The sequence below is a fragment of the Vigna unguiculata genome, chromosome 8 (genome assembly GCF_037176805.1).
Source record: "Vigna unguiculata cultivar grain cowpea cultivar isolate G323 ecotype 2 chromosome 8, ASM3717680v1, whole genome shotgun sequence".
NCBI lineage: Eukaryota > Viridiplantae > Streptophyta > Magnoliopsida > Fabales > Fabaceae > Vigna > Vigna unguiculata.
In genome coordinates this window covers 1712117-1784205 of record NC_140799.1, presented here as the reverse complement: position 1 = coordinate 1784205, position 72089 = coordinate 1712117, and the positions used below count along the sequence as shown (strand labels likewise).

General features: G+C 30.9%; 5 protein-coding genes, 1 long non-coding RNA gene and 2 other non-coding genes across 9 annotated transcripts; 1 reads left to right on the top strand and 7 right to left on the bottom strand.

The window, feature by feature from the left end:
* Positions 1-13858: 13858 nt before the first annotated feature.
* AOS (allene oxide synthase) lies at positions 13859-15717 on the bottom strand. The gene has a single exon (XM_028085095.2). The coding sequence runs from the start codon at positions 15597-15599 to the stop codon at positions 14034-14036; it is 1566 nt and encodes a 521-aa protein (XP_027940896.1). The 5' UTR covers positions 15600-15717; the 3' UTR covers positions 13859-14033.
* A 12380-nt stretch (positions 15718-28097) lies between these two features.
* LOC114194541 (exocyst complex component SEC3A) lies at positions 28098-43989 on the bottom strand. 2 transcript variants are annotated; one of them, XM_028084846.2, is made up of 25 exons: positions 43707-43989; positions 43259-43359; positions 42841-42921; positions 42607-42674; positions 42406-42508; positions 41670-41821; positions 41188-41305; positions 39952-40056; positions 39242-39343; positions 39026-39163; positions 38585-38713; positions 38414-38494; positions 38031-38105; positions 37118-37291; positions 36879-37023; positions 35326-35390; positions 32818-32988; positions 32644-32723; positions 31978-32059; positions 31199-31296; positions 30994-31102; positions 30827-30895; positions 28895-28960; positions 28727-28816; positions 28098-28454 (listed from the first exon to the last, which is right to left on the bottom strand). In XM_028084846.2, the coding sequence occupies exons 1-25, from the start codon at positions 43879-43881 to the stop codon at positions 28344-28346; spliced, it is 2688 nt and encodes an 895-aa protein (XP_027940647.1). In that variant the 5' UTR covers positions 43882-43989; the 3' UTR covers positions 28098-28343. The 2 variants fall into 2 exon arrangements, with proteins under 2 accessions (XP_027940647.1, XP_027940648.1); XM_028084847.2 differs by having other exon boundaries at positions 43259-43329.
* A 4640-nt stretch (positions 43990-48629) lies between these two features.
* Positions 48630-54529, bottom strand: LOC146884023 (uncharacterized). Its single transcript, XR_014983969.1, has 2 exons — positions 50480-54529; positions 48630-50395 (listed from the first exon to the last, which is right to left on the bottom strand). It is a non-coding gene; the product is annotated as an uncharacterized LOC146884023 (long non-coding RNA).
* On the top strand, positions 49637-49743 carry LOC114195719 (small nucleolar RNA R71). Its single transcript, XR_003606552.1, has one exon. It is a non-coding gene; the product is annotated as a small nucleolar RNA R71 (small nucleolar RNA).
* Positions 50561-50667, bottom strand: LOC114195720 (small nucleolar RNA R71). Its single transcript, XR_003606553.1, has one exon. It is a non-coding gene; the product is annotated as a small nucleolar RNA R71 (small nucleolar RNA).
* A 3299-nt stretch (positions 54530-57828) lies between the features above and the next one.
* Positions 57829-60877, bottom strand: LOC114193243 (DNA-directed RNA polymerase subunit beta (DUF616)). Its single transcript, XM_028082964.2, has 6 exons — positions 60406-60877; positions 59677-59897; positions 59407-59583; positions 59166-59321; positions 58535-58811; positions 57829-58294 (listed from the first exon to the last, which is right to left on the bottom strand). The coding sequence occupies exons 1-6, from the start codon at positions 60749-60751 to the stop codon at positions 58062-58064; spliced, it is 1410 nt and encodes a 469-aa protein (XP_027938765.2). The 5' UTR covers positions 60752-60877; the 3' UTR covers positions 57829-58061.
* Positions 60878-61926: 1049 nt separating this feature from the next.
* RPS9 (ribosomal protein S9) lies at positions 61927-65317 on the bottom strand. The gene is made up of 2 exons (XM_028082783.2): positions 64946-65317; positions 61927-62536 (listed from the first exon to the last, which is right to left on the bottom strand). Exons 1-2 carry the CDS (start codon positions 65264-65266, stop codon positions 62249-62251), a joined length of 609 nt encoding a protein of 202 aa, XP_027938584.1. The 5' UTR covers positions 65267-65317; the 3' UTR covers positions 61927-62248.
* A 1145-nt stretch (positions 65318-66462) lies between these two features.
* LOC114193577 (MATE efflux family protein) lies at positions 66463-71551 on the bottom strand. The gene is made up of 9 exons (XM_028083433.2): positions 71159-71551; positions 68947-69142; positions 68332-68677; positions 68152-68238; positions 67917-67973; positions 67588-67826; positions 67316-67434; positions 66830-66916; positions 66463-66703 (listed from the first exon to the last, which is right to left on the bottom strand). The coding sequence occupies exons 1-9, from the start codon at positions 71417-71419 to the stop codon at positions 66644-66646; spliced, it is 1452 nt and encodes a 483-aa protein (XP_027939234.1). The 5' UTR covers positions 71420-71551; the 3' UTR covers positions 66463-66643.
* Positions 71552-72089: the final 538 nt, after the last annotated feature.

The window sequence follows — 72089 nt, the reverse complement described above, 5'->3', positions numbered from 1 at the left end:
AACGACCTGGGGGACATGCTCATCACTATTAAGGTTATTTTGGAATTACTGATTTTGGTGCACTCCATTATTTAGTTATTGCTCATGTGTAAAATGAATCTGTCAGGACCCTACTGATACAGCCAAGGCAAGCCTACACAATAAAGTTCTATCAGATCGTGAGTTTGGTAGTGACATTGGTGTTGGATCTGTATTATTGTTGAAAGAAGTAAGTGAACTATGAAATATTGTACTTTTCCTCTTCTTGTACAATTACTCATTAAACTTTATGAATTTTGATTCAATAGGTTGCTACATTCAGACCTTTTGGGTACCTCAACATCACACTTAGGAACATTGTCAAGGTAAATAAGTCATTTTCACAGAAATATGATTTTTTTAATTCATACCGTGCCTTTAAGTCAAAATATAACCATTCATGACATTTGTAGGTTTTCAAGTATGACATCACTCATCCAACTGAAGAAAAAGTTCAAACTTCTATGCCTGTGGTGCGACTTAACTATGTTGTCAAACAAAATGTGGAAACTGATGCCCAGCCTAGTAAAAATTTCAGTCCAAACGCAAATGACAACACAAATTTGGGACCCAATTTGCATCCCAACGTGGAGCCTACTAACACGGCTAATGTGGAGGACATACTGCAGATGATGGTTCCTCCATCCACAACTATTCCATGTGTTGAGGTTGGGGAGAGTTCCAAAGTTCAATCTTCTGTTCTGGATAATATATCACTCACCTAACTCATGAGTGTTTAATGTCTTCAATTTTTAGGTTATTTATTTTTAACTTGAGTGTTTCTGATGTTGATTTTAATTTTCATGGCACTGTTGGAATGATCTACTACATCTATGATATTAAACTTATTTTATCGCTGTCATATCCATTTCACTGTCAGTTTAACTTATTATATGATCATCTATGTACAAATAAGTGTTGACCACCGACAAAGATTTTGCACACCTTCATAATTTCTAATACATGAAAAAGGTTATAGTATGAAACTCACTTACAATCAATCACACAAATAGAGTAAAATTTAATGTAGGCTACTGCCCATGATGAATCTGTGGGAAAATTGTGGTACAACTGGAATATAACATACATGCCTAACACTGACAATAATAATTGGTTAACAATGAAGTATTAAGTGCTGACCTACAATAAACATTTTCCACACCTTCCAAATTCGTGGTGTGTGATAACATAAATTCTACGAAAGTTAACTGAACCAAAGTAGGCATGTGATAATTGATAATAACTACTCCATACTTAATGAAATTTGACACCTTTATTGCGTTCATGAAATATATTAAACAACAACAATACGTGTGGCATAATTCATCCACAACTCCAACATGATATTTTTGTTATCTGTATTCAAATTATATGATGACTCAAGAACAATTAAGTAGTGACCTGGTTCAAAAAATTGGACTTAATCACTCTAACATTTTAAATGTGTATCAATCATATATTAAGTGTTGACCTGTGAACAACATCTTGCACATAATTAATCACTTGTCATCTGTGTGGTAACCAAGATTACTAAATTTTAGACCACATATGTATTCACTATTCACCTGTTATAAAATTTAGTTGCACGCAGTCAAAATTAAGATGATCAACATCCAACTATCACTTCACATAAACCACACAGTATTCCACAAATCAATGAGTAAGTCAAACAAGGAAATTGTCATCAATCACGACAACAATGTCTAAACATAAAAAAAACCAAAGTGACCAATAGAAATCCAAATTACAACAAACATCAAATCTATAAATCTACTACTTATTGCGTTTCCTCCCACTAAATGCTGCAAAAGGAGTTCTTATTGCTATACTCTTAACACGCAACCGAGGACCCTCCCTTCGTCGGACATACATGTTTCTTTGTTCACATTCTTGTGTTTCCTGATTTGGAAAATGAACTTCTTCCACATGACCCCTGTCACCAGAATTGCCAAATTCAATGCAGCCAGTGGGGTGGTTCGAATTAGGTGTTTGCGAATGACCAACACTTCCTTCACCAAAGTCAGAAAAATTCATTTTCCCCTGCTGGTGCTGGCGCTGGTTCTTCCTCTCAATCATCATTGCATTCAAGTCTTCAAGTTCTTTTTGCAATTCCCCTAGCACACGTTCTCATTGTTCGACAGCTTTAATTAAGTCAACTATTTTAGTACCCTTACTTTGACGTCCGTATACCTCAAACCCTTCTTTAACGAAGGGATTGGTCAGCTCTTCTGCAGAGGCAGCAACATCTGCAACAACCTGAAACAATTCACAACAAACTTCAATCAATATAGATGACACATTTAGGAAAAAAATCAAACAACAAAATACCCAACTTACAATGTTATTTGTCAAACTCCTTTTAATTACATTAAAAAGATTGAGTCAACACACATGATTGCAAAAAATGCAGCACAACTCATCACTTGGATGCACACAAGTCATCATCAATAAATCATACAACTTTAATCCACTTGGGTTTGAAACCACATCAAAGAGATAACTACAGATGAATGCATATTACCCATACGTAATCACCCCATAATCAACTATTCAGTGCCATCACATGAAACATGAAAAAATTGATTCATACCACATGGTTCCAAGAAATAAAACACAGGTCATCATTTATGAGCAAATGGGTCATCAGTCATACATCAAACAAGTGTACTCAAGTTGCCAATGAAACCACATCTAAGGAATATTTACAAATTAACTCACATTATCCAAACAGACTCCCCCAATAAGCAGTTGTGGAATAAAATAGTATGGAAGTTAAAAAGATTGAGTCAACACACATGATTGCATAAAATGCAGCACAACTCATCACTTGGATGCACACAAGTCATCATCAATAAATCATACAACTTTAATCCACTTGGGTTTGAAACCACATAAAAGAGATAACTACATATGAATGCATATTACCCATACTTAATCACCTGCATATTACCCATACATAATCACCCCATAATTAACTATTGACTGGTATGAATTCAAAAAATTTAGTCAAACCACATTATTGCACAAAATGCAGCACAGGTCATCACTTGTTAGCAAACAGGTCATCACAATAAAATAAGACAGATTTCATCAACCTAGTTAGAAAACTAGTATTCATGCATCTCTCAAAGCACCAAAATCACAGAAAAGGAAAAATAACACAAACATACCAACCACCGCCTGAATCGAATAACTGAAAGCACCACAAACCCTAACTTCGCAAGCTTCGTGGAGGATTACAGTCTTGTGGTCATTCACCTGTACAAGATAGATGTTAAATTTGTCTTTAAACAATAAGTCACTTCACTATGTCGGCGAAAACCAAAAAAAAAATCTCAGTTCCTTAACCAAAAAACCCACAACGACGACTTTGGAAAAAAATACCACAAACCTGTTGCCGTAGTGGAGAAACGCAGATAACAAAAAAACATACCTACGAACTACGAAGCTGAATCCAACAATGGAGACGAAGAAAAACCCTAAATCTGGCAGGAACATCTTCTCCCTTCGTCTTCTCCCTTCGTCTTTTTCGACTCACTACAACACACGTATTCTCCTTTCTTCCTTTCTTCCTTTCTCCTTTCTTCCTTTCTCCTTTTGAGTGGGTTTTCCCTTTCTTTCTTTCTTTTCCCTTCTCTCGTTTTTGCTCCCACTCTCCACACGAAACCCTAATTTCCTACCCTTTCAATTAAGTCACGCCCTAACCCACTCTCCACAAACGGATTCTGACCCGATTATTCAAGCCCAAACCCACTCTCCGCTTTTGCCACGTCTCAAGTAAAATGTTTAAAAAAAATTAATTTTAATTTAAAAAATTAAATCCACCTCTGCATGCCATGTCATGGAGTCACTTATGGAGTCAAAATAAGGGGTCAGCATATCATTTCCCATTTAAAATATCATTTAATATACTTAAAAGATATAATATAATTAGGTTAAGAAAACTATATTAATTGATTTTTAGAGTTTAAAGATATTATCAAATATTAAGATAAGATCAAATTTTAATTTTATGTGAAAATTTAAAAATTAATATCATATTTATTTAATTTTTTCTTTAGTTTCATGGAATTTCTAAGAATCTGAAATTTGGATCTTCTTGAAGGGAATTGTGAGAACTTTCCTTCTTCAAAAGATGTAAACTGTAAGGTCCATTAATTTTTGGTTTTATTTTCTGCCCTAAAGTAAAGGGCTGTCCTGTTGAAAGTGGGCCTAGAGCTGGCCCAAGAGATATAACCCAATCTCAGGTCTGTCCTAACTCACTTTGCCTGCTCATTTTCAGACAACCCTTAGAGTCGCAGCCGTCTCCCGCTCCGTTAGGGTTTGGTGTTACTGTGACCCAGAGAGCTCGAACCAGTATTTTCTCCTCACGTAAGTATTTCTTCCTCCGTGCTTGAAACCCCTACTACTGTTACTCTGAGTAGCTCATGCCTCTACTGCCATTCTTTTTCCCAGTTTGTTAAGTCGTCCCTGAGCTAGCCTCGGAGCTACTGTGTTAATCAAGTTTGGTCCAGGAGCCTTCTGTTGAACCCTTCCAGGTAAGGGAAGCTAGGGTCCATTTGTCTAGGTCGTTTTTCTGCTTGTTCTACTGCTATTGTATAGTTTTGTGGATTACATGCTACTGTGATGTGATAAGAGTGTCATTTGGCTTTTGGGTTTGGTGTATGTGAATCTGTTGTGTGAACGAACAGTGGCGGGCACTGGTTTTCTTGCCCAAGCGAGCATGCCTCGCCTATGCGAGACTAACAAGGGGCTCGCCCAAAACTTTTGCACGAATGGTCGCCCAGGCGACTTGGCTTTATTTTTGAGCGAGGTGCAATCTCGCTAAGGCGAGAAGGGTCTCGCTTGAGCGAGACGTCGCGGAGCCCCTGTTCTCTTGTCACGCCCTCGCCTAGGCGAGATGGGATTCGTCTGAGCAAGAGGGTCCCTCTCGCCTGAGCGAGGCAACGGACAGGTTTGATGTTATTGTTGAATGATTCACTGATGTGTGGCTTGTTTGTCTGATCCAATTGCTTTACTAAAAGGTTTGCGTGATGATGGTATGATTAATATACAAGTTTGAGATGGGAATGGCATGATATTTTATTGGGTATGAATTGGAAAGCATGAGTTGTATGATTGGTTGAATTTACATGATATTGATGCTATGGGAAATTCTTGATTGGTGGGTGGAACATGTATAAAGTATGGGTAGGGCATAATTCCATGACTCTTGTAGTGAGAGATCTTGGTGACGCCTCATCTGTTGGACGTAATTCCATGGACCCTTAAGAGGAGTTCTTGGTGGTGCCTCAACAAAAAGGACGTAATTCCACGGGGGGTCATGGTGGTGCCTCAGGGTCAGGGCGTAATTCCACGAAGGCCACGTGGTGGTCCCTCCTGTAAGGGTATAATTCCGCGAAGGCCTCGCGGTGACGCCTCATTGTTAGGACATAATTCCACTGCCACATGGTGGTGCCTCAGTCACGTATCCGGATAGTTAAGTCTTGGGGTCTCATATATGTTGATAGCTCTGGTGTGATGCTTGTTATGTATGCTTGGCTTTGAGATTACCTGTGAACCGTTATAATATGAGATTTCCTTTACGCTAGCTTACCCTTTTGTTTGCTTGTATGTGGTGTGTGGTCTTCTCTATTGCGATGATCATCAACCTTGTTGATGTGAGCAGATGTGAGAACCCCTGACAGTAGTAATGATGATAGGGATGCTGCAGCCTGATGGACTGGACGAGTATTGGGCCCATTATAGGGCCCATCGTTGAAGAATTTATTTACTATGTTTTCCTTGTCTGTACTAGACTTATTGCTATTAGTTCGTTAGCATTTTACGTTTTGGGGTGTGTGAGGCCTCTTTTATGTTTGTGGATGTGTTGAGGTATGAATTACTTCATATTAAAAATCTTCGTACCCTCCAAATGAAGTTTTTATCTATTTATTTGTGACGTTACGTAAACAAAGTTTTAAGAACATATTTCATCGTAAATCTCTTTCACTCTAAACTCATCTTTAGTGAATCTATCATTTCACATTAAATGAAGGACAAAACCAAATACACCGAAATTCAATAAGCATGTAGTATCGAAATTCATATAAAGTAGTTCTATAATATAAAATAATCACATAATACTTTTATAAAAGATATGAATATTTTTATCCAAAATTTTAAATAAAGGTAAGAGATTTTACATGTCTCTCATTAATTTATTATATAAGATATATTTTTTTATTAACCATATATACTCTAAAAATAATTAAATTATAGTTCACTATATATATATATATATATATATATATATATATATATATATATATATATATATTCTTATTACATTCTTTTAAGACAATAGTAACGAAGAAAGAATAATTTGTTTTGAAATATTAACAAATATCATAAATCTGACATCAAATTCTGTTAAGAAATATGATAAAGTACATGTATGAGAACAAATATGATTGAAAAAACAAAAAATAATATCGAAAATATTTTGGAAAGATAAAATAATTATTAACAAAATTTAAATTATCATTTATATATTTCGTATTTGTAATTTTAATCCATTAACATATACTTAATCAACAATCTTTAATTCTCAATTTAATAGAAAAATGGTAACGAGTCTTTTTTTTTTTTTACTAATTGATAAAGTCAGTTGAGTATAAATTAAAGTTATTATAATTTTAAAAAATAATAGTATCATTATAAAAAAAAACATCATGATAATTTTAATCTAGAAAATTAAAAAAATATATTTATTTTGTATAACATAAAAACTATAATATGTTTTAGGATAAATAATATATACTTAAATTTTTAAATGAAAGTAATTATGCATATATAATTGAATTAAAGAAATCCAGGGGCATTCACTATTATTTACATCTCAAGCATAGTTTAAATTTGAATTTCAGTGGAAAAATTGAAGCAGCACTGACTACAAAATTATTATATTCATTTGGAACTTTATACTTACTGTTAATAAATGTTATTGTAATGTTAAAAAATAAATTTTATATAATTAAGGTTCTTACTTCGTGGTTTCCAAATTAACTTCCTAGATCTAAGTGTAATATCAACTCATGCAACTCTTTTGCTTAAGAGAGTTGAAAAAACCATAAAAATTGTTGCTTAACTAATGTAGGTTTAAACCTAGAAAATTTGTGAGAAGATTCAGTTTCAAGAAAGTTTTCAATTTTTCAAGTTATTTGATGGACAATGATATAGTGATCTCCTAATGTATACAATATATCTATTATTTTATTTTTATCCTTTTATGTTTTTATAGTTATCCTTTAAAACATATTTTAAAAGAATTATACTGTCAAAATATAATTTTTATTATTTTATATCATAGATAATTTGTTTGTTTTGATAGTGCCAGAAAGAAACCAGCAAAATATAATTTATTTTTCTATAAAACTGTTAAAAAATAAATTTTAGATCAAAATTTTGTGAAACTAAACACTAATAAGAGATTTTGATAATGGTCCGATGATGAATAAAAAATAGATTTAACAAACAATATTAAATAATATACAATATTTCTTTCATATATGTTTATATATTTTTTAACAAATACATGACTTTAATATATGTTAAAAAAAATTTAAATCTAATTCAATATTATAAAATTAATTTATAAAAAAAGTTACATTTACTTATGTAAATGATCTTATCTATAATCAATACGATTTCTCCGACCTAAATTATTTTTAATGACTAAATTTAAAGGCATAAGACTTGATGATCACGTAAATTTTCTTACATAATTTGCACTTGCCCTGGAAGGAATAATGATTAGATTTTATAGAAATGGCAGGATGAACAAGAATGGCAATGAAAATGTTTAAATAGAGAAAAGTAACTTTCTTTCCACCACCTTCTGGTTGCCCTAAAATGGTTCATAAAAGATAAAAAGTGAAATAAAAAGAAGGAACTTTATCTTGGATTCTTGTAACAGGGTGATAAATAATATAGCAGAACCTGCAAACTGGTGACAGTTGGTGATGTCATCAATCCATGGCCAATTCACACATTTGTCTTGTAACAAACGCAGATATCGTTGTGTCATTTTTGTCTCCATACATTGCATTGCACATTCAGAGGTTTCCATTATCATAGAATTTCTCAAAGACAAGGAGCAACGACACTTGTGTATTTTGGTGAACCCTTCGTTTCTTTGTCTTTCTTTTTCTCATGACTTTGATGCTCCAAACGTTGTTATCCCGACACGTGCGAACCGATGTGCGTTACGGTTTCGCTTGGTCGGAAAAATTTAGGGTCCTCTCTCCGTCGTCCACGTGGCGCTCAACACTGGAATGTGTGCCCCCACTGTGTTGCCTGAAGAAGGAAGTAAAGGACGTTGGTGAAATGAATTATTGAGAAGGGAAATTGGAAAAGGACCTTGCCCTGTACCAAACGATACAATGTATTTCAAAAAAATAATAAATAAAAAATAGAATGAATTAAAATAATTTGATAGAGTATGAATGTATAATAAAGAAATGAAAATTAAAGTTGTTTGGTCGGAAAAAGATATAGATGTTTGTAAATTTATTTATGAAGGAGTTGCTTTGTGGACCATTATTTATTTATTATTATTAATTTCTTTAAATATTATTATTATTATTACTATTGCATAGATTTACCTCTTTAAAGTTATTTTTTGAAATATTTTCATTAAGGTATATAAGTAAACAAATTTGTTTGTCTGCACACCGATGGACCAAACTGATTTAAGTGGAAAGTTTAGTGGGCCAATTTGCAGAAGCCCAGAATTAAATGGGCAAGAAATGAATAGTAACCCATTTTGGTAATGGGTTATGCTTATGGCATTTATTTGACCCGTGCTTTTCGGTCCATATAATAACTATTTACAACCAAACAATTTCTGTGATTCTATAAAGTACTGAAAAAAAATATAACACTCCTTTGATCCTTAATTTTTAGAAGTTTATGAATTAATTGAGGTGGAAATAACTTTTTCTTTCAGAATAATTTCTTGGTTAATAGCTTTCACTGCTTTATATAATAATTAAATTTTCATAGACTGCACTAACTTTATATTGTATGTGTATATATTTTTTTAATATATAAAAAAATTAAAAATATACATATAACATCAATTAGAAGAAGGAAAGAAAAAAGAGGAATTTTGGGGGCTATCTTTTAGTTGAAGAAAATTCAAGGTGATTAGAAATCACGTGGAATCGTGTATCTTGGACAATGGGAATGCATGGTACTTTCTTACCATTACGAAAAATTAAAAGAACTAAAGAGATTTTTCCAACCATGAGCACACAGAATAAGAATATTGCAATTGGTTTCATTAATTTCCTCACTTATAACTTCATATTTCTCTGTACCTGACTCTACTCAATCCTTTGACATTGTTTATGTCCACAATTTTTCTTATAGCTTTTTATAATTGTTTTTATTAATTTAAACTTTTCGTCTTTTATGTAGGAAACTATATCATTAACAAATACCGTTAACAATTCAATAATTAACTATCTTATTTTCTTATCAACATATTTACATTTTTTATTTCTCCATTGATGAATATTGGTTACCAACTTGTTGCTAGTTATACAAACTTATGATTGTGTGTTAGGATACTTCTCGTATTAGAATATCCGTTATTAGTATTTTATGTTTGGTTGAGAACTCTTTATTTATAATTAATTATTTCTCTTAAAGATTATAAGTAGGTTTCCTTGATTAGGGTGTATAGTCCTTGGTTTCTGCTATTATTCAATTTATTATTTTTATTATTATGTTGATATGACTGCAATTAAAATTAAAAGTTAGTAATCTGAACGACCATATTAATTATTTATTTTCATGATATTTAACGGTGACCTCTTATGTTAGCGACCTGATACCGGTAAAACAAAATGTCTAAGAAAGTTTGCTAGAATAATCTCTAATTTGGTTTTGATATCAGGTTAGAAGTGAGCTTTAAGCCTAATTCAACTCTTTACAAAATCGATTTATGAGGTGAAGTTTGCACCCCACTTGCATCTTGAGGACACGAAGGCCATGAACCGAGTTTACTAAGAACATGGCTTGTTGAAAATAATTATTCTTAGATTTTGCTAGAAAATGAAAATTTGAGAATCCTAAACAAAGAATACATATATCACCATCCATCAAAATATAAAAATATGAATATGTTATAATGCATGTTATTTTTACATTAACTTTTTTAATAAATAAATAATAAAGAATTGTTTATAATTTTAGTGGTATACTATTATTTTTAACAAATAAATAAATTTTCTTCACCGTAATAAAATAATAACAAGGTATTTAATGACTTGTGAATTATAGTTTAATTTTATAACAAACACATATTTAGACAAAATACTACACGAAGAAGAATAACTCATTGATGTTATGTTGAATTTTAAAATTGATGGTCAAATAAAAAACTCTTCCCTGACAATATTTTGTTTTATTTATTGGAATATTAGTTATTTGAAATAATAACATAAATAAAGTGAATGGAATTAGAAATTCTGATATAACCAAAATATCTAGAAGTTAACATATGTAATAGATAGTATAATATAAGAATGAAAAGTTTAAAAGAAATCAATTAACATTTACATGACAATTTGAATTAAACATTTCATGAATACACGAAAAGGTTTATGGTATTATATATATATATATATATATATATATATATATATATATATATATATATATATATATATATATATATATATATATATATATGCATAGTTAGTGAACCATATCACAAATTTAATTTTTTTATTTTGTATTGAAATTATAAAACAATAATTTTGTATTAAAAATAGGTATTGATTTTCTAGAGCACATAACTATGTAAATCACTTATACAAATATAAAATATTTAAAATAAAATTTATTAAAAAAAGGATTATCACGATAAAAATTCATTCTTAATAAAAAAAATTGTATTTTTCTGGCATAAAGTTAGTTCTAAAACAAAAAAACAAAAATTAAATAAATAGTTTGATTAAAAGTTAATGTAACTTTAAGTTAGAGAATTTAAGTTCCTAGATTTGAAACTACTTTTCAATTTATAGTCACAAAAATTGTATACTAAGTCTCATCTTATACCTCCATCATTCAAAAAAGAAGATGTAAAATTCAAAGAATATGATAAAGATATAGATCTTAAATATATGGGTATCTTAAGAGTCTGAATGATGTAACTTATGAAACTTCATATTTCTTAACTAAAACAAAAATCAAGATGAAAAATATGTTAATAAATTAAAATTACTAGTATAAAATTATTCAATTAATACAAGTTTAACATCTAAATTCAATCTCACTTATAACAAAAAAAAAAGATTAAAACAACCATAATGTTAAAATCTATCTATCGAATTAACAGAATCATCAACTAATATTGATTTTAGTTTTCGAACAATTGAGTCTAATTTCTTGAGTTCACTTTCAACTTTTCTTTTCTATTTGACACACATAACTTTACCCCCAAACAATATTTAAATTACTTTTTCAATTGTTTTTTAGTTTCAAACTTATTCCATGACATTAGCGGTGAAATAACGGTTGGTGACCTATTCTCTATAACTAACTATGTAGTGTACATCCTTAAAAAATGTATGGTATCTGAAGTATGATGTGTTGTTTTGCATGTGAATTTGAAGCATTATTTTGATGAGGCCAACGTTAAAAAGATGGGAAAAGGAGATATAAAATGAATATGATATAATTGGTTGAAAGTCACATCTAAATGAGGGCCCAACCCAATTCTATCTTCTTTTTGATTGTTGAAGAGTGAGAGTACATTATGATTGTGAGCTTCCACTACTTATAGTGGACTGCACATTGCCCCCACCACAAAACCTATTATTACACCACACTTACTAAATTCAACTCTCAAATCTAGTTCACAACATTTAAATACATATCAAATCACAACATTTACCTCATATATCTAGGATGTAAAAAAAAATAATGGAATGGGTGAGTATCTGCACACAAAATCTATAACATGTATGAAATAAATAAATAGATACGTGTAGATAATGGATACGAGTATTTTTTATATTTACATATTAATGGAATGATTATGGGTATTATAGTATTCATATATATTGATACTTGTATATGTTATATTTCAATTTAAATTAAAAAATAAATAAAATAAAAGAACATGATTAAAATATCAACATATTAATTTTGAATTGGTTAATTTTTATTAGTTGATTTTAAAAAATCTCCATTTGTTTGTAAACTATCATTCAACATCATTTAAATGAGTTATTTGAACTTCAATTTGAAATTTATGAATGTTATGTATTGTATTTGAGTTGAATTTATGGTTAAAACATGTTGTTAATTTTTTTTTGTAAATACCCGTAAGTATTCATGGATATTAAAAATATATGCAGGTATTCGCATAACAGATACTCACACAAATGTGAAACGTGTATGATACAAATATGTATTCAATACGTAGGATATATGAGAGTTATTATTTGTTCCTTACCTGATTTGTTAACATCCTAAGACTTTAAAATCCCAAACTTTTTTCAAATATATGTAATTTTAAATTTATTTTTTTGTAATTTTAGTTATTATTAAATAATTAAACTTTTAGGTCTAATTTAATTTTAAAAGTAAGATTTGCAACTTAAATATTATAGATTTATTTAATCTTTTATCTCTTCAAGATACTGTATTTAAAAGGAAATTTAAAATTTTGTTAAACATTGCAAATTTATGTTATAAATTACAAGTTAATTTTGTAATGTTAAATTAAACTTAAAATTTATTTGTTAAAATAATATCAAAATTATTTGAAATTTATTATAATAAAATATATTGTTTGTGTGTGTATTTTATTGAATTGCTATGGAACTATGACTTATCGTGATGAGAGTATCTTGGAGATCCAAATTTAGTAACTAGAGTGTTATAACTAAATAATTTTAATTTTAGTGTCTCCTTGTTACATGTTTTACATTATACACCTTTCTTTAATGGATGCCAACTTGTATAACACTAATTAATTATGTGGGTTGAAAAAAAAAAAGTCAAGTATCGTTCTTATGATAGTTTTATTTGCTTTTTACGATTAAAAATTCTTAAAGTTCGTAAAATCATTTATTATTTTAAAACGATTGTTAGAGATTAAAATCATTGGTTTGAAATTTTAGAATGATGAAAGTTGATGGACAAATATTTGTTATTAACTAAAACCAAAATTCACTCATTTTATAAAGACAACAACTGGTGTTTTAAAATTTTATAACTAAAAATTCATTGAAACTAAAAGTTAAACTCGTTAATTTTACCGGATCTAGAAATACCGTTAAAAACTTATATCATGAACGTTATATTATTTTATTAAATTTCCATCGAGGGAATAGTATCCTTGGAATACTATAAGTAAATAATCTTGATATTTTTATGGATTGATACTCACTTATTAATGTGTGATTTGACCTTTATCATTAATGAAAAACTAGAATCCCACAAAAGATATGCAAAGAAAAAGACTGGCACGGGCAAAGCAGAAATTTGAATTAAGTATGATATGGATCGAAGGGATTAATTCGTTCTTAAAAAAAAAATTTGATATACAATGAAAAATTAAAAATCAGATATTTTACCACACTAATATGTGTTCCTACAGATTAATTATCAGTTAGATAAAAGACCTATATAAAGGAGTATATAAAGGAGTAGAGAGAAAGAGATAGAAAGACCTTTTTTGAAACTAGAATTACTGAATTTCAGAAAAAAAAAATATACATATTTATCGGTGCAAGAACTAGAAGGATAGTAATAATAATAATAATAATAATTAAACCTATTTAAAAATAAAACGTATATGGAATTAAAAATTACACGAAGATTACAAAATTTAGAAAGTAAAGTTGAAAAAGAAAAAAGAAATGTAAAATTAGAGTTTGGGGAGAATGAACACATATGGAAGGTGGTGAAAGGAAAAATAATAGTAATAATAATTAATGAGAATTTGGTGAAAGCTAAAAGCTTGATCTCTTGAGGGAGGTAATGGTGATTTTAGAACCCAACGGAGAAGTTCCAACCTGAATATCGAAGGAGTCATAGCGCAGAAAAAACTCGACAACCAGAAGCCGAGAGACCAAGGTCACGAAATCCTTCCCAGCACATTGCTTGTTCCCGACTGTGGGGGATTCAGTTTCGGGTCCGTTCGACCACAGCACGTGTTTCAGGAGCTTCTCTCCTTCCTCCCCCACGAACCTGTCCCCGACAAATTCCTCGGCCCTGTCGAAGATCCTAGGATCCTTCGTGGCGAACGGTTGGTACCCGAACAGCAAGTCCCCCTCCTTCACCTGGAACGCGTGATCGTGGCTCTCGATCAGAAGGTCCCTCTTCGCCCTCCCGAACTGCAGCGGCACCGGAGGGTCGATGCGGAAGGCCTCGTAAACCACGGACTTCATCAGAGGCATGTTCTCCATCGCCGCCATCGTGATCTCCCCGCCGGCGTCTCTCACGGCGGAGCGAATCTCCTGGGCCAGGCGCGCGTGGAGCTTCACCCCCGCCCGTCCGATCCACTTGATGACGTTGGGGAAGAACAGCTTCATCCCGCCGAAGGAGTTGAAGCAGGTGGCGAACAGGAGATTGTGGCAAGCCTCGTCGCGCGTGATTCCCAATCGCTCTGCCTCGTCGAGGACGGAGGAGGAAGAGGAGTAGAAGAAGTCGTAGAGTCTCTGGTAGTCTTTCTTGATGAGGGCGGCGGGGAGGCGGAAGGTGCGAATGGTGGATTCTTCCAGAAACTGGGGGAGGCCCAACCGGAGGACCGGGCCCAGCTGGAAGAGAACCCATTTCTGAACTATCTTTGGGCCGTCGCGGCCCAGTTTGGAGTCGGCGGGGTTGGCGGCGAAGAGAGACCGGGCGAGGAAGTTGAACGCGGCTTGGTCGTTGGCGTCGCCGAAGCTGGCTTTTCCGGTTTCGGCGAGGTTGGACTCGAGCTGGTCGAAGAGGTCTTTGTAGGAGGCGTGGAACTGCGGGATGACGTGGTTGCGTCGGGACTTGAGGAGGAAGAAGACGAGCTGCTTGAGGAGGGCGTGTTTGGGTTCGGAGGGGTCGAGGTAGGAGAGGACTCTGTAACCGCCGGTGAGGTCGGTGGAGGGCATGTAGGTTCCGGTGAAAACATCTTTTTTCTCGACCTTGGAGGTGTCGAAGAGGACGGGGAAGCTCTTTCCGTCGAGGAGAACGACGACGTTTGGTTTGAAGGTGATGAAGGGACCAGGCGGCATGTTGGTGCGGAAGACCGTTGACTGGTACTTCTGGATGCGGGATTTGAAGAACTCGTCGCGCCCTTGATTGTAGAAATAGTCTTGACGGTCCTTGAAGGGACCGATCACCGGCAACCCGCAGTCACCGGGGATTTTGCGGATCGGGAGCTTGCTGGGCTCCGGGGAGGTGACCGACACTGCCGGTGGTGGTTTCTCCGAAACGGACGCTCTGATGAAGGACACGTGATTGGGAGAGCGTTGGTTTCTTGCGGAGGGGAACTCCAGTCGCAGGAATGGAGAGGAGAGTGTCGAGGAAGACGATGATGCCATTTTTTTTTCTGCTTCCTTTTGGGGGTGTTAACGTGGTCGTTGGTGATGATGTGTTTTCAGTGAAGTTGTATTATTTATAGACAAAGCTTGAATGGGTATAAGAGAGTGGTCGTTTTTGTTGACCTTAAAAATTAAGACTAGTTGGAACATAGTGAGATTTGTGCATTATTTGTTTCTTTCTGCTTTCCTCTTCCTCCGTCCATCTTCTGTTTACAACAACACCTTCATTTTCCATTAACAATTCAACTGTCATTAATCACAATGTTCAAACTCATTGCATACTTACTGTTCTCACTGTACCTTCAATTCACTGAAAATTACTACATAAATAATAAATAAAGAATTACATGTTTACAGTGTAAAATTTATTATTGGTTAAAAAGAAAGTTAATGTATTATATTTACAATGGTGGTGGCCGATAATCATTTTCATTCTACATAAATACATACGCTACATAAAGAACAAATTTGTTACATTTTTGTGACATTGCGGGAAAAAGAATTAACATGTATATAAATATAAACACGTATTTAGAATAGAGAGGTAATGTAATTGGTATACCTTAACAAACAATTAATTGGTTACTCTTCCAAACTTCTACCAAGGTGTGAAAAGTATAAAATAATAATGTTTCCATGTATTTTAATATGACAACTTAATAATCGATACACAAATTAATATTTAATTAATCTTCATATTAAACTTCAAAAAAAAAAAGTTCACTCGTCCTCTTTCTAAATTAAATTTTAAGTATAATAATTCAATTTATAAAAAAATCCGGTAAAACAATAATTATATTTCAAAATAAAAGGAATGGAGCAAATTACTTAAGTTCACAACTTAAGTAAATAAGATAACATGAGTTATGAATTTTTAAGTTCAACTAATTAATTAACTAAACTCGAACTTTTTATATAAAGCTAATACTATATTACATTAACTAAAATTCATTATCTTTTAAAAAAAATCAACATAATCTTCTTTAATTTTTGTAGTTCACCTACCAAAACAAAATATGACCATAACAATAGACAAAAAAACTAAAATCTACAACATAAATACATTTAAACTAATATATTAAATACATATATCATATGATTCTAATTTGATAAACTTAACAAAATAACACAATTAAGTTTATTATATATTCATTTGTTTTATGCCAATTATGTATATCATAATTTTTCGTGAATTAATTTAATCTTTACTGACGTAAATAGTATTTTGGGAGTAGTGAATTAACTTGACTGATTTTACTACAGATTCTAGTACCATTTACGAGTAAACATAAATCAATCATTTTTTTTCTTTTTATTGAATTACGCATTCCGAAGAAGTGCTGAGTCCAATCATGAAATGTTGTTTTCCCAATGGGAGTGCTCGCTAACTTTTTCAGATATTGTTCCTTGTCTCAGTCATCATGGATAAAATCTTCACCCATCATGCCCATTATATTATATTTTTTTTCAATCATAGATGAAAAAAATTTAAAATTTCAGCCTCAAATAATAATTTATAGTTTTCACATTTTATTATTTTAATGTTTATGTCTCTTTAACAGTGGCTGCATGGTATGGTATGTTGAGAATACTAAAAAAATGTGTATGGAGGATGGGTTAATTAATGGAGAGAGAAAATAGGTGAGAATAATATTAAACTCAACTCAGAACTTTAGATGCATGCTATTAAAGAATTTCAGTAAAACTCTTTTAGTTAAATAGACAAAATATGATTAATGAACAAAATGTTCACGAGTAGTTAACAAACAAATTACAAAACATGAACAAAATTAGAAATCAGTGCAACAAGCTTATGAAATAATAAGTAAAATTTTCATGCATTAAAATTAAAATAAACCAAAGAGAATGATAAATAGTGACAATAAATATGAAAGATTAAAAGAAGTATTTGATATGGAAATCATGATCACGTTAATAATTTTTAGGTTAAATATATTTTTGGTGTATCAAGTTTCAGTAAAATTTGGAATTAGTTCTTCTTTAAAAAAATTGACCAATTTAGTCATTTTAATCAAATTTGGTTAAATTTATATGACATTTCAAGCGCATTTCATGATAGTATTTGAATTGTTTACACCGTTTGACATATTTTTGTTTTAATGTTAACTCAAATATTATCATAAAATATATTTAAAATATCAAATAAACTTAACAAAATTTAATAAGATTAACTAAATTTACATATTTTAAAAAATAAAAGACTAAATTGGTATAAAATTTTGAAAGTAGACTAATTAAAATTTCACTGAATTTTAAAGAAAAGAAAAATATTTAACCTGTATAAACAACATTTATTATTTATTTATTTTTGTGATTGAACATAAATATTTGTATAGAATTATAAGAAAAAGTTGAATAGAAATCCAAGATCTTGTTTTACACGAAACCCTAATAGCTTTATGTGAAACCTGGGAACATAGACTTTGTATTATTGTATCATAAAAAAGGAAGTCAGAGCAGCCAACACGTCTTTCTGAAACCCCACGTGCTAATTTAACATAATATTCCCATTAATTACAATTTTAGTGAATAATAATTAATTTCCTATGTTGGTAAAGAGATTATATATAGTTCAAATTGAAATATTCTCAACACGTGTTAATTTCAGATTCCCAGACATAACACTTTAATCTATTAGCTTTTTAAGTCACTTGCAAGATAAAAAATTCTTTGATCACTTTAATAATACTTAGTGCCATTGTATAATTAAATTGCAAAACTCCTCTTAATAACTTTAGTTAAACTTAAGGGTGTATTTTAAAGAATGAAGTACTAAATGTTAAGGATATATGACAAAAATCAATTACCAATATTCAGATATTGTTGCATGTCATCATCATGTGACTGTGTGAATCCATTTTATTAACAACAAGTCGCAAAAAATGGATGATTCTTATAAGATTATATCATCCTCAAACTTCATTCATTTCTTCTTTCTTTTAATGTACGTAAGAAGATGTTGTTGCCTAACCTAGATTTCTATTGAAGTAGGCAATTAAGCACTAACAATATGGATCTACATTAACTCTTTTATCCTAGACAAAAGAAAAACAAAACACAATACACTTTTTTATATTCTTCTTTTAACAATTTTTATTACCATGCATATTAGTATTAAGAAATAGAAATGAACTACAAATCTAATTTATCGTCCCAAATTTGTAGGATGAAATTTGCACATATTTATTTACTATAAATTGGTCTTATCACTAGTCAATATATGACTTTCATACATAGAGACATGCACATTTCAAGTGTGGGGTTGTACATTAATTAGTGGTCTAATAGCGGATGAAACGATAAATTTAATAAATAACAAATTTTCCAATAATTGGTGGCACAATAGGCTAAATAATAACAAGTTTCGTTAGGATAAAGTTTAAACCATGAGTCCGATAACACGAAAAGTGAATTTTAAATTTTAACTTAACTTCACAAAACTATTTTTTCAGATAAGATTTTGTAATTGTAAACTTGCCCTATGACTAGTCAATGTGAGACTTCTAACACTTGAAGATCTCATATTGACTAGAGATAAAACTAATATATAATATATATAAATGAGTCCTCATCTTACAAATTAGTTTCGTAAGATTGAGTTAAACTTAAAGTCCAATTCTTAAGATGATATCAAAGCTATGCGAAACTTATCCTAATCAAATTTGTTATTTGTTAAAGCTATTGTGTCACTTGCTATTGAGAGATAAATTATTTGTTACACCTGTTGTACCTCTATTATCAGTAAATTTATTGTTTGTTGAGTCTATGATGTTATCTATCAAACTGCTATCAGATCAACAATTAAATTCTAATTTTATATATATATATATATATATATATATATATATATATATATATTAATACTATATTCAAGTGGATTTTACTGGTCATAGTAAATGACATGGGCTGCATTTTATAGTGAGGTCAATGCATGGTTTTATTTTAAAAATAATTTATTAATATTTTGAACGTATTTTCTTGAACGAAAAGAAAAAGTCTTTAGCATGTTAGAGTTTGAAGCAAAAGTTGGAATCTAAATTGAAGATACGAAAGCAGGTGGAAGCTACGCATAAAGTTGTGTTTGAAATTTGATGTTGACCTCAGTATTCACTTCTCACTTAATTCGTTAAACTACTCACAACAGGAACCTGAAATAAGCATAAAGCACTTTCAATGTGTTTCATCAATTCATTATTTTATTTTAAATTATAAAAATCTCTTCTTTTTTTAATGTAATGGGAATTCTTTCATCGTTTAATGTAAATACTTTATATTCTTATTTTATCTTTAATTATATTTAAATTATAAAAATATAAAAATAATATATATATATATATATATATAGAGAGAGAGAGAGAAAGAAAGAGAATATTCATATATAAATCTATTAATAATGTATATTAGATATAACTTACTTTAACTTTTATTCATATAAAACTAAAAAGTATATTTTCATATTTGTATTTACTCCTTTAATTTTCTATTAATAATTTCTTGAAATTAAACCATACTTAATAGTCAGTATTTAAATATTTGGAGTCTTTCTTTTCCAGTTTCTGATTTTAAAAAGAATCTATAATTTGTAATTTAACCTAAAAAAAAGTGTTTAGTGCAGAGATGAAAGTTTTGTTGCATCAGATGTTGTTCTGTTTGTGACGTGAAAGAGAGAGATGAGAATATCTTAAACTTAATATTTAGCTTCAAAAGTCATTGCCGCCCAAAACACATGTCCATCTCATTCCAATTAAAATATTTTGCTAAATATAAATATATTATTATTTCTGCATTTATTGCTTATTTTATCACATTGACAAGTCAAAATGCAACATTCCTTCTTCATCCACTATTCATAATCAAAATAATTCAATTGCCTCCTGTAAATTCAAAAAGTATAAACACTAAATGGCTAATTTCACGATTAAATATGTGAAAACATGTAAATTTATTTGTTAAAATAACCAAGTATTTGTTTCACCGTGAAAGTATGCTGATATCAAAATATAATTTTAAGGATAACTTTGATGATAAAAAAATAATTTTTATTACTAAAATATAGTATTAAAAAATATTTTGAAATATTTTTCGCTCTTAAGGATTATGCAAAATTATATTCAAGAGATAAAATGATTATTCATACTTTTTACAATATAACATCAAATTTGAAGATGATGTTCTACTTTCCTCGCAATATTAATTATATTACATAATTATAACAACACAAATTTATTCTTCTACTAATTATTAATCAATATGATTTCAGTCGCTTATAAAATGACAAATAAACTCATTTTTATGAAAAATTTTCACATTAATGGGTATAAGTTTGAGTATATCTTGAAATATTTTACTTTTTCAATTGAGTATGAGGATGAAGGTGTACATATATGGGTGATTAAAGAATTTTGAAGATCTGAACCAAACTTAAAAAATGAGACGTTTTATTTAAAATTTATTTTTCAAATTTTTTTGATGCAAAATTATTTATTAAATTATCATAATTAATTTTATTTTACATCCCTTTCTAATAGATAATATGATAATCCATTTAATCTTTCTTTAGACATTGTTAATCTTAAATAAATTTTTATTACTTTTAATTTTGATAAACTTCTTCGACTAAAACAATTAACATGAGAATGATTAACATTATTTTATAAGTTGTATATATATTTGAAAAAAAATATTTTTTATACAATTAATAATATCAATTAGTTTATCATTTTTCAAATCTATAATTTCTATTATAAGATACTAATAAAAATAAAATAAATGTATATAACGAATGAGTTAAAATATTAAAACTTAGTTAAAGTAAAAAAAACTCAAAACAATATAAATGAGACATTCCGATAAACAAGGAATATATTTATAAAAGTATCAACTCATTCCTTACCGAAACAATTCAACATATTTTTGATTGATTTTTTTTTTTTTTTTCAATTAGCTTGGAAGTATATCACTGGTTTAAAAAATAATTAGTTCGGAAAGATCTTAACGACAAATAAGACTTTCTAAATGTGGGATCACACTCAACAATAATACTTTTAAGTTTTATCTTATCTAAAAACTAATATATTCTTTTGTGGTCAAATGTATTTGAAAGATTAATATGATGTGCAACATGAATGAATAAAAAAAAAATAGAATTCAAAGTATAATATACTTTCAAACATGATATTTTTACATATAGTTCTATATTGTATTATTAATCATGTAATGATAGGTACCCACCAGATAATGCTTCTTAATATAAATGACACGAAGATAGTATGGACAAATAAATAAAAGAAGTAATAAAGAGATAAGATATAAAAAGATAAACGAGTTCTGAAATAAATAACAAGTTACAAAAAAATAATAAAGAAAGAACAAAATTATAAGTGAAACAAAATAAACAATTTTTCACAAAACTATGTGGTCACGAGGATACAGATGTGACGAGGATAGGTCATGAGAATGTTAATTTTCTATCAATTTAATCTTACTTTTTCGTACATGCAAAATCAATCTAAATCTTTCTTATATAAATTGAGCTTTTAAATAATTATACTAACATATTTTAATCTGAGTTTTGAACACTTTAAGCTATATCTCTATTTTTGGTAAAGAAGGAAATTATTCTAGATTGTTTGATGGAAAAGAAAGAAAAAAAAATGAGAGAGGATGAATAAAAGATTTAAAATTAAAATCAAAATATTATTTTAGTATACTATATAAAGTAAGAACAAATGAAGTATTTTATCATCTAAATAATTTTTTAAGAAAATGTTCTTTATAATATTTTCCCATTTCTTCTGTGTTAAACAACTAACATTTTACTTTATTTCCTACCATCCTTAGTTTATTTATCTGTCTGAATTAAATAGATTATGTTATGTTACGTTTTACTTATTTAGAATTTAAGATGAGATACAGTTTAAATACTTTTATATTTTTTTATTTTTTAAAGATAAAATTGTAATAAAATTTTACGCTCTAAAATGGATAATACATTGCGAAGGTGATTATAAGTTTTTAATGATATTTTAAGCAACACAAGTTTGATTTCCTCCGTGACCATTTGGTCCAATTTGAGATGAATAATCAGAAAGAAACAGAGTGTGACTCTGTTCTTTTGTGAGCAATGATTGAAGTGCTTTTTTTAGTAGAAACAAACAGCGCATTACACTGAATCGCGTTTGGAAAGCTTTTAAAACGCGAAAGCAAACGCATCTTTGTTAGTATGGAAATGTGAACAAAGTTTGGATTTTGGAGTAGGCACCGGCCATATTTAATGACAAATTTGGGCATTTAAATTTTGTATTACAGAAATACAAAATTAATGAAAAATGAATTGAGAAGAAATATTTTGATGAGAGAAAGTTGCATGAATTATTTTGAGCAGAGATAAAATGTGAGTGTGTTCCGACCACAAAAAGTGTAGACAAGTTTGATGTTGGTGCTTCACCATTTCAACATTCACTAAGATTGTTCCTTTTTGGCATCAAAGAAACGTGCTTATTCTTTTGCTATAATTGCTTCCCCCCACTAATGCATCTTTTCGCTTTCTCAAAACTGATAGGCACCACCACTTCCGGCAAATTTCAAACAGATACAACCTTGCACTAAACCAAAATAAATACATTTTCTCACTACTCATTATCAATGCCTTTTCTTTTTCATAAATGTTTCAAAATTTTCTATTCGTAACAAATAGTTTCATTTCTTTGGTTTTGCTTTTGTAAATAAAAGAGCCAAAAAAAAAAAAAAAATTAGCTTCCATGATTATATCACGAAGAGTAGCGTAAACTTTTACATGACTATGCATGGTGTCTTAAGCTTACGCCGAAGAAAAGACTAGAAATTTTTTTATTGTTGACGAGAATACAAATGTGTTGATAAAAAGGAAAACAAAGCTATATATAGAGTTCGAAAAGAAAAGAAAACAAAAAAAAAGTAGAAAATTGAAGAATGACGTTGGACGCAAAAGGCTATGCTGAGTAAGATTCATCAATGTTGCTTTCTATATATTCTGAGAGCCCTCTGCAAGCTGGACATGTATATTTAACATCCCAAGCTTGGAAAGAAGCCCATGAAAGGTTGATGGAGGTATCGCTTTTGTAAAGATGTTGGTGTGTTGATATTTCGTGTTGATGGGAAGAAGGTTGATGATGCCATTTTGAATTTTGTCTTTCATAAAATGGTAGTCAAAATGACAAGCATCACATATATCAATTTATCACAATTGGATATAAGAGTGTTTTTGCTTCAAAACATTTAGCCTATTATCATAAAGATGTCATAATTTGTCATACCATAATTTTTTGTTTAGACTATTACAAGAAGAATTGTTACTGAAACCAAAGTCTTCTTAGATTTGGAAAGCACATACGAGCCACTGTTAGATTTAGCTAAACCAATCTTCTCTATCGTGTTTGAGTCTTGAATGATACAAAGATTAGGAGAGAAAAAAATTTCAACATTAAAGGTAAAAACAAGTTTAGGTGTGGAAACCAAATTAAACTCAAATGTTGGAATGTAAAGAGCATCATCTAGAATGAGTTGTTGTAACTTTAGCATTATTAGGGAGATGAACCAAAATATTTTGTATAGGTTAAAAAATTATTCAGAGAACAAGAAACATGATCAGTGGTTTTAGAATTAAAAATCAAAATGAGAGAACTTAAATATTTACTTGGTTGAGATAATTCAACGGTGATAATGTTAATCTAGTTTGTTTGAGCATCTTCAAAAACTCTTTCTTTGGATCATAGGAGAGTTAATAAAGTATTATATTGTTGTTGGGTCAAACACATATCTTGATCTCGAGCAGCATGCTCTTGCTTCTCTTCATGTTTGTCATCAGTGACTTTGACATAATTTATTTTACTATTGAAGAATTTATTTCCAGAAGAAACCATGTTTCTTGTAACAAACGTCTATAATATATCCATTTTTACTACAATGTGTGCAGGTACGCTTAACAAAGTTTCTTAGTTTTTCTTTATTAAATAAAAGAGCAAAAAAAAATTTAGCTCCAATGATATGATCGTGAGGAGTAGTGAAAACTTTTGCATGACTATGCATGGTGTCTTAAGCTTACGGAGAACATGAAGAAAATACTAGAAATTTTTTTATTGTTGAAGAGAATACAAATGTGTTGATAAAAAGGAAAACAAAGCTATATATAGAGTTCAAAAAAAAAAAAAAAAAGATAATAGAGAATTGAAGAATGACGTTGGACACAAAAGGCTACACCGGGTGAGATTCATCAATGTTGTTTTTATACATATTTTGATAATACAATTTATGATACTTATGCACATGGATGACAAAAATATCAATGTCTGCGGGTATCCGACAATAAAATTTGTTATGAATAATAAAAGATACTTTAAAGAGGTATGTGTGGGATAATAGGTAACAAATAATTTAATATCCACTTATAAACAGAGTATAGATATCATACTACCGTACTTGTGGTACTCATTACTTATTAAAAAATAAAATTAAAATGTAGTTCATTTTTTTTGGTTAAATTTAATTAAAAACTAAATTTAGTTCATATTTTATTAAGTTAAATTTAATTAATATTAAAATTTATTTTATTTTAAATTTATATTATATTGTTTTTTAATTTTATTTATATTTCATTTTAAAAATTTATATTTATTTTTTAAGATGACAAATTTTGTATTGTAGGTTGAATAACAAATAGATATTATCTGTATTCAATCTGATCAATTGTTATATCTATTTGCACATTTTATTAAATAAAATAAAATAAAATAATTATGATTTGTTTTTTTAACTTTTTGAATACTTTTAACCTTTAAGACATAGTTATTTGTCTCAAATTTGATGAATAAATATGTAGGAAAGCTCGTTACTTAGAAATTATTATCATCTATAGAAAAAGTGGAAGAAGAACTTACTCTTTTATAGTTGGTTTTAATGATTCATTTATATGAACGAGTCAGAAATTAAATGAAATTAAACTCAAACTGTTTTGGATAAAGTTTTAAGTTAAAACACTATATAACCACATACTCAACAAATCTCACTTTATAGATTTCAAATTCACTTTAGAGGTAAATTTCAAATTTAATTTAATTTAATAAAATAAAATTTATATTTATATATTATATATATATAAGAGAAATAAAGTTGTTTTAAATAGAATTACTAATGTTGATGTCCTGATTTAAGAAATAATTGATTAAATTTTAGTCTTGAGCATTTTTATTTTTTTAATTTATTAAATATTTAAAATATTTTAATTTTTTAACTGAGTTATCGTCATTTGATTTTTTTATTAATTAAATGATATGAGTATAATTGTTAATGTCATCCTGCTTATATTTATTAATATGTAAAAATAAATAAAACAATAATTATACTATTTAATTAAAAATAAATAAATAATACTGACATGATGAAAAAATATAAATTTTCAAATACTTAATAAATTAAAATATAATTTAATAAGAAATAATTAAAAATATCTACAAAGTACCGAAGGAATCTAAAAGTAAACTAGAACAATTGAAAAGTAGGTATATTTTTGGAATTGGGACATCTTATTATCCTATCTCTTTTGTACTTGACGTGACCACTGCTTCTTTCAAATTACTGTTTCCGTTTTTTTTCCTTCAGATATTTATGTGTTACCACAACCCAAATAAAAATGTTACTTATACGAGGAAAATATATATATTTTAGCTTGGTTTAAGAAAAAAAGAAATATATATATATATATATTTTTTAATTTAAGTTCCACACAGATTAATTTCAATCTTTAAGTAAAATACTTAATAAATAATATATATATATACATACATATTCAATAAAATAATGTTATTTTATTTTTAAAATTATAATTAATATTTTCAGAAAGGGGGAGAAAAATAAATTTACGGACTAGTACGATCTAATCTCATTTAAATTGAATTTAGATAGGTGGTGTATTAAATATTTAATTTCAATTTGTACTATTATTTTTCTAGTCTAATCAATCTATTTTGGTGACTGTGTAGAATTATCCATTACACTTATTTTACCAAATTTATGGCTCGTATTCCTGTGACAATAGGGGAAAGAAATATTGTTTTGGTTAGTTTAAATTTCTATATATGAATGAAGAAGAGAATTACATAAACTAAGGAGTTAAAAACATTTTAAGGTAAATAAACTTTTGTGTTAAAAATATTAACTGAGCAGGAGTTAGTGGTTTTGGGTTGGATTAAGGTTAATCTATTTTTTAACCTAATTCAATTAAATTTAATTAGGTCAGATTTATTTTTTTATTTAGCAACTTAATAGACTAGAGGATATTTATCATTTTCAAAACCAATCAAATTCTAACGCATGTGACAAACAAAATTCAATAATGAATGTGGAAAAATTATGAACATAATCTTACTTGGAGTGTTTAAGTAAAACGATGTTACCTCGTCTTAAAGAAAAGAAAAATAAATTTTAAAACTTTTGATAATATGTTTTTAAACTATGCAGAACATAATATTGTCTATAGATGTATTGTTTTTAAAATTAATGTAGTTGAACATAATACTATAGAATAAACGAAAAAATTGTGGAGTTTCTTTTAACATATTTTTTATAAAAGTTAGTGATACATATGACATCGAGGTAATAGAACATTAGTTTGTTCTATGTATAATGCTAAATATTTTTCTTTAATTTGAATTGTATGAAAAATTTAAAGGTACATCGACAAGTTGTAAATTAGTTGAAATAAGTAATAACAAAAAAAAAAAACAAGATATAAAGGTAATAATGAAAGTTAAATAAACTATGATATGTAATTTAATTACAAAGTCGTAAGATAAGTTACTTTGAAATACTTAACACTTTAAGAAACAAAAAAAGAAGACTTAATATTTTTGTGTCCATTAAACTAACTTGTAACTGTTTTAAAATATTAAAATAAGTCAATTCAACTCAAATAAATTGATTTGTCATAGATTGAACCAAAAACAAGTCAATTCAATCCAACTCATTTTTTTTTTAATAAAAAATTGTAACTTGATTTAAACTAAACAACACAAAATAAATATTAATGACATACTAATCCTCTGCCTTTAAACACACCTAACCAAAACATATTAATCCTTTGCTTAAATGAGTCGTGTGGAAGAGGGTTATGTTATAGAATGACTTGACGAACTTTTGAGTGATCTATTTAATTGTCAACTCTCTTTCTCGTACATCCTTTTATGCATTTTTAATATTGCTGGCTATAATATATTAATGCTTTTAAAATGTTATTTATTTATTACCGATTGAACTACCGATCACACGTACAAAATTTATAATAATGTATCATCAATTTCAAGAAAGAAAGATCATTGAAGAAACAAAAACGAAATTTTGAAGGTCAAAATGCTACGAGGAAGTATATATATGAAATTATCATACAACTCGTAGTACTGACATTCTGATAAAGCTATAAAAAAAATAAGAATTACTTCTTCGAAATAAACCAAAACGCATATGCAGTGTTAACCGGATACACGATATTGCCACTCGTAAATCCTGAAAATGCTTGCACATAAGCAAGATACTCGTTCATCTCATTCGTTTGAAGACACGTTAAACTGTTTGTTTCAAATAATAAAAACTACAAAGATACAATTTATTGAATAAATAAAATTAAATAGAGAGAAGAAAGATCATACCTTACATAAAATAAAAAGAAAGAAAAATATTTACATACATAAACCTCTACATGGAAGCTAAAAGGTCTCTCATCTCTGCAACAGATGGGATTGTCTCCGTAGGGTAAATCCTAGCCACAAGTTGGGCAAAACTTTCGTACTTATCAAGAAACTCCTTCTGCAAAAATTTAAAAAATACGATTAATTTGCATGCATTTGCAGCTTAGCTTTACAATCGCAAACCTGCACTGGAAAAATACTTGATTGCGTGAAGTTGGAATAAATGTTCACACAACAACAAAATTAAATCCAATTTAATAGTAGTTCAAATGTAGCTTAAACTTGGCAAAATTGCACTTGCTGTCAACCAAACTAGCGAAACACTTGTCAAACACTTCACTGACTCTTGGCAAATATTTTAGTGAAAAGCCTTGATTAAGTACAACTTACCTTGCATTTGTCCCATAAAGAGGGTAATAGTTCCTCTGAAGTCAAGTTCTTTTGCAGTTTCTTATACATCGTAGCAATGGACTTGTCCACCTATGTAGAGGGGAAAAGACATAAGTTCAAAGGCAGACATGAGTAGAGGATCTTTCAAGAAAACCAGAATCACCGTACCCCAGATAAACTGGATTTTAACATCTTCCGAAGATCCATTTTTGACAGTCCAAGCTGAAAAGGAATCTGAAATTCATGCAAAAGAATGGAACTCTGTGAATGTTGAAATCAAATTTAAATGTGAAATTTGTGTAACTAAATAATTCACAGTTCCTTTCCATGCATCCAGGAAAACATAGACAAGAAAACACAATGTTATGAGATGCATCAGCAAACGCAATTCTTCAAGCTCATATAATTCGTCAGTGGTCATCCTTAGATGCCGGTACTCAGTCAATGAAGTAGCTTCAACCACACGAAAGTTCATTCATCTGAACCATAGTCTGGGTCTTCTTCTATCACTCTTTGATATTCATCAAATGAAGTTATCCTTTTTAGAAGAGCGACCATATTACACCCCTTTAGTTGACAAGTGTTTCAACAAGTCCACATCAGTGACCCCTAGTCAGTAATACACTCAGCCCAGCAATCTATAGGACTTTGTTATATCGTTTGAATCTCTTGGATAGTTGATCACGGTCGATTCTAGAACACATGTGGGAAAATTGGTTATAACTGCTAGTAGTGCTCACTGTTAATTGAAGGATTGTATTGCCAATTATTGGCCGTTGTACTTTGTTAAAAATTCCAGTGATGAAAAAATAGGAGGCAGAGAAGAATAAATTTATCATTACGTAGCATCTTAGTATAGTTAACTCATTTCCTAAAATAGAACAGTACCCTATCATGTGTCCTACTTGATCAACTGACTTGACCTTCTATGCTGTCCAAGTTCGTTCGTGAACTCCTTCCCCCACTCTTTGAAAGGGTACTCCAATCTACAAGGTGACTTAGTTTCTCTCCCATAAACACAGTGATAGATGACTTAGTTTCAGTATCGCTAGGTGGATGTAAGGGAGGTTTGACAATTAACTTAAAAATCACTTAGTTGCTAAGCAGTACACAACTAAGGTCTTAAAGTAATAATACCTTTTCTCTGTTAGCTAAAATCCCTTGTCCATTTCTCTCTACGCAGCAAATAGGTCATTGACCATTATACTAATTATTATTAAAAATGTCTTCCTTCATTATGGTCTGAATAAAGAATATACTGTGCAACAATCACCTGGTTTTGCTGCGCAGGGTGATTTGGAATTAGTTTTGCTGGTTAGGCAACGCAACCATATAAGGTTATATTCATCAAAATAGTTTCCCTTACAAGAGGAATTTAGTAAGGAATTTTATTATTCAAAATAAGTGCCAGAATAGATATATTTTGATAAAGTAACCCATGATGCTAAGAAAGGAAGTAACAGTCAGTTGTAATATATGAAAATATTTTATCATATCATACACTGATACAACCTGTGTCAAAGGTACCCGAGAAAAAAGAATGACAAAGAGCAGGAAATAAGGGAAAAGAAAGAATGGGAGTGAATGGGAGTCAAGGGCCCCCCAAGCCAGAGAAACCCTCGGCTCTAATTTTCAATTATCAGTACCTCATACCTTAACAGAAATGCACACATAATACTCCACTAACTAACTAGCAGCCAAAATTCCCTTTCTAGTCCTACCTTTCACAAAAGAAAAAAAAAAATTATTAATTAGATTTGAGCTTGTGCCTTCGCCGATAAGTCTGAAATGGTTTATTTTCCCCTTTAGAGGCACTGTTCCTGTCATACAACTTAGACTATCATAATTTATTCTCAAGGTTAGTTTCTTACTTTCACATTAGGGCTTAGGGCTGATTATCATATTTCTTTATCAATTCAGTGATTCATTCTCTCTTGTTTTTCTTCTTCCTTATATATCTAAATCATCATTATTTCAACAAGAGAAGAAACATTGCAAACAGTTTGTTCAATAATAGAATTTCTAGACGTTACAAGATGCAGTATAGCCGGAAGTACCCTGGAATCTATGAAGGATAAAAATACAGCATTATACACAAACCTCTTCAGGTGGAACAGTGAACATCAAGTCCTCAATCCTTCGAGCAAACTGAAAAAGGCGTTCAAATTGCTTTCCAATGCAAAAAAGTGATCATCAGTGGGGTCCCACGGATACCAATTCATGTGTATTGACACAAAAAATGGAAAAAGAAAATAGATTATACTCACATAGTATATTATCATGCTAATATGACGTGTACAAGCTTGTTCATAGGCTTCACTGGCCTGATGATAAAACTTGGCCAGAGTGGGCACAATGTTGGCGAGGTCATACAAACTGAGTAAAAGAAGCAAAAACATTGAAAAATAGAAAATGTCTTTTTCTGCAAAATCAACCGAGTAAAATGAAACAGCCTTTTGGCAGAGGAATTACCTATTCTGAAAGGCAGCATAGTTCTCAAAAAGAAAAATATCTGCATACTTTGGTTCTGTTTGTGCAATTTTTTCTAAAGTAGCAAACATTATGCTAACCTGTCAAGCAACATTCCCACCGTCAGTGTTATGGTAACAGTTATGCAGTAAATTGAAAAAAAAAAATATTAAGGACTTATTTCCTCTTATGTAAGCTACAGACAAAAAAATATAATCTGTAAACCACTGAAATTTCTCATATCAACTATCAATGCAGTTCATTAAGAATTATAATTATAATTTACCAAGGATTCAACATCATTTACAGAAAAAGAAGAAAAAGACACTGTTAGTTGTTGACCATGGGGTATAAATACGCAGGCATAAATAATAAATAAGCTTAAAACATTTCACTAAACGACAAACAGAATTTATCAATCAAATGAATAATTCAAGATAAAGAAAATTTAGCAAGAACTCATATTATAGAATACGTCCATTCTACAAGATGGCATGGAAATGCTACACCGCATCTTCGAGAAAAGAACAATGTTGCTAGTATGGTTCCACTAATTTTCCTCTATAATATTAATATATTTTAATTAGTTGTGCTTATTTCTAATTTCTGATACTCATTTCTTATATGCTCTATTTGATCCAAGAACTAGACAACTAAAATCTATAATGTCTACCCCCTGCCTCTTACTTTAATCTCATTACTCTTTAAAAGTATGTGCTTGAATTGTCAGCAAAATCAAAAGGAATCATAAAACTGGATACAGATTTTATCAAATCACTTACAAATTTTGTATATGCTTGGTCAACCAAATCCCTAGACTGACCCTGGATGTACTGCTCCATCCGAGTTGCAAGGGTTGCAAATCTATGTAAAACAGTTGATGAAGTATTTAACATCAATCACAAAGAAAGACTTGACAGTTGACATAAATACATACTATTGCAGCAGTAACGTCTAATTGCTTCCAAAAGAAAAACTATAGTCTCATAAACATCATTATCCATTGAAATGATTTTATCCAATCTGGGTATAGAACTGTACCTAATTAGCACATTGATCTTAGACCAATTTTAATACAGTTTAAACAATTAAAATTCGTGCTCAACTTGTACCACAATCTCTGTGTAAACTCAACAGGAAAAGTAAAATTTCCAGGAGAAATTGGAAAAATCATGTAATTTCAGGAACCCAAAATGAACTAATCCAGTGCCGGTTTGCAGAAAGCAGGGTATCAGAATAGAACAATTATACTGTAACATTTTTAATAGAGACAAAATACCATGTTAAGATCCTTTCATGGGATATACTATTCTACATCTCTCATTCTATGTTCCAAACTTTGCATAACTGGCTAAAAGAGCAGCAGATAAGTGTTGTACTACCATCATTACAAAGAAGAACTTCTTATTAGTTTGGAGGAGGGGACAGCTAAAAAAAAAATATTTCACCTGGGAATATAGGAGAGGACACCCATTTGGCGAACATTCCGTTCATTTCTTTCAATTTGATGGCAAGCTTCATCAACAAACTGCAAAAACATTTCCAATTAAATAAATCAGGTAAGCATTTCAATTTACAAATGCAATGACAAAATAACCTTCCTCATGGTGCTAGTCACCTACACGGTTGAACTGCATAGATATCCGAGACTCCAGGTCACGAAGTAAATCACGCACAAATCCTGCTGCATCAGCTTTCTGACCAGATAGATAGCGCTCTGTTATTCCATGCATTGATATACAGCGTAAAGGATCAATCTTGTATGCCCAATCCACAACAGCATAGAAGTCTTCCTGAAATCATATAAAGAGTAGTTTTGTAGCTGTATTCACTGAATTTTTAAACATATTAAACCACTGCCAACATCTCAATAAAACCTGACCAATTATTACAAACAGGCGTATTCAGTCTTAGTCTGTAAACTGAAATGATGTTGGCCTTCTAAAGGGTTATGCTTCATATTAAATGTTTTCTTGTATACAACAGTGGGTGGATTCGAGCACCTAGCTACTGTTACAAACCTCTCCTTTGTCAAACTCTTCTGCTTATTGCAGACATCTTGTATAAAACTATTGCCTTCTATACACCTTAAGCAGAAATACACAGATATGATGTTCACACTGCTACCAAGGGGAGAGGTTGAGAATTAAGACAAATTGGGCTTCAAAAATTTATCTTCAATTTACCCTGGATTTGGTTTCTTGAAGAACACAATATTTGGAGAGAAAATGAATAAACATTGAAGATGGGATCGCCTTCACCATTATCGTTTATATTCTAAGCCACTTGGTAGCTAGAGCTGATGGACAGATTAAGAGGTTGATAGTTGGTCTGGAAGGGATTTTAGCACCTCCATTTGCTGATAACACTTTGTTAATGGAACCAGAGATTGATTCTTCTGTCAATGTTCTAACTGTCATAAGATTATTCTTTGAGGCCATTTCTTGACTTATAGATTAATTATACTAACAGAAGTTCAGTAAGGTTCAACGTGAACACTTATATTTAAAGCACTTTCACTGCTTCAGCTTGATGTCAACCTCTCATATATCTATTCATCCCATGGGTAGTAATCCCTGTGTCTTACTTATCTTTATGGGATCCAGTGGTTTGAAAAATTTTCCAAGCAATAAAATTGTAGGAGTGCACTTCATTTTGGGAAGTCAGGTTACAGACTTGTTTTCTAGCATCCTTTAATACTTTCTCCAATGTTTTGCATGATTCCTTTGGCTGAGAGGGAAAAATCTACTATAGACCATTTCTGAGTTGGGAGGTTTGTTTTAGACCAAAGAGGCATAGGGTGTCACTGTAATTTAGGGTCCAATAATGTGGCATTGACAGCTAAAAGTTTATTAGGAAGGTCGGTTTTCTTCTTTATGGTATAAAAGTTGAAGTTGTGGCAGTCTGGTTTATACTATAAGAAGTGAGACACGGAACAGCAAATCCCTCAAGTAAATCTATCTAGTCCTTCAAAGTTTATTAGACAGGGTTTATTCTCCTCTAAATTTCTCCTATCCATCACTTAGGTGACAATTTTCATATCAAATTTTGATTTTTAAATAATATTGGGTAGTATTAAAAATGGACAAGGTCTAAGTCGACCCTAAAAGCTAACTCAAGGCATCAAATTGTTTTTGGTTGTTTTCCTCTTGTAATTATTTTCAGTTCATGACAGTCTGACTAACAGTTTTTGTTTGGACAAACCTATCCAGAAATTCATATCTCCCTAGAAGGTCAGGTAATTGAGGGTTACAGTTCGGATCTGGGACTCATTTTCCTCTGCATTGTTCAGCAGCAAATTTTATTTGGAACAATCTTTATGGGATTTGCAGAGAGATTTGATTTTGTCTAAAGTATCTGCATCTGTTTCTTATGAAATCTAGACATTTAGGCTTCAATAAAGAAACTGAGATTCTTGCTGTTCTGTTCTTTAGATGGAAAGGAATGCATTTTTCAGAGGAACCTCTTCTCTAGCCAATGCTTGGAACACAGTTATTTTTACGTTTGTTTGTAGTGTTCTTCACATGGATTTTATATGCAACTAGTTTCTAAATGTTTTCTTATGTAAGTTTCTCATTAGGATGCTTTATCCTTAAGGGTGGGAAAAATAAATAAATTAGACAGAACTATTGTAAAACATAACTAAATTCTAAAAGTGTTTGGATAAATCTGAACTGTATAATTATTTAGATAAAATGAAATGCATTATAGTTTTAGTGAATGGGACTAAACTAAACTGCTCTCAATTGCTATTGAACTATCTAAATTTTTCGAACTATTATTAATAGACATCTCATTTTAAAACATAATTTTAAATCTCTCAAGTTAGAGTTCAATGTTGTTCACATAGTTTTATAAAGAAACAATTTACTTTAGTTTTTTTAAACAATTCAATATTTTGTATGCAATTCAATTCAGTATCAATTGAATTTTTTTAACAGCTCTACGTCCCCTACTTTTGTACCATTTGTTTCTTCCTTAAACAAATTTCTTTTTTTCTGACCCAAAAGACTGAACAAATCTAAATCTTATTGTCTCTCTTGCCACTATGCTAGCTCCAGATTTCTTCATCTCACAAATATCAGAAGCAGAAAAACTTAATTCAGATATAAAGAGCAATCTGTACATACTTGTATTCCATCAAGTAAATCCTTAAGTGATTTATTCAAAGCTTCAAGCTCAGCAGAAGTTTTGCCTACAAAATGGAAGATATGGTGAAACTCTTGAAAAAAGATACAAAGGGAAACTAAACTGAACTATCTATCTGAACCTTCTGCGTACATACATACATAAAAACACACACACACACACACAGAGTAAAGGAGACTTCAAAAAATAATATTATCAGTTGATTGAAACTTTTAATTTATAACAGCTGTTGATCATATATAATTTTAGTAAGGATTGTATTTAATGAAGAAATCAGTAGCTCACATTAATCTTATTTATTATATATTTTAATATTATGATATTAAGTAGTAACCATAATTATTATATTACTATGTTGCATTTACAAGACAAGATATATATAATGAAGCACTTAATTGATTACCCCTGTTATAAACTATGCAATGATTATAGTAGACACTTTGCAAATAAATAAGTTTATATATGTCACTATATTAATTCTCAAATTACCATTTTCTTGAATTTTTAATATGCAACTAGTATGCAAAAAAGTGAATTATTATGTTTAGTAAGTAAACTAAAAAAGCTAACCTATTCTGACTTTTATAAAATTTGATAAAATATATGATTTTAAAATAGTTTACGAATCAAAGGCATAATTTATAAAAGACATTATAAAATTTATTTTAAAATGCATGAGAATAATAAAATCTATTTACCAAAAAAATATTTATAAAACAAATAATTATTAATCCACTAATTAATATTAAAATACAAAACTAGTGAAATATATATTTAATTAGTATTGCTCACAAAACATTTTAAAATAGTAAAACAAAAATGGTAAAATGACTTTTTTGAAAAAGATAATGTAGTTTTCATGTTCTTTATGTGATATTTTTGTAAATAGATAAATAAATATATTTGTTCTTTCTATAATATTAATTACTGTATGTATTTATAAGTAACGAATTGTATATTGTCAACTTTTTTCTTTTTATCTCTCAAAATAATGTGATTCATAATAGTATTCAGTGGAAATTAAATGAATTCTTCTTATGTTGGTGTGTATATGGTATGCTTATCAATATCAAATTTTCACCTTTTAACTTTATATCAATTTAATTTATTATTTTACATGTATTTTTTCATGTTATTATTGCTTTTACAATAAATATAGTTAAAAATAATTCATAATAAAAACATAAAATTACATGTTATATAATATATATACAATAACAAGAATAGCCACTCTGTTTTACACACACATAAATAACTCAATATTAATTTAACATTTGTATTGACAAAGTTCATACAGGTATTGCATCAACTCATAATAAGTTTTAAATATCACAGTTTTTTCTAAAACACATTTGTTTTCTAAAATAACATCCACAATTTTAATGTAATTATAAGTTGCGAACTACTAAATATTTAAAAAAAAATTAGTGACACATTTTAAAAAACAACAAATGTAAAACAGGTCTATACTAATAGATTAAAAATATTAAACATAAAACTACTATTGGTAAGACAAAATTACAGGCATGAGTACCAGATTTGCCGTCATTCTCATCAATGTCCATAATTCCCAAATCATCATCATCATCATCATATCCAGTTTTGTTTCCATTAACAACACCTCCAGGAGGAACAAGTGTAGGGACTTCAAAGCACATGAAGTGTGCAAAAAAAGAACTCTGCAATTTATGCCATGAAAGAATTACACATTTGAAATATTAAAGACAAATCTCTGCTGGAAATGAAACAATATCAAAAGATCACAAAGATCACCTCATCCACCAGAAGTGGGATAAAAATCGTAAGCATCTTCGCATAAGCATCAGAGACTGTGGAAGTATCAGTAGCATTTACATTTTGACCAGAACCTGAAGAACCTTCGAGCCAAACAGTTGGATTTCTAGATGCTTTAGTACTAGCTCGAAGCTCATTTGCAAACTCACGGGCCTGTAAAAGAATGTGTGAAGCCTTAGACACCAAATACTAGGCCTACCATGGTATAAAATACAATAGAGGTTAAATGTGTTTTAGGCCTCTCAATTTTCCGCCAAAATTGGTTTTAGTCCCTACACCTTTAATAAGGTGATTTTGGAACCTGTAATTTTGATAATTGGTGAATGATAAAGAAAGATTATGGCAAATTTTTTTAATAAATAAGAATAGTATTTAATTTATATTTTAATTCCCAGAAGTAAGATGTCAAACTCCTAGGGTCATTATTCTAGTAAAGTTCCATAAAATGGTACAAGATTCATCAACCATAAAAAATGGGGACCAAAATCATCATTTTAAAGTATAGGGAAAAAAACTGATTTTGATAACAAATGAGACCTACAATGCACTTTAACAAAAATCCCATTAGACCCAGAATTCTAATATTAACTAGAAGACATCTTTAGGTCAAATACCAAATTGCAATCACAACTCAAAGAACTCCAGTTAAGGAAGATCAAGGAGGATCTGCTATTCAAGTATTAATAAAATTAATCCAGGTTGAAAAGTACATCCCTTCTTCATCTAGTTAAGCAATGATGGATTTTTTATTTATTTTTTATGTATTGATTAGCGAAGAAATCATATTAATTATTTTTTTTTTCACATTGGTAATTATGCTCCATGCTTAATTACAAAAATAAAGGAATGCATCATAAGAAAACATAAAAAACCAATATGAAGTGCAACATACCTCCCTGCGAAGAAGCAAGTTTAGAGAACTGCAATAAGCTTTTCTCAGCGGACCCAAGCAATTCTTGTCGAGACTCTGCAAGTGTCCAGAAATATTATTTAGGTAGAAAAAGAGAATTACTGGGCAAATATATGCCTCCAAAACAAAATTCAAGCAGGAATAGTAAGGACTAATTGATTTGAGAATGTGATTTCTAATTTCATTTTCTGCTCTTACTTTTTGTACAAAAAATGACATGATTTATTTATTTGTTTTCGATCTTCAGATATTTGTACAAGGAAGAGGGGAATCAAAGTTCTACAAAAGCTTTGAAAATAGGGAACAAAATGAAAACAGAAAGCTTTTTGTCAAGGTAAATAGGTTCTTGGTCCCAAATATTTAACCTTCAAATGTTGCAGAAGACGTGCATATGTCCTGCACTTGTACCGCAGGTCAGCATGATCTGGCCTCTTTAACTGTCCTCGCTGTTTAGAGCAAGCAGAAAAAATGATACCAATAAATTCAATCCAAAGACTCCAAGGGTAACAATTCTATAACAAATTTGTAGAAAATACCTGCGAAAAGTAGCTTTTATCACTTATCATGAAGTCCACCAAACTAGCAAAATAATTTCTCAAGAATTCAGATGCTCTCCTGACAAAAGTAGATTTTAATTTTTCAAGTTCGGCACGCTTTTCTTTAACCTGTAAGGGGTTGCAGGAATCAGAACAGATGGTTTTTAGGTCCGACACATATTTGCCATATCAACCAAAGCCAGACTATTTTCACTATTCTTTGTGATGCCAAATTCGTAGCATTCTTGTAATTATCCCAGACAAAATGATAGAAATAATGGATGAAAAATCATCAATCACCTTGAAAAGATTTCCATTAAAACTTTTCTAACAAATACAACAAGCACTGTCTCACGGATAATTTTGTTTTCTGAATGGCTAATTCATGATTGACTGATTTTACCAAATGATTTTTAAGAGAGTAGTAAGAAGTGAACATACAGCTCTCATGTTTGCATAACTAGGGTCTAGATTAGGCGCTTCAAGGCCACGCAAGGCACTAGTCAACCATTCACATGCCTCAACATTTTGGAGCATTCGAGCTTCATCAAATGAACCTCCTGTCAAACTTGCAGCATACTACACCCAACAAAAAACTCATTAAAATAAATACAAGCTAGGAAGTTCATTTGGCTTACATTAGGATACAGGGTATACCTCAGAAGGGACACGCAACCGCTCAAGAAGCTTATCAAGCTCTTCAATGAGAGATTTGTTATTAACTGATTGCATTTCCAGATTGTTATTGCGGGTTTCTATCTGGATATAAGAAAAGTTATAAGGACAAAGTATATTAAGAGACTAGTACTTCTCAAGAACTCCAACATCAGAAATTACATCACCTGGATAACCTAGAAAAGCAAACAATACTAAAATTGCATAAAGCAAATTTCACGGCACTGCAAAAATAGTCATTTTGAAGAAACAATTGTGACCATAATTCACACAAACTAGACTCGCTGAAGCTTATAAATTATTCTGTTCCTAATTAAACTTGAAATTGGGTAGTGTAAAAATATCTGGATCGCTGTTTCTAGGCTAAACATATAGCAGAATGTAGATGTTTTTATTTTGATATCTTGGTTTACCTTTTAACTACTCCCATCCTTATATGCAAGACCCTTTTCCCCTAAAATACCCTTAGCTAATTAGCAGTCTCTTAGCCAAAAATAATAAATGCTAGAAATTAATGACATGAAGCCTTTCTCTTATGAGGATCGGACTAATACATAAACTCCCTTACCTTACCAAAGGAACAAGGAGAACTAAACAAATGATTCATGTTTCCAGTAAACACTGCCATTGCAAACAGAGTAAATTGTATCTAGAAAATTTATATTTTTAAAGTGAAGGGTACAGGTCCTTACTGATGCAATATCCTCCCTCATGTGCCGGAGTTTTACATTGAATATGCTTAACCATTCATCCATATCTTCCACAACACTGGTTGCTGCTTCAAGCCCTTGCATAACCTGCGCAAGGCACACATGTAGCATGAAGCAATCTATAAAAGCAAATTAATTTCTAATAAACTAGGGAAAAAGTGGCACTCCTTGCCTTCGTGATTTTTAAAAAAATAAATGAAAAATAAAAAGAGCAATAATGAAGATTAAATAACAAATCGCAAGTGGGGGTTATTATTGGAAAAGTAGATCAAGAGATAGAACAAAGACTAAATAAAAAATAAAGATTGTGCGAAAGAAATAATAGGCAGTTAAAGGAGTAAAATAAGATATACAAAATGTGTACATTAAAACATCATATTCCCTTTATATATATATTATATATTATAGATTATAGATTATAGATAACTAATGAACATGGAGATTTGTAAAATTGATTTAGCAACTCTATTAGTTTAAAAATGAGAAAAATGAAATAGTGAGATACAGTTACAACTTGAAATATCAGCAAAAAATATATAGTTTCAAAAAGACAAAATCAGAGAAAGTTATTGATTTCATAAAAAAAAAATCGAGTCCAGGATTTTAAATAACCTAATCATAGCTTAGTTAACAGAAAATCCTAGTTCAGTCTATAATGTAAAACAAAGGGAGAAAGTTAAGCCGCCATTAAACATATGAACCAAGAGGCCTGATAACAAGAACATAGCCAACGGCAATACCCACCAAAGAAATATCTTAGAATTTTGGTTCACAGCCTCATTCAATTATTATATACCAACTTGTAAAGTAAGAATTGACCAAGTTTTATAAACTCTATTCAAGTTACAACTCTAGTTGATCTGGGAATAAACACTCCTTTCAAGGTTGCAATTAGGCAACACAAAGAGCCAGCAATTAATGTGGGTCACAATAACCGAAACTAATGCGGCTTTTTCAACACACCACTAGATACCTAGGGCTATGGGCACACAAAGTTTGACAATGCAACCTAACAAGTCATTAGATCTTGCTCAACCCCACAAAATTAGTTTCAAAGGGAATAATTGCCCAAGCTTTATAATCTCTATAAATCATATCTCTAATTGATGTAGGACTAACACGTCCTCAACTCAAGGCTGCAAATAAGTCAGACTACGGGTAACAAAAACTTCCAATGAAGAACTTCCAATGAAAGGTCATAACTAAGAATGGTAATACCTCATCCATCAAAGGTTCACTTTCTAAAAGAGAATGCACATTTGCTGCTTCCAGGGCCTGGAGCTCCCTCTTCAACCTTTCAGAAAATTCTTCTGCTTCACCAATACCCATCACATAACTGCACAGATAAAAATTAAAAAAGAAACTCAACCATTTGTTGGATCATACTGGCACTGTAAAATAAGTCCTAATACAGGATTTAGTCAAATTGAATTATATACAAATCTAACTGTGTCATCTTAACTTTGACAAATATGTTACAATCATTATGTTTAACACCATCTAATAATTATGAATTCCCTGTATCAATATGAATCATAAAATGTGGCCAGCAGTTTTGTAAGGGAAGACAAAGAAACTCAAGTGTAACCCTAGGATTTTATGAACCTGGTTCCACAATTTACCGAAAACATAGGCCATTATTTCAAGAAAAATCTTATGATGAATATCTAGCCTCAATAAGACAGAAGAATAGAACCTACGTTCCCAAAAGAGCTTCCATGTCCTCTTCCTCTGCCTGGGAGACAAGTTCCTTTTCAACATTAACTTTTAATTCTGCCTCCCTCACAACAGATGATGCAACAGGACCACCATCTCGCACTTTATTCTGAGCAGTAACAGAGGGTGTATTTTCCTATTCCACAGTTTACGAAAATAAATAATTACAGCAGAAAACTTACATTCAATAATTAACTAAATAATGTAATAAGAAATTCGCACAGAGACAGTCCAACACTGTGCTTGGCTGGGAAGTTAAGAGGGAAGAAGGATATAAAAGGAAATGGAAAATTTAACTTTAATCCTTGTCTGGGAGATTTTAAAGGACGGGGAAGAATGAGATGTATTCCCCTTGGAAACCCATACCCCTCAACTTGGCAAGAAAAAACTGAAAATTATTCATTCAAATTAAATAAGGACAAGTAACTTATTTCTTCTCTGCTTCACTTTGAATGGAAAGGAATTTTCCCTCCCTTTTAACTTCATGAAGGAGATTTAACTCCCTCCCCTTCCCTCCCTCTACCCAACTTCCAAACATACTAACATCCCCAGCTTGAAGTCATAGACATGATGATATTCACGTTCCATACAGAGTAGCAATAAGCAAATAAAAATTAATTATTTATTAAGCAATAGAGGTGAAAGGAATTCAGCTCGTTAAAACAGAAAGAGGGCTACTTGATTATAAAGAAGCACCAAAATTAAGAGATTATATTGCACCTTAGCCCAAAGAGCCATCTCCACAACATCTATACCGACAACCTTCGGAAGGCGACCCAAAACATCTTTGCATATGTTCAAGATGCAAAGAAGGAGGCGGTTCCTACAAGATAAGTGATGGGCATTATGAGAAAATTTCCATCCCCTCACACAGAACTCAACCACTAACTAAACGTCTATGCATAGATTTTCAAATGTAACCTGTCATCAATATTGCGCATGGTCCATTGAGGAGGAGCCACACTCTGGCTTCTAAGGTTATCAAATCCCTGCAAGATACACAAGCATCAGCCTAACATGCATATAGTGGGGAACACAACAAAAACTAAACTCCAAAACAGAGAATGGTAGTAAGTTTCTCATAGCTTCTGTTCCTGAAACTGAGAGCCTGTGTAGAACTAGAACATAAAGATCTCATCCATTATAGAACTTTACCAGAGTAAATGTACATCCACTGGGATCATTTGCTACAACTTCCACTTTTGACAGATGCTTTAGCTTGTATAGCTTTGCAGGCTGCAAGCACAACAGTTTTACAAAGTTGAAAACGCTAGACAGGATGGTGAAGAAATGCCACTCAAAAAAAGAACACGTGACAAGAAACAACATCTAATGAGGAATCTCTAGCTACTCTGAATTCAATTTGAGGGGAGGGGGAATCATATCTTTTCTCGATCAAAGAACTATTACATAGTCCAGCTTCTCAGGTAAGGAGAAAGGGTTAATAAACCCTCGATTGTGTCTTATGTTGAAACTGACTTGACCATGGTTGTCTGGAATTATTATATAATAATTGCTGGATCATCAGCTAAAATCCAAGCATATGAAAATAAGAAAAAGAAAAAGAAATTACTTCAAGAACTCCTCCCGTAGAATACTTCAATACGCGAAGAAAAGCCGATGTCCTCTGACCCTTCGATTTCGCTGCAGCAAATACCACGTCATCACCAACAACTACACGAATGTAGAGTTCAACAAACAATTAAAACACAACACACGCTGAAGAAACCACACACAAATACTCCCGCCTTAAGATCCAACAAGCTACATATCACAAAAGGCACACGAAGTTAACCAAGCATTACTGCATAAACCATAACTAAACCTAATGCGATGTGTGGAAGCTTCAAAGTGTAGTTATAAAACCAAAAAACAAAATCAATGTTCACATCAGAGTAGTTAATTTAATTCCTTGAAAGCTAATAAAACACTGGTGGAATCTCGAGAAAGCAAGATGAAAGTAGCGAGCATAGGAAACAGTGGAATCGAGAATTGTAGAGAGGGAATTAGAGGAAGGTAACTGGAGAGAGCGAGAACCCTAGGCTTGGCCATTTGGCGACCGAGCTTGGACGATTTTCCTAAGATGCCGTGACTCTTGGCGACGCGAAGCGCCATGACGATCTTCTGCTTCGGATCCTCAATTGCGGCTTCGCAAGCTCGCCGGAGGTCGCCGTCATCGGCGCTCGATTTCGCCATTTAGCGTTCGTCGCCGATCTCGAAGCTCCTATCGTAACTGAAAGAGAGAGAAGAAGAAGAAGCAAAGTAAAAAAGACCGTAGCATAGTAGTCACAGTCTAAATGAGAGAAAAACAGACTTTTCTTTGAACCAGAATCTTCTGCAATTCGGATTTGAACTGCGTGCATCGCCACCGTTGATTTTACTTCTAGATGAATTAATATTAATAGGAAAGTAAAAGAAAATAAAATGTATGGTGAATGATTGAAATGTAGATTATTACAGTTGTTTTAAACTGTGGAGGATCTTCTGTTTTTTGTTGAGTCTTTGTTTACTTTTGTTTTACCCACCGTAGAACCTGGATTACTGGCAGTCAATTTTGACGCAATTCACCGTTGTCATAGACCAAAAGCTTAGTTGTTTTTTCTTTTTACAATTTTTGTATTTTACGAGGATTAATAAAGAAAATAAAAAATAGAAATTAATCTTCGTATAACGATTAATTAATATTCTTTAATATATTGGCACCTTTTAGCTTCATTTTCTTTTTCATGTTAATATATGTATATAAGGTTTCATTTTTATATGAAGTATACAGGGAATAAATATTAGAACAGTAATTTTATTTTATAAAACGAAATCTCGGTAACAAGTTACAGCACTTTTGAACTGAATACATATTTTTATATTTTTTTAGGGGTGACAATGCAGTTCGGTCGGTTCTATTTAGGTTTGACTGTATTTGGCTCACATAATGCGGGTTAGTTTGGGTTAGTTTATCTTATTCCGTATTTTTTTATACGAACTAAAAGATCTAGCATGTTTCGCATAAGTGCGGATAATGTGTTTGCGGGTCGATTCCTTTTTTTTTAATTTTTATGATAAAATTTTCAATGTTTAAAAAATTGAGAAATTTTAACAAGTTCACAAAATTAAACAACGACTTTGGGGGAGTTAGATGATAAATTAAACAACATTTTCATCATATTCATATTTGTACTTTGACCTACACAATGTATTTCTCAAATTTTAGCACATTACAAAATACATAATATTTGTCTTTACTAGTCATACAAGTATTTGAAACTTTAATACAAGAGTCCAGAAGAAAAGTAACTAATATATACAAGTGCAAGTTTTTTTATACTGATTTGTAGGCCAGCCCACACGAACTGCGGTTTTCTCCGGACTTGTGGGTTCACTATCTTGATCCGGCCCATGTTATTTTTGCGTGCCTACGGATTGGTCCAATAGGCCAAACTCATATTATTACTCCTAATTTTGTTACATATATTTTAATTTGTTTACATTATAATTTAAAATAAAATAAATAGAATAGAATATTTTACCTTTTTTAACTAGTTGCTAACACTGTTATGTACAAAGATGATAAAAATATGATAGTTTTTTTACTATTTTGATGTAACTTTGATAGACTCGTAAGATTTGAAAAATTAATGAGTTATAGATAATCGTGTTTAGTGATAATGACTTCATATAATAAGAGTGCAGTTTAAGTAACACTTCAATTTTAACCTAAGCACAACAAATAAGTTTTTGTGCAAATTACAAAATTGTGTTAAAGAAGTCGTGCTTTAATAAGCATGTCTTTGACTTTGTTTAAGAAGATTGTTAAACATATGAAGCTGTGAGCCATAAGACAATTTAATTTTTCTAAATGTAAAATCATAATCTCATATTCAATTATATTTAGTTTCATTATGTAACTATTGGAAAAACGAAAAAATAAAAAATAGAACAGGAGGAAGTCATGCATATATATATATATATATATAAAATTTTACGTCTATAGAGGATGTTACATTAAACTCCAATATACATGCTTTTTTATTATAACCTAATAATTTATTTAAAGTTGTATATTTTATTAAGATTTGATTAAGTTATTTATCAGTGCATATTATTCAAGGCAGAAAATAACAATTTTATATTCAATTATATATTATTTTTATTATTTTATTAGAGTGGGATAGAACTCTTGCCAATTTATTTAATAATAGAATTTTGAATTGATTTATTAACATATAAGTATAAATCAAATAAGTGTAAATAAATAAAAGTAAAAAGGGTGAATTGGTTTAAAAAAATAAAGTATATTTAAAAAGTTTCTTATTAAAAATGTTGTAAATGACGAAAATATAACCAATTCGGGGAAATTCTTTTAAAAAACAACTTCAATACATTTTTTAAAATTTTCTTGTTGTGAAAACTAGAAATATAAACTAACATGAGTGAATTTGTTTTAAAAAATAAATGTAAGGTATTTAAAACAAAGTCTAAAACTATTGTTGTTGATGAAGTTAATTAAGTGCAATTATCAATTATTGTCAAAAAATAAGACAAATTCAAAATAATGAGTAAGATGAAGAAGAAAGACACAAAAATTATTTATATTGATTTGATTATATATATATATATATATATATATATATAATATATATATATATATATATATATTATAAAATTTTAAAACAATTTTTACATCTTGCATCTTGCAATCCAAATTTTTCTAACACTAATTAGTGGTTATGTTTAGTGGGAGCTAACCATCATTGGTCCTAGTAATAGGTATTTGCGATTAAAACAAAAATAAGTGTTGAAAAAAATTGTTCCTTGGAATGATGCTTAATTGTTTAATAACATTTGTTCTCATTAAAACAACTATGATGTCTCTTTAGAAAGAATTTGACACATTTGGTGAAATCATTTATTAAAAGTAAAATTTCAATTTTTGTTTCTCGTATACAAATTTTAAAATAAATAAATAAATGAGATAAATATTATGTAAAATCACAACATGTAAAAATAAGATACAAAAACTCTTTTAAATTTCATTCTATCATGTTTAATAAAGATTTGTATTAATTTTGTAGTAATTAGTCAAGATAAAATAAGTTTCGTCATAGTTAACAAAATAACTCAACTCTAGAGTCATTCATTCAACTACTATAATTAAATTTTTATTTATCATAAATTTTATTGTTTTACAATAATTATTATTATATTTATTTCCCCTAAACAAATTAAATAATAAATATTTAAAACCAAACAACAATAAATAAATAAAGAGGTCAATACGTCTGAAGACAATATAAATAAATAATTAGTTTAGTGTGTAATTGGAACTATGAAGATAAATATAATAAATAAATAAATAAAATCAGTTCTTGATTGAAGATAAAAATAAATAAAATGAGATTAGAAACACCCAAGTGAGTAAATATAAAAATAAAATAAATATGAATAGATAAACAAATAAAAAATAAGATGATAATTGTTTCATTCTATTATCTTAACGATGATAGAATATATGTCTTTTCCTTTGTTCTCTTTCTTTTTTCCTCTTTTCTATTTCCTTGTTTTCTTCTTCTTCTCTTCCATTTTTGTTTCTTCGTTTTTCTCTTATACATTTCATAAGGAAAAAAATTCCCATTTACTTTATCTCTATCTGATGTACCTAAGCACATTTCTACTGTATAAGCATTAATTGCTTACTTATCTTTTTTATACAAAGAGATAAGCTTCTTATCCTACAATTATCATTATTATTATTATTATTATTATTATTGTTATTTCATTTATTTATTATTATTTTTTACAAGAAATCAACTTAATCTCAAACTTATTAGCTTTAAGGAGGCTGACCACAAAGCTAAGCCATACTAGTTTGGTTGTAAAAAGGACGATCATAAAGACTTAACCACAAGAACTCAACCACAAGGACTCATCATAAAGCTTAGTCAAAAGCTCAACCACAAAAAGTTTAACCATAAGGGGTCTGCCATATAAGTTGACCATAAAAAGGTCAACCAACGAGAAACTCGATCACAAAACTTGGCTAAAAAAGAAAGCTAGACCACACACAAGACCTCAACCATTAGGAGCTTAATACAAACCTCAAACAAAACTCAACCGCAACACTTTGCTTTAAGATATCAACCTTAGTACTCAGTTTTATTACTAAGCTTACTCAACCTTAGTATTAAGCTTACACACATTTAAATGTGTGTTTTTGTGGTTAATATAGAAAAACAATATTGAAACAAAAACAAGCTTATAAGTCTTTGAAAAATTGGGATGTGTTCAGCAATTGTTAGTTATTTTTGTTTATCGAATACTAACATTTTTTATAATTTTCAATTAAGTCTTTGTCGTTTTAACTTTTTCTGTTAACTGGATAATGTGACTGTTATATGATCTTGTCACCTTGCTTAGTTGTCACCACAAGAATTTTTTATCATTTATAATTTGATCATCGCTTAAATTTCGTACCCCACCAAATTAATTCAGATAAATGCAATATGTGGTAACCAACCAGAGTCGTCTTCCAACGACCAATGTTCTTGTTCAAAGCTTCATTTTCCAGACAAACACAACACCTATAACATGGGGGGGTTGGCAGATTTACGGATGTAACACAATACTGAAAACATAAATGCATATGTGTAAAAACGATGTAAAAACAACGTTGATTCCTTTCTTCAAATGAAAATCCACCAATCACAGATTACAAATCAAAATGGTTATACTAACTCTCATGAGACCCGAATTAATTACTAAGTGCAAATTAACTTGAACTCAAGTGCAATTAAGCAATGCACACAACCACGAATCTGTTACAGTTCATTAAGATTGAACACACAACGAATTTCACTCTGCAAACTAAGCATAAATAGAATGGTTTCTTCATTAAACCCAAACGCAAATTCAAAATGGAGAGATTAACAAAACTCAACCGAATAAAACACTAATATCAAGGTTTCAATTCATTCTCTGCAAAGAATTAACACATAAAATTAGTTCTTCATGGAATTCGAATTACGGTTGAACAAAAATTGCGATTCAACCATTCAAATGAGTACAAATTGGTGAAGGAAACGAAAATGTGCAAGGAGAAAAAGGGGCAAGAACGAAAATAGTGTACAAAAACGTTAAATGCTTTAATATAAATGTTACCCAAGGTGCAGAAAACGAGAATCTCAACAATAGGTGTTATCCATAACTCATAAAATGTGAAAAATGAGGGCAAAGTGTGAAAAATTAACATGTGCCTCCATGGGTGACCTTCAAAGCTTCGAAAAGCTAAAAATGGAGAGTGGAGAAGATGATGGTGCAGCAGGAGCTGGGGTAGCAGCAGGGACAGGTGAAACTTGGGCAGCTTATGGTGCAAGTGCAACTCTTTGTTGTTGGTAAGGAGGAGGCTGCACATTTTGAACTTGTTGGTTTTGCTGTTGTTGTTGGTTGCCCCATCTTAAATTAGGATGATTTCTCCAACCTAGATTGTATTTGTTGCTCGACAAATCATGATTTTGTTGGTGTTGTTGGGGCGACTTATTGTTGAAAATGTTAGCAGCATAGGCTTGAGGAGTATCAGAAGGTGTAGAAGTTGTGACCTGTTGCAAGAGGGGCAAGAATATGTGAAATGCTTAACTGACGTGCAAATGCCACAAACTCTTGCAGTAGAATGTTCAGCTCTTTGATTTGTAGCATGTTAGTTGACTAAGGCGATAAGAACATCAATATTGGTCTCTCCAACTTCTTAATGTATTCGGCAGCTCCTACATCATGAACACCCCTAACAACAATGGCATCATTTCTTGCGCCAAATTGCTGAGAGTTAGAGGCCATGTTCTCAATCAATTGCCTCGCTATTGGGGTTGAATTACCAAGAGTACCACCACTTGCAACATCAATCATGCTTCTATCCATATGGTACAAGGCTTCATAAAAATACTGAAGAAGCAGATCTTCAGATATCTGGTGGTGTGGACAACTAGAACACAAATTCTTAAATCTTTTCCAATATTCATAGAGATTCTCCCCAAACTGTTGCTTGATGCCAGAGATCTCCTTTCTTATGGTTGTTGTTATGGACGTATGGAAGAATTTGGCCAAGAACAATCTCTTCAAGTCATCCTAGCTCGTGATGGACCTGGGTGCAAGGTAATACAACTAATCTTTTGCATTGCCCTCCAAGGAATGAGGAAAAGCTTTCTAGTATACATGATCTTCTTGGACATCTGCAGGCTTCATGATGGAACACACAACATGGAACTGCTTCATATGCTTACACGAGTCCTCACCTGCAAGTCCATAAAACTATGACAACAAATAGATTAATCCAGTTTTTAAAACATAAGGAACTTTCTCTTCAAGATACTGAATGCATAATGAGTCATAAGTGAACTCAAGTGCAGTCAGTTCACTCATTGTCCTCTCATGAGGTGGATTTTGAGCCATGTTATCAATTTCAAAATGAATTTCAAAATGATCATAAGGCTCAGTATGCATAGTATGCTCAAAATGATCAGTATGCACATTCTGATCATAATGATCAGTATGCACCTAAGTTCATGACTCATTGTGCATTCAGTATCCTGAGGAGGAAGGGAGGAAGTTCCTTATGTTTTAAAAACTGGATTAATCCATTTGTTGCCAAAGTTTCATGGACTTGCAGGTGAGGACCCGTGTAAGCATCTGAAGTAGTTCCATGTTGTGTGTTCCATAATGAAGCCTGCAGATGTCCAAGAAGATCATGTATACTTGAAAGCTTTTCCTCATTCCTTGGAGGGCAATGCAAAAAGATTGGTTGTATTACCTTGCACCCAGGTCCATCACGAGCTGGGATGACTTGAAGAGATTGTTCTTAGCCAAATTCTTCCCTACGTCCAGTTCAACAGCCATAAGAAAGGAGATCTCTAGCATCAAACAACAGTATGGGGAGAATCTCTACGAATATTGGGAAAGATTCAAGAATTTATGTTCTAGTTGTCCACACCACCAGATATATGAGCATCTGTTTCTTCAATATTTTTATGAAGGCTTGCACCATGTGGATAGAAGCATGATTGATGCTGCAAGTGGTGGTACTCTTGGTAATTCGATCCCAATAGTGAGGCAATTAATTGAGAGAACATGGCCTCTAACTCTCAGTAATTTGGCGCAAGAAATGATGCCGTTATTGTTAAGGGGAGTTCATGATGTAGGAGTTGCAAAATACACAATTGAGCATTTCATAGATTGTTGTCCCGCCTTGCTACAGACCACAACTTCTACACCTTCTGATACTCCTCAAGCCTTTACTGCTAACATTTTCAACAATAGGCCACCTCAACAACACCAGCAAAGCCATGATTTGTCCACCACAATCCAGGATTGAGAAATCATCATAATTTGAGAATCAACAACAGCAAAACCAACAAGTTCAAAATGTGCAACATCTTCCTCACCAATAACAAAGAGTTGCACATGCACCACAAGTTGCCCAATTTCCACCATCATCTTCTCCACTCTCCATGTTAAATTTTCACGCTTTGCACTCATTTTTTACAATTTATGAAGCATTTAACGTTTTTGTGTTCTTGTCACTTTCCCCCTCTTTGCACATTTTCGTTTTTTACACCATTTTAGATTTTCTACACCGTTTGAATAGATGAATCATTTGTTGAACCCTAATTCAAATTTCATTAGAAACTAATTTTATGTGTTATTTGCAAAGACCTTGAAATTTTTTTTGTTCAGTTGAATTTTGTTTCTAAATTTGCATTTGGATTTAACGAAGGTTTGGATTTTCAATACATTCTTTGGATTCATAAATGGACTGATATCACATCTGAAATAGTCTCACAGTCTTACCTCTAATGTTCATAATGTTTGACTTTTTTTTTCTTACTGTTGAGTCAAAAAGGTTAAAATTTAAACTGCTACGGTTTTTTTTTTTTTTTTGAGTTTCCACGTTTTTAAAAATCATTGGAAAAAAATGATATCCCAACCGAGTTATATACATTGTCAAAAAGGAGTTATTTTTTATAATTTTATATAATTTTTTTATAATTTCGTAATTTTATTTCAGATTTCTTCTTTAATTAGTTTTAAATTTTACTTTCATAATTTTAAAAGATTTTTGAATTTATTAAAAAGGCATGTTAATTTTATAAAAATTTTCTTCATCATTTTATTTTTTTAGTTGAAAATTTTGTAATTTTTTTCATAATTGTAATTTTACAATTTAATTTTATTATAATTTCATAATTTCATAAATTTTATAATATATTGTGAAATAATAATAAAAAATCAAGTACAAATATTATTGTTTGATAAATAATTGTTTGATAATAAATAATAAAATTCTTACTAAATTTTCTAATTGACATAATTATCATATTTTATTTGAAATAATTATTTGGTTATTTGACGAACGAAATTCATACCTAAATGCATTTTTAGGTATCAAATTTTGTATCAGTTTTATATAAAAATTTTGTATCAGTTTTATAAAAATTTTGTATCAAATTTCTGTAATATTTTTCATAAGGAAAAAGGACTTAATAAAAATACCAGAGTTCTCACATCTTTTGAGAAAATATTAAAAGTTCAATTAGATTTTAATTCCCAATACAGTTTTGACAAAAAAAAGTATAAACAATTTCATACTTTTAAAGAAATTCACAAGAATTTATTTTAATTTGAAGTTTCAAAATCCTGGTACAACAAATTTGATAAAATATGAAAAACAAGAGAACTAGTTGGGACAACATAGAAAGCAGATAAAAAAACATGTTCCCAGAAATCGTGCCGATTAAATTCTAAACAGATAAAACAAGTTACAGTCTATTTTAGAAAATGAATAATTCAATAACCCACTTACATCTATCCATCTAAAAACAGAACAATATAGAATTTATTTTTCAAAGAAGGAAAAAAATATAAAAAAAAAAATCCTACAATGGGATGAGAGAAATGTTGCACTCAAAATATCACAGACCAGGGAGAAACGTCACTCCAATTAGAAACATAACGCAAGTGAATCTTACTTTGGTGATCAAGTCCGAATAAATAACGGAAAGTAAACTCATCGAATAAATTATACTGCCCTGAACATTGTATTATTTTGTAATCCTCAAACGTTAATGGGCTGAAAAGAAATAAACATAATTCACAGATCAAACAGTTAGATTTGATAGATTTCACTCAAAAGAACACAATCACAAGGAGACATCATCCTCTCAAAATGATAGATGAGATAATGAAACATACTCCAAACACCACTACAAAGAAACAAATGGCAAATGATAATGTATGTATCATGGTTAGAAAATCAAATAGAGAGAACTAAGAAGAAATCAAGTTATCCTAAAATGTTGGCCAATTAAAACGTGATTTCAAATCTACAAACAATATGAACATGATAAAAGAAAAATGAACACAAACTACGAAATCAAATAGATATATACGTCATTAAAAATAAACGCATCAAATAATGTAAGGGTGACGGAAACCTAAAGACTGCCAAGAGATCATAATCAATTAGTGGTCATGATCACAACCGCACATTCTTTGACCCTCCGCTGTAAATTTAGTAATGCCCAAGAAAATAAATATCAAACTAGCAAGTTGAAATGCAAAAGAAAAAATTAATTTAAGAGTAAAAGAAGAACTAAAGCTTCACAGTTCAAGGAATCTTCTGCCACTGTTTTCCACGATCCTACCCCACACATCTCTGTAAAGAACAACGATACAACAAATCTATAACTGTAATAGCAGACGATATTTAAGAATATAAAACGAACGAAGAACAGAACAATAGATCAATTTAGGAATTAAAAACTGAGGGGAGTCGCTGATAACATGGTCCAAGAGATGCTTACAACAACCTCAAAGAGATGCACGACACTAAATGAAAATAATCCAAACACCGCTGCAGAGCAACAATTCACAATTCAAGCCATGTTTGGTGATCAAGTTCAGAAAAGTTAAATAATAGAAAGGAAACTCATCGACAAGCCATGATATCATGATATCCTAAACCGTTATAAGCTTGATCTATAAATCCTCAACCGCTAAAAGAGGTCTCAAACTCCGAGCTGAAAAAGGAATAAACACAAATACCAGCAAAACAACAATTTCATATTACAACAAACAACCAAACTCTAAATACTCAACCGCCAAAAGAGATGTCATAGACTCCAGAACTTGCTGAAAAGGAACAACATAAATACCAACAAACACCAATGTGAAAAAAGATGTAAGGGTGACAAAACCTAATACTTCACAGACATCCATTGCCCGTCTTCCTGTGCAGACGAAAAAAGTAAGAATTCAATAACGCTCTTAGTAAGAAAAAGTATAGCAACGCGATGACTTCACATTCATATCAAGCTGAAAGGCAAAAAGAAATTTACGAAAAAGGGGAAAAGGGTTCCATACTCTCCCCGTCGAATAAAATATTATAAATAGAATTGGTATTAAATCCAGAGATCTTCAATCAGACAAAACCACCTCATCCATCGATGATGGCAAAACATAATATAATTCGCCATAACCCTACACAAACTTCATCAAAAAATAAAGTAATAAGAAGCACATCAATCACCACCGAAACAAAACCAACAAAATCGAATCGCCGAAGAAATACTAAGAAAACCAAATCAACAAATCAACGAAGCAATAACTAGAAAACCTCGAAGAAATACTAAGAAAACCAAATCAACGAAACAATACAAAACCAAATCAACGAAGCAAAACCAAGAAAACCGAATAGCCTAAAATAAAACTCAAACCCCAAATTCATATGACGAATACAAGAAACCAGTACCTATGAATGACACGAGGGAACATTAGGCCAAGGCGGTATATATAGAAAGGGAAAGAAAAGATGGACGGCTGAGATTAAGCAGTGGGTGAAAAATTAGACGGTGATGATGCAATTAAATTTTAAAATTCCTGATACTTATCCCATACTCCTAACGGTAATACCCTAACGGCTATACTCCTAACGGTAATACGCTAAGAACTACTCACTATAGTTATTAATTGATATTTAAGTAGTGTTTTATTTTTATTAAGAGATAATTCTTTAATTTTCCTATTCAAGGTAACTAAAATTTTAAGATTTTTTAATCTTAATTAACTTGAATTCAATATCTAAACATTTTACTTTTTACACATTATATAAATAACTTTAATTTATCTGATCAATTTTAAAATAATTATTTTTTAAATTAATACTTAAAAAAAATTCAGGTTATTAATTTTATTATAATGAGACACTTGTGTGAGTTTATTTTTTTTAGAATGACATTTTGTTGCCATTTCAGATTTTAGAGTAATATATTATTATTCTTTCAGTAGTTTTAGGTTTTTTTCATCAGTGTGTTTATATTTATCATCAGTGTTTTTTTTCATTTCATTTTTCTCAAGAGAAAGGCTGTAGCATTTCGATTAATAAATAGGTACCTTTCAGTATATACTTTATAGAAAAACTTTTGATATAACTAGAAATATTTTTTAAAAGATATTTTCATATTTCATTATATCTAAACTATATTTCCAAAATTCAAATAAATTATTTTATCTTTGTTTGAATAAATTAATTTAATTTTTGTTTAAATTTAATATATACTTAAAATTGAAATTTTAAGATAAATATGAATTAATTTTAAACATTCAATATAAAAAATGTTTAAATTCTTATTTTATTTGGAGAATTTAAAATTTTACACTTTTTGCATAACCAAAACATTCAATTATATTTTCATGATTTTAAATTTTGTTCCTACATTTTCTGACATATTTTACTATAAATATCTTAACTTATCTAGAAAAAACCAAAGTACTTTTTTCGAAAAAATATTTATTCAAACATAAAATCAAAGTTATATTCTTAATTATTCTTTAAGATGTATTTCAAGTATTATATCTACACTTAACTAATAAAATATCTGACATTTTTTTAATTGAGCATTTATTTTATTTAAAATAATGTTATATGATACATTATTAGTTACAAATTCTAAATATATTTATGTACACGAATATTTATTTATTGTGAATTCGAAAAAAAAATTATCCCATGGAAGTTTTATTTTTATTTTTAGTAGAATGAAGTTTTGTTACCTACCTATTTATTTACATGAAAATATATTACATTCTTATACTTGCTTTCATTGAGAATTTTAAATGATTTAGAATTCGATCATACTATATTTATCTAAACGCATCCACACCTACATTATATAATAATTGTTTAATTCATTATCAGTGTTATTTACTTCACCATTTTTTATACATAATATATATATATATATATATATATATATATATATATATATATATACTTCTGTTTGTCAGAAATATTAATCAACAGTTTTTTTATTATTTTAGATGTTTAAGATATTCTAATTCAATACAACATTATTTTACTGATATTTTTTCTATTATAGAAATATAGAATTTTAAGAATATTTGAATCTCAATTTGTGTTAAATTAAATTAAAATTTTAACTTTCAATCGTTTTATGTTTACTTTAATGATTCATTTTAAATTACATTGTATTTTCTTAACATTTCTGATACGAGTTATATAATACACTTCCACATAATGAGGATACAATATAAGCATTTTACTCTCAAGACAGTTTATGTCATATAACATATGTAGTAAATAAATAACTTGATTAATATTTTAAATTTCTCATTGTGATGATTACTATTATTTTATTATTATTCTTGTTATTATTATTATATTATTAATTAATGTTTATAATTTATTATCATGTATGATTTTATTATTCTATTATTTTCTTTGTATTATATTAGTACTGTAACTACACTTTATAATTTTTCTTTCTATCACATTTTAGTAGATTGAGTTTACTATAGTTTTATATTTTTATATTGTATTAGTATTATTTATTTTACTATCAGTGTTTTCATCTCTTTCCTTTACATTTTTTATTTTAGTATTTTTAAAGAGAATGATATTAAAATCTATGGATAAGTTTTAATTTAGATACCGATTATAATACTATTTACTTTTAATATTTAATGAAGTATACTAGTATTGCAGTTTGTACGATAGCTTGAAGAGGTAAATGCTACAGTAAAAATTGAAATGTATTTAATATTAGTATAGATTACTTATAACTCTACCATATTTATTAAATAATAAATATTAGAACTTCATAAATTAAAGTCAGCATAAATTAAAGTGAAGTAATAAGAAACACACACTTTTATAATCTGTCAATAAAATATTGTTAGAATAATGACTAGAATTCATTATATACTATTAAATGATGAAAGAAGTCATTAAAAAGAAGTGTTATAAACCAAATTATATATATTAAAAATATAAAAAGTGTATAAAAGAGTGGAATGTCCATTTATGTCTATTTTGTAAAAAACACTTTCGAGAAAGTTCTCGGTAGAAATACAATGTAAACAATGTTTTAAAAATGGTGTGTCTAACCACAAAACAATACTTTATTATTATTGTAATATTTTAAATAGTGGAATAGTATAAGACTCAAAATAGTCATCGATATACATTATATAGTTAAATATTTATATCTATTTTTTTTTTCAGTGAACTTCAATTATTGAGCACAAATAGCTCTAAAATCATTGGTCACAGAAAATCACAGGTAACAGACATCAACTACAACTATCCCCTAAACTAATAAACCTTATAGGCCACATCTCATTATGCAACTCCTCTCATTTTCTTCAGCTTTTGTCAGGCTTGTTATTCTTAGAATAGTTCAAGAAAACATTGAAGCTAAAACCAATAATTTAACATCCTGGAACTTAATCTAACCCCTTTCCTAAAAAAATTAACCAACACAACCTTGAAATGGTTCCCTCTTATCATGTAACTTCTCTATATCAGGATTCTTAACGGCTTCTTTTTAAGCTTTATGATGTGTTTCACAGGTGTCACAACACAATGCATCACAAGCTGAATGAATATACGTATCTGTTTCATCAGTGGTTCGAAGTTGTGCTCCGGTTAACTGTTTCATTGTATGCCTCACATAATCATTGCCATCAATAGACTCTTCTGGAATAATTGCTACATGTCTGACAGAAAATATCTATGCCAAACCAACCACATAGGGCAGCATTTATTTACTCTAACTAAATATAACAGACACAGCAATTTCACAATTCAGGAAAAGATCGATTTTATTATAGAAACTGTGTTGGGAAACAGGTTCAAAGAAAAATATCTTATTTGTTTGATTTCTCTTTCTATCACTATATTCTTTCTGAAATAACCTAATCACAGAGCTCACAATAAACAATTAAATACAAATTATAATCATTCACTGACTATGAGAGAAATAAGGAATGAAATAGATAAATGTAGGTAGGCATTGCTCTCAACCAATTTAACTAAATCAGCTTTGCAAAGGTTTGGCCTTGCGGACATGGCCCATACTATTGACAAGATCCTTGCGAGTACAAACAGGAAAAGTATTGATGTTTTGGAATGCTTTCAGCCTCCACAGGACATAAGGGAAGCTGAGCTGATCCCTAGAAGTGAAGCGAACCACCTCATTAAACCAGACGCACATCAATAGATTAGTTAAGGGTGTATGCTTCCTGATGATAACAGAGGCTTCACATAGAGCTGCACAGCACAAGTTTAATGGAACATTTTACAAAATATATGGGCAAAGGGGGAGATACAGTCCAATGTAAGCCAAAGTTTGGAAAAAGACCAAATGAGAGGATTGAAATCTATTGACAATTTGATATACAGCAAGATCTTAAATGAAATAGAACATGGATTTTTTTTTTTTATTGAGGAAAAGAAGAAAAATGTAAAAATTATTTTACTTTTAGCTAATAAAATATGATCAGTGCATACCTTTTTTTCCATTAAATCTCTTGTCTTCGGGCAAGCCATCTTTTCTGTACTGATTCAGTTGCACTTCAACTTCCTCTGGCTTGGCTTTGTTCTTCTTGACAACAGCTTTAGCCTCATCATAGACACTACTGCGAGCTCCATGTTCTGATATGGCAAGCAAAGATTTTGTGCGCCAAAGAAGTGCGTCCAACACACCTAGTGGGTCTCTCCGAAATTGGGACTTAGAGTCTACCCAAATTGAGTATTTAGCTTGAGGAAAAAGGCGATGGCTTAACATCTGAAAAAGTTCCAAGTGCACACACATGGTTCAAAAATTTAACAAAGGAAAATTTTACAAGAGGATGATACCCCAAATTAAAAAAATATATGGATTATACAAGCTTTTCAACTCAATTAAACACAAACTTTTCATGGATCTGGTAAAGGCATGTGTCAATTGATAGAGTTGCTGAAGGACAACAACCATTATTATGAGCATGCAATTACATAGTAGTGTGTGGACAAATAAGAATCTTCAAAAGGGGCAGGACAGGACACACAACTGATTGGAGCCACGTGTTAATTATGCACTGCTACAAAGACATAGCAAATGGCATAAAAAAGAAGACACCAGGCTTCAAAGATTTACTACCTTGGGAATTTTACCATTCAATCTTTGATCGGCAAAAGGAAGATCTCGAACAACAACAACACGCCAATTTCCAATAAATCCATTTTCCCCGATTCTACGCTCCACCAACTCCTGCGCTTTGACGGTGATTTCATCCCAGAATGCAACATAGCAAACCTGCATACCACTAAATAGATTTGGCAAATAAGATCAGAGACTTCTGGGATGTATCAATAACAAACTCTTATACTGCTTAAATAACCTTCTTAAGCGAAGTGTCAGACATTCCAATTGGCTGATAGAGATCATCTCCACCACCAAATGCACAAGTAGATACCACGACTTGGCAACCTTGCATGTAACTTTTATCTTGATCAGATATCTTAAACCCTCCATTCACACTGAAAAACCCACAATGTACCGTCATAGTTTCTTTCACCTACACGAAGAAACAAAGGCTAGAATAAACATATATATAACTACCGCCAAGCAAAAAAGTAGCTAAAAATGAGAACAAAAGCCATCTCATTACCTCAAAACTTCTATCTCTCTGCTCAAATGTTTGATTTCCAGTAAACAAATTAAACCGTGTGTCCTCTGTACGCAATTGAGACAACGTAACATTCGCTCCTACAAAAGACCTATCACTCTCTGACATGTATAAAACTTCACCAACAGGACTTCTAGAAGATTCTTGTTCCACAGTTATATCCAGCTGCTCAAGCTTTTCAGGAGGTAGGAGCTTCAAGCAACCTGATAGGGATCAAATCACACATCAAAACCCTATCCCATGCATCTTGAAATGAAAAAAGTTAACATCTCAATTGAGAATTACCCACCCTGACAATTAACCACTTTTAAGAAACAGTTAAGTACCACATTTCAATATACACAACACTATTAAGTATCAACCATTAGCGAAAGCATATTCAATCACTAGTGCCACAACAAGTACATGTTGATAAATATATACACACATTCATTCACTCTTAACCACTTGTGCAAAATTGTCACTATAAAAAATTTCAGCAACACTGATGACCTGCTAACCACTCGTCATAAAATGTATTTACCAATTAATATCACAAGAGTCAGACATTTCTATTGGATACACACAACAATTTCCTCTTTAACTACTTATCAGACAAAGTCAATCGCACAGCTCTAGAGATTTTTCAACAATCCGATGAAACTATTACCCACAAGTGGAGTCCTACGAGAATCATCAGTAATCTGAAAATAGAGAGAAAAAGGTACTCACGTTCTCTGATGCCAGCGACAACATGTGTGGTAGGATCGAGGCGATTCAAGTTGGTGGGGGCCTTCCGCAATGTGGGACTAGATCCATCTATTCTGCTAGTGCGTGCTTCTATGCGGCTGTTCGTGTTTAAACCATTCAAGTTTCGCCCAATTCTGGTGGCTTCGAATATGAACAATCCCGCGGCGGGAACAATGACGAGCAGCATCCAGTATCTGACGAATAGCCTCCGGAGCAATCTTCTGTTGCCGAGTTTCTTGCGCTTCCGTCGCGCGCGGACCCGCATCCGACCCAGCTCGTCGGATTCCTCGTCCGACAAGGAGATCGAGACACTCTTGTTCTGGAACATTACGGAAGATGTGGCGTAACGCGGTTGCGAGAGGGAAACAGGGAACGAGGTTGATAATGCAGAATAAATTTAACGACCTAAGAACTGTCCCTCATTTCCTTCCAAGGTCCCGTTCTATTGGTACCTCTCTGATGCGAACAATTTTATTTTTTTTTCAAAATAAAAAAACCTTAAATAATGTAAGAAAATTATTTAGATACTCATTTAAATAATAAAAAAAAACAAAAACTTTCTCATTTTCTTTTTTAATTTATTTCTTCTGTAAGAAAATTAAATATACTCTTACTTTTAAGTAACCAGGTACTACATTTTTTTATTTAAATTAACAGTAAAATAACATTTTTTTTTTGTTTTACATGTGTTACTCACCTTGGTATAGTAAAATCCTTTATTTAATACCCCTTTGGCCATCATCCAAAGCAATTTCTCCTTTGTAAAATACATTTCAATGTAAAAACTTAATGAGGGTAGATCAATAGGTTCAATAGTATGGGTAAAATACTGTACATTTTTTAGCAGTTCTTACGAACTATAGCAATTAATTTCGAGACACATTTAATTGAATTCAATGATTTTAAATAAGTTGATTTTAATATTCTTTAGCAAAACCATATTTAATTTAAAATGTCATGCTTCCCCTGTCGAGTTGTGCGTTTCTTCTTCTTTTAAAATGTCAAAACTATTTGATATTATTTTTAGTTATTATAAAAAATAAAAAACTAAACATATATGAAATTTTAATGGAATAACAATGTGATAACACTTTAGACTGTTGGCATATTTTTTTCTCTTAATATTTTGAATGCATAAGAAGTATTTGCTTATCATAGAAAAGCAAGCAAGAATTAATAGAAGAATATAGTGCTTACATTTAAAACTATTTGTCATTTGATACAAGATAATATCATATATTCTTTTAAATCTATAAAGAAAAAGTTAAATGAGGCGATAGGCATGGAAACTAAATTGTTGCACATCCAAATTTTCTTTGGTGTTATTTTATCTAGAGTTTCTGTAAAAGAGTTGTTCTTGTGACAGAATGATGTCTAGAGGCACAACCAATGAAAGTTTATGTCTATCTCTGAAAAACGATGAAAAAATTGAGACAATAAGAAATTTCACACGTTACACGTCATTATTTATTTCAATATGCCAAATGAAGGAACAAATAGGCATAAGAAATGAAGGATAAATACCACAAAATTTAGGTCATGAAAACTATAGTAGTAAACCACTAGTTTGGTTGGGGTGAAAGAGAGAAATATTATCATACCTACAATTCCCAATTCCATACAGATCAAGGAAACAAGGGATGGGGAAACAGAGGGCAAGATTCTGAATACATACACGCCTTGGGATACTTCTCAATCTCTCTTTACTTTCTCTAACGAAAATCTACAGCAACAAATGAAAACAAGCAATTGTTTCCGATATAATCCAATTCCAGAGACACTTGGAGGACAGAAAAAGACAAACCATACATGTAAAATCCCAACCTCAACGTTTGGAATATTGAGGGGCTTTACGAGCTTTCTTCAAACCAACTTTCTTCCTCTCAACCACTCTGGAATCTCTGGTAAGAAGTCCTTCCTGTCTCAAAGGTGCTCTATGATCTTCGCTCACCTTCAGCAAGGCACGGGCAATGCCAAGAGAGATTGCCTGAGCCTGACCAGAGAGGCCACCACCCTCAGCTTTGACAAAAACATCATAACTACTTTCATATCCCAAAGTTATCAAAGGGACTTTAATGTATTGAAGCCACAATGGATTTCCTTGAAGATATTCCTGCACAAAATTAATGTAAATCAGACAAAAAAAAAAATCAAAAGGAAATAACATTTATAAATAACACACAGACAGACCTGAGATGGAAAAAACCATTAAAAAATGAAAACTCCTAAAAGATACAATCACAACTGTAAAAATGTCGTCAACAGATTACAAATAACCAGAACATTATCTGATTGCAATTCGACCAGATTTCTTATTAAATCCTAAATCCAAGATGACAATATGAGAAATTTCTTCATGCCACTATGAATAGTGAAAAAGAAACACGAGCCACCAAGAAACATCAATCACACAAACTAGTAAAAGCAACCCATTCATAATATGAAAATACAAAATTAATTTCAAATAAAACAGCAAAAGACCCACCACACATATACATTATGTCATCATAACTCGTAATACTAATTCTTCTTCCACTAAGATAAACAAAGAACTTAAGCAAAAATCCAACTCAGGCAGATGTTCAAATTATATCATGTAACATTTAAGCCACCAAATAAAATGACACACCTCAAGGCATGCTTGGTAGAGATGGTGGAAAACAAAAAGAACTTGAAAACTATCCACATCAACTCAACCATGCAAAGCCAGAGTGAATGTGAACAAGTGCATAGGAACAAGTTGGAGTCCCCACCCCCCACCCAACAAAAAGATCCTATAATGAGCACAATGAAATCAATCTTTTTGGTGTTCTTGTTTTCAGCAGAAGTTTGTCCTGGTTTGTGGAGCAGAAGTTGGCACTGCATATGCAACTAGTAGTTCAAATTGAGCAGTCAAGGAACCGAGTTCCTTCGTCTTCTTCCTGAATAATCAGGTAGAAAATCTTGTTAATGGAAAGTATGGGATCCTATTAACAGCCCAAAGTGAGCAACTCATGACATTCCAGGCCACATGGGCATTCCCAAGCCCAAACAGATGTCCTCTAGGTCAGCATGGCTCAACAACTACTATTTGAAGTGACCTATTTCAAATTTTCTTTTTCCTTTACCTGTAGGATGTGTCTAACCTTGGATTTCAGTACAGTTACCTCTGGTCTTTTAAATAATTCAGGTCGTTGTAGTCGGAAATCATGAATGAAAATTGTTATCTTCTTTTCTTCAGTATAGTGGCTCGTTTATTTCCATTAATTTTCCCTCAACCGTAACATTTGGATGCTCTCATTGGTATAATCTAACCTCTGACTTGGGAGAACGCGTGATTAAGGCCCATAAGGAAGCCCATGACACATTCTATGTAAAATGTATTCAAGAAGAGATTTCACACCTTCACAGAAATACTCACCCAGCTCTTCCCAGATACCCTTTTCAGTCTTACAATGATTTACATTAAGTGACCCCTGAGAGCAGTTAATCAACTCCGGCAACTGAAAAACACGATGTCCATTATGTTGTTAAAAATGTGCTTCAGGTTCAATGCAATTTCAGTCGCATTAACTTCCTTGGAGACAAAATTGGAATAAAAAAGGAAAGCCACTTTAGTTACTCTGTCATTCCAGAAGCAGCACAGCACCAGAACGATCTTCTGTGTTCACTGTGCCATCCGCAAAACTATCTGATTTCTCAACTGAGGCAATTTTCATGGGACAGGACAATTAGCAGTAATGGTCACTGGTGAGAAGCTAAGAAAAAACCGGGTTCAGACAAGGGTTATCCACAGTGCGAAGGGAGAATGAATTGGAGCAAACATCCATGGAAGAAAGGAAGACAGCCATTGACGAGCAAGAACAGAAATCACAGGAAGCCAAAGAACTTCCAATACCACACCAGATACCATAGAGTTTATGAATCAGAAGATTCTGAATCGATTGAATTTCACAGTCTAGCACAATACAAGCATATATCAGCCGCTCTAATTCATCAACTCATAGACTGTAATGATTGAGCTACTTACAGAACCTATGACAACCCAAATCAACTAACCAAGACCCTGTCTGGAATAAAAAAATTACTAAGTAGATAAAAATCAACTTAATATGGCATAGAAGTCCTGAAATTTCGAGTTGAATCATTCTATCTAAATCTCTAAATTTATCCACTTGCCACCATTCTAATTCCTAAATATATGTTAATATATCATTTAAGTCAAACTTTTAATTTATTATTTTGGAGTAATATAATTGACAAATTGCACTTTACCGAACTAATGTAGAATTTCTTTGAGACTCAGAACTAACGGAACTACACTACGCACTTCGAGGAACTAAATTGGTGACTTACTAGAAACTGAGAATCTCAATTCGACAAACTAAACAGTAAACACTGAGATATATGCCCTTCACATCTCGGCAAATTAAAAACCACAACTCAAAATACCGGTTAATGACAAAATAAAAACAAAACCGATAAAGTGGCGTGAGAGTTTGAAAGAAACAGAGAAAGAAAGCAGGGAGAGAGGGAGTGAGACCTTAGCGTCGCGGTAATTGATGATGAATTTGCCGGTTCCTTCCTGGAGAACGACGCGAGCGATGGCGCTCTTACGGCGACCGGTCCCTATGATGGTCTGCGCGGCGAATCCACCAGGAAGCCTCGATTTGACGAACTTCTTGAGGTCTTCGGTTTCCGGTTCGGCGAGCGCGGTGGCGGAGACGACGAGAGAAGGGGTTTTGGGGAAGCGCGAGAGGGAGAGGTTGGTGGCGAAGGAGAGAGTGTTGGGTCTCTGAGAAATGTGAGAAGAGAAAGAGAGTGAAGAGAGGGAAGTGGTGATAGCCGAAAGTGAAACCGCCATTTTCGACAAGCCTGAGTGGATAGTGTATTCTACAACGCCAGATGAAGGGGATAACGAATTTATTAAGACTTTTCTTTATTTTAAATCTTTTTTTTTACTATCATCAGAATTTTTATAAATTAAACGTTCTCTATGTATCCAGCAATAAGTTCTAACATAGAAACAACGCAGTGAAATTCAAAAACTCTATCTTATTGCATAGGGAATTTTAAGGAAGAAATTATTTTTCTTTAGAAAATTTAAAGTGTTGTAGGACAAAATATGTTGATTATGTAATTTTTTTAAGAGAAATTAAAATTGTAATTCTTTTCATCAAAGTAATTAAATTTAGAAAATTTAGAAATTTAAAATTTTACTTGAAAGATAAGAATTTTTTTTTTTTTTTGTATTCTTGAATTCTTGTTCTTTTTTTTTTATAATTTCGTTTTTCTAAGTTTAATTTTTGTTAAAATGTTATTGACTTAACTAAGATTGAAATATTATTAAGATGATTATTTTTGGATTAAGGTTATTAGTTTTTCTTTTTAATATTTTTATAGAAGTTTTTTTTTAAGATTTAAGTTGTTAGATTTTTTTTTTTTGGATTGTGAATTTCACTATTATTTTTCTTTTTTGGATATTAGTTAGAGTTTTATTAGTAAATATAGGGAAAACTATTGTTTCTATTATTGATGTGAATTAAATTTTTGGTCAATATCTGCAATGTTTTTTTTATCATCAACAATGATGTTTTTTTTTTTACAATATTTTGCTAGAATTTGTTTCTGAATATAAATTGGGAAACGTTTAGCTAACATTGATAAGATTTTTTCTTTTTTTTTGTCAATGTCAAATGATAAAGGGGATAACGATTTGTTTGTTAATATAAATTCTTTTGTGAAGAGTTGAATTAATTATTCATTTCTTTGTGTCAACATTAACTAGTATCTAAAGCCATTTTAAAGTTACTTTGATTTATTTTTATAGACTCCAAAATATGTTTCTGATGAAAAATAATTTCGTGATTATATTATAAATTTAAGAAAAGGTAATTTTTTGTTTGGTTATAATCATAAATAAAATACTCTTAAAAATATGATTATATGAGAAATTATTTAAAATAGGTTGTTTGTGATTTGAATTAAATATTAGATTTTGCAAGCTTCTGGTTATCCTGAAAAGTTAAAATAAATATGTATAAAAAATTTTAAAAGCAATTAGGAAGAAGTGATTTTATCTATTAAAAAGGCTATAAAAATAGGCCTATAATATAATCTAAAACAAAATTTGTAAATTCTCACTCTAATACATGCCTAAAATATGAAGTTCTTCATTATTGGTACAATTCCACGGACTCTACTGGCATAAAGAAAAAGAAAGAAGAAAAAAAAAAAAAAATCATTGATCATATGCAATTGCTCCTCCCCACTTTCTCACACGACTCTCTGCTTCTTCAGCCTGTGAAAATTTGAACAAAAAACAAGATTGCTGATTTCCATTGGAACATTAACCTTCAAACATTCCTTAAACTCTTGCAAGATTAAATTCAAGAGTTGGGGAATAATAAATGTGAAATGCACTAACCTCTTTTTTCCAATTGGTTATTGAAGTGACTATTATAAGGATTGTGGTCTGCAAAACTATGCCTGCAATCATCCCTGACCAAATACCCTGCATTACACACATACAAGAAGTGTAAGATTAACAAATTACACAGTATTATTAGAGTTCGGATTCTTTATCGGTTTTTTTATGTTATTTATATACGGTGCCTTCAAAATACACTAATAATCATTAATTTTACTATTCTAAATGCTCAGCAAAAGTCAGTAAAAAAAACTTAGCAGAGAAACTGGACTCCTGTTACTATGATAGTAAATATGTCAAAACACAAAATTGCAAAACTAGGACACAGACAAACAATTAAGATTCATGATGTTACATATAGATTTTGAATTCTTTCTTGAGTTTTTGATACCGTCTTCCTAAGACAGACAGTATCAAAAGTTCAACAAAGAATCTGAACTCAACAATAACATATATCAAGAGAATGGAAGGATGGTAAATCACCACTACTCCAAAATTAAGTGTAAATCCCAAGACTATTCCTGCTGGTAATCCAAATACATAGTAGCACCCAATGTTGATGTATGCTACAAGAGATTGCCAACCAGCTCCAACAGCAACACCTAATGAAGTTTTATCATGGAAAAAGTTATGAGATTTTAAAACACACATATAGAAATAGCATATACTTCATAAATTGTGCATTAAAACTTGGATTTAACATGTAAAAAAAGGATTGTAATTTGAGAGTTTCATAGTTTGTGGGAGTGACTAACCAGATAGCACTGGTTGAAGGCTGTTTAGAAGCACAGTGACACCAAGCAAAGCAGCAAGCTTAGTTGTTTCATGAGCAACTGCAGAGCTGGTGGTAAACAAGTAGGGAAAATAATCTTTTGTTGATAGCACTACAATCATGACCACAACACCTATGGCCACTGATGTAATTGAAACCACCCACACTGAAAACCTTGCAGCCTTGAAATCACCAGCACCAAGTTCATTTGATACTCTCACACTATACATCAACATTCTTGTTCAGACTATCTGCAACAGACGTAAAAAGCCTAAAACAACACACGTATCTGACACCGACACTAGAGACTACCTTATAGCAGCATTGAACCCAATTGCAATCATGGCATCCCAGCCATTTATGTTCATACTGGAAACATAAAAACAAGTATTAGTACTCGGTTATAAACTCTCAACAAGTACCAAAATCACTATTTTTTGTGATGAAACAAACAAAGGGTATGAAAACATTTTTAAGCCATTGAATTTTCAACTTCTGCAAGAGAAAGAGACTTTGGAGGGTTTTGGGGGGTTAGAAAATGATTCACCAGATAGATATGGCATCAACAGGCACCAGAGGATTCTCCAAACGCCCTGTTATCACCACCAGTATCATCAGATACCAGAACTCCAAGCTGCCACAATATTCATCTCAGAAGTTCAAATTTAGCAGCATACATAATCAAGTTCAATGCAGAAAATGAAGCAGACTAGTGAAAGTAAAATACCATAACATAACAGCTGAAGCCAGAGAAAGCTTCACAAAACCAAACAAGTCCACAAATGCTAGCCATGTGAATCCACTCCATGCTCCATCTGATTTTGTGATGAAAATGTACAGCAACTGTGCAATCACAATCAACCACCATGATGTGTTGAGAGTGATTGCTGCTCCAACCAGACCCCACCCCAGCTTCAGTATAAGAAGCCAGCTGAAAACTGTGTGCAGAACCAAAACACCTACTGATACCCATAACATCACCAGCACTTTCCCCTGTGCCTGCAAGAACTTTTGGATTGGAAAGTTTATAGCATATGCAAACAACTGGGGTATCATCCACACAGCAAATTTTCCTGCCAAAACAAAAACATGTGGTCATTTTTTTTATGGACAAATGTTAGTAGTTAATATTTTGTCAGTTCGGAAAAGAGTTGAACTCAAAATCTCTCTCATCTTTTATTCCAAATTTTTACTACTAAATCAACTTTATAGTTCTTCCATCGACTATATGAATATCTCATATTATCTCACTTATCATATTTGTTTTACAAGTTTTTGACATTTGATGTTCCTAAGATTTGAAGTGGGTGTTTTGAACAGAGATGTGAGAGTGAGTGGTAACCTGAAGCATGTGAGATCTGAGATGTTTGTCCAAGGAGCACTAAAATTGGAGGTGACCAAATATAGATAGGTAACATAAGAAGTGCAGTGATGAACAAGATGACCCATGATCTCTGCATGTACACTCCCAACATCCTCATCTGCCCTGCACCAAAAGCTTGCCCACACAGAGTCTCCAAGGCACTTCCCATTCCCAACTTATCCCCATAACAACAACATAAACAATCCATCAATTTTAATCATCAAAAAAACTCACCAAAAATCAATCAATCATTACTCATTAATTTTACACACTCACACCAGTTTCTATTAATCCACTGTGTCAAACTAATTTGGTTCACATTATTTCAACACTAAGCCATTCAATTTAATGTAGGAGCATCACACACACACACACACACACACACACACACACACATATATATATATATATATATATATATATATATATATATATATATATATATATATATAATGTTTCATCAGAAAATTACCCCATTTTGCCAATGGTTCCTTTTTTTTCTAAGAATTCATTCCATTTATAAAAAAATTAAATTGAGTAAAAAAAATAATAATTTCCTAAATAAATAATATTATATATAAAAAAAAATTGTATTCGGACAAGTTTTTGTGCCAAACAAAATTTACCTTGTTTATTAAAAGAATTATACAAAATAATAAAATTTCATAGAAAAAAAAGAAAAAGAAAAAGAAAAATTGTGCCTCCAAATAACTTCAAGACGATTGTAAAAATGAAAAAAAAAATTGTACATTCAAACATGACTTTTACACATTTAAAAGAGTATATAATTGAAGTCATTGAAAAAGCCGTAAATAAATATGTATGCAAGTATAATTTTCTTTTGAGTCTAAAAAAATTAAAATGTATTAAATTCGTAGTACAAAATAGGACATCTTTAACACAAGTTTGAAATTATTATTTTAAAACACAATTTCTTTAACACGATTCTTTTAAAATTAAATATTTCGCTAATTATAGTAAATTTTCTAACAATGCTTATACTATAGATTGACTTTTTTCATTGTATTTTGTAGCTATTCACACGTGTACGTGTACATCACTTTAGAAACAGTTGGAAAAGTTTGAAAAGTTTGTGATCGTGACAGTGACGTGAAAAATCTGCCCCACGCTACTGAACCCTATATGGAATTTAGTTTTAATTTTTAGTAAATGAAAGTCGTGCAAATTAATACCTTTCCACTGCTGCAGAAAATACTCGATACATTTTATCACCTACAAACATAGTTTTATTCATAAAAATACTTATATGTGACCGATATTTAATTATTTTGTAAAAAGTAGAATTCTTCATTTTCATTATTTGACTAAATAGACCGGAGAAGTTAAGTACATGGAATAAAAACACGACTAAAAATAGGATTAAATTAAATATGTTTTTTCTTTTCAAATTTTAGTAAAATTTAAATTTAATTATTTTTTAAAATTTTTGACCAATTTAATCATTCATCTTTTAAAATATGTAAATTTAATTTTTTTAACCAAATTTTATTAAGTTTATATAATATTTTAAATACATTTCATAATAATATTTAAATTATTTACACTATTTAATATATTTTTACTTCAATATTAATTCAAATATTATTATAAAATACGTTTAAAATATTAAATAAACATAAAAAAAATTAAATTTATACACTTTTAAAATAAAAAACTTAATTAATAAAATAAAAAAAATTAATTCTAAAATTCACTTAAAATTAAGAAATAAAAATATATTTAACCCTTAAAACTACGTTAAAAAAAAATCTAAACTTTATTTCATTCACAAATTATGCAGACGGTAGCACCCGAAAACCAAACAAATTACGTATATACGAGGATATTTATTAACATTATTACAAATATAAGAAACAATTTTACTTTTTCTCTTAATATTGTATATTTGTCATTTTTAAAATATTATTCTAACCGACTTAGAGTCTTAGATTCCTCTGTAGACGGTGACACGTGTTATACAGAATGTTCTTCAAAGAAAACCAGACAAATTATGCAGAAAACCAAACAAATTATGCAGACAGTGCTCCGAAGAAAACCAGACAAATTATGCAGACAGTGCAACAACCCAGAAAACGAAACAAATTTCTTGGTGACACTGTGAGAAACAGATGAAGAAAATTGAGAAAAAGAAGGCATGAAATAGAAGAGAAAGGTGGGTTTGAGAGAGTACCATGACTCCAAAAGCAAGACCTGCAATAACAGAGTTTTCTACAGAAACTGCTGCAAGAGCAAGATCACCAACTTGGCCTGCAAAAGTCTGAGTGAGTGCACCGAGCGAGTACTGACATATAGAGGTGAGGATAGCAGGGCCTGCAAGTCTCCATAGCTTCTTGGACTCAAAACCGAAACTCTTAACAACAAATTTCAGTGTCTTCTCCTCAGCAGTGTCAGAGGGTTGAGTGTTCTCTAGCAAGGGAGTGTCCATTGACATGTTTGGTTTCTTGTTCTGTCACTGATATATTGGTTTCACTCAGAAAAATGAGAAGTTCTAGTGGCGTTTGAATATCAGACAAAGTTTGGTTTTGGTTTTATATATAGTGTTGGAGTGTTGAAGATGTGAATGAGAGAATGGGAATGGCAAGTGGAGAGATGTGGAGGTTTTACCAACTGCATTTAATTAGTATTAAAGAAGGGGTCGGAATGGCAGCTAAGGTATTACGGCCATGCTAGAAAATTGAGGTACTTTTCTTTCATATAAATACAAAATTTTAATTTAATTTAATCTCATTTTTTATTTTAATTGGTTTAATTAATAGGATGATATTCACTTTCGTTCAAATGTGTCCGTTTCATACATGTCTGTAAAGAAGAGTCAATCAAGTCTCAACTTTTACAAAAGTGTCTTAACTAGGTCCTTTCAAAAAAAAAAAATCATTAATACCGTTAATGGTATTTAGGACTATTACCACTAAATTTTAATATAAATATCAATACTTAATTTTGTAAGTCATTTTAAATATCAATATCATTAACGACGTTATTAAATTTTGTCGTTTGAAATGGACCTAATTTAGACATATTTTCAAAACTTGGAACTCAATTGACATTTTCTTTAAGAATAGTTACCTGACACATCCGAATGAAAGTGGATATCATTCGAC

Bases quoted from the DNA above. Each gene is read 5' to 3' on its own strand.
- LOC114193577 (XM_028083433.2), bottom strand. From the start codon at position 71,419: ATGTCAATGGACACTCCCTTGCTAGAGAACACTCAACCCTCTGACACT. The intron at 68,239-68,331 runs GTATTTTACTTT...ATATTGTGGCAG, and splicing joins GCTTCAGCTGTTATGTTATG to CTTGGAGTTCTGGTATCTGA. The intron at 66,704-66,829 runs GTTAGTGCATTT...AAATTTTCACAG, and splicing joins TAACCAATTGGAAAAAAGAG to GCTGAAGAAGCAGAGAGTCG.
- LOC114193243 (XM_028082964.2), bottom strand. From the start codon at position 60,751: ATGTTCCAGAACAAGAGTGTCTCGATCTCCTTGTCGGACGAGGAATCC. The intron at 59,898-60,405 runs GTGAGTACCTTT...GATCCCTATCAG, and splicing joins TGTCGCTGGCATCAGAGAAC to GTTGCTTGAAGCTCCTACCT. The intron at 59,322-59,406 runs GTTATTTAAGCA...AGTGGTATGCAG, and splicing joins CTGACACTTCGCTTAAGAAG to GTTTGCTATGTTGCATTCTG.
- LOC114194541 (XM_028084846.2), bottom strand. From the start codon at position 43,881: ATGGCGAAATCGAGCGCCGATGACGGCGACCTCCGGCGAGCTTGCGAA. The intron at 41,306-41,669 runs GTAGGTTCTATT...TTATCTGTGCAG, and splicing joins ATGGAAGCTCTTTTGGGAAC to TTATGTGATGGGTATTGGTG. The intron at 32,060-32,643 runs GTGAAATATTTT...TGTTTTACATAG, and splicing joins GTCCTCTCCTATATTCCCAG to ATTTGCAACCCTTGCAACTC.
- RPS9 (XM_028082783.2), bottom strand. From the start codon at position 65,266: ATGGCGGTTTCACTTTCGGCTATCACCACTTCCCTCTCTTCACTCTCT. The intron at 62,537-64,945 runs GTCTCACTCCCT...AATTTTGTGCAG, and splicing joins TCAATTACCGCGACGCTAAG to GAATATCTTCAAGGAAATCC.
- AOS (XM_028085095.2), bottom strand. From the start codon at position 15,599: ATGGCATCATCGTCTTCCTCGACACTCTCCTCTCCATTCCTGCGACTG.